Genomic DNA, 60,828 nt, shown 5'->3' with positions numbered 1-60,828 from the left:
TAACGTTATCATTATTAAATAACACTACATTTCGTTGATGGGTAATTAATTAATGAACGTTCTTCACATTAATTCCAAAAATGTTTAACCAGAAATATCTCACGGAACCAATAGAGTCAACTTCTTGGCGCATAGTTCATCTAAACACAATAGTAAATTTTACAGCCCAATCTTAAGTGGCCGTCTCGGCAGAAAAAGGATTTTGAGTGGAACCAATTTAAGTCCACAAAATGTACCAAAATGATAAGCAATGGAAATTGACGGCGGACAAACCGCCAATAAGTGCTCGTTTTCAGGAAGTGCCACAAACGTTCTACCTACACAAATGTTTTACGAAAAGGTCCAAAAATCCTGGAACCGCGTTTTACAAAATGTATTTTTCTACTCAAACATTAAAATATTTTCTTACCGTGTAGTCCGGTTCCAACGTGCTGCTCACTTGTCAAACTTCAACTCCAAACGTGGTATACAGATCGCTTGACTGCAAATCTTTGTCAAGGCCAAAAAACCCTGACGCCAACTCAACCGGAACGCATGTAGAATGCTGGTGGTTGTAGAAATCATAAAACGGTAGCAAATTGGCACATGAACGAACGGGCATAAAGTTCGAACACTATAAAATCGCTGTGTTTACAATGGCTGTCGTCATCGCAGTGTACACAATGGCGATTGCTCATCATTGAGTAAACACAAGTACGACTGCTGATCATTGAGTAAACACAAGTATGATTGCTGACAAGTCATAGTGAGTACATACTTCTCTTCATACGATTCAATAAAGCATTGCCAATGGCAAAACTGTTCACCTTTGATCACTTCTCATATTATAAAGAATTAATATTGCTTGGATTTTTGAACTATTGAGGTTCTGTTCAAAATCCTTGACAGTATCTTTAAGTTGCAGCAAAGAGGTATATAAAAAAGCTCTTCAAAAGAAATAGTAAAGAAACACGTTGCCTTGGATCGGACGAGTTGGTCTTTAAAAAGCGTTTGTAACCGTTTGTTATAAAATGCATATGATTAGAAAGATATTTTAAAAGTAGAATATAATAATCAGCACAGGTATCACTCCAAATTGCGTGGTTTTCCTTTTACCTCGTCGACAAACATTGTCGGCCATTTATGGGAGTCAAATTTTTGACTCCCATAAATGGCCGACCGTGTTAGGTCGCAAAGTAAAAGGAAAACCACGGAATTTCGGGGAAAATATGTGTGGATCATTGTATTCTACTTTTTAAACATCTTTCTAACCAAATGCATTTTATAACAAACGCTTTTCAAGACCAACTCGACCGATCCAAGGCAACGTGCTCCTTTAAAGTCTATTAAGTTTTTGTTTGTTACCAGACAAAAAACAAACCCAAACAAACAGAAATTGAAAACATCACCACATCATGTCCTTGTAATTATTAAAGCTGTTTTAATAAGTCAAATAGGCAGACAATTTTACAGGTCTTAAATATACAGGATATGTAAAGTGTTTTATCAAAAAATGGAATCAAAATCCGAGATTAAACACTGAAAAAAAAAAAAGTCAGAACAAAATTACCACAAAACAAACAAAAAATTACCTGCTGAGAAAAAACTCTTCCCCGGCTCATTTAATAATAATAATAATAAAAATAATATTACCCGACTGTAAACAGATTATTAAGCCAACTTCGATGTAAAATATTATTACAAAAATCTGTAATAATTTCAGAAGTCCATAATCCTATCGGGAAATGAGTGAATACTCATTGTGAAATACTACACACAAAGTGCAAAAACTTGCAACCGTGTTCTTACAAAAAGGCTTTACTCGTCATGCGTTTTAAACTGTTTTACGTCATTAGAGACCTCAAAAAATTGACCTCTATATAAATATATTGCCGGTTCTGACACAACAAACCCTTTTTTTTTTGTGGTTTGTAAGCTTTATCGGAATGACCAAAACAAGAAAAGAAAAAAACTTTTATGTAAAGAAATGTTTCAGTCACCTTTAGGCTAACCTTGGAGAGAAACAGGTTGTTAAAATACAGTCCAAACTGTAAATGGCGGCCAATCCGAAGTAACTGGCCAAAATTTTCTCTTGAGAGTCAACTTGTGCACTTTGTACTGTAAGAAGTTCTGGCAACACACTTGGTAAAAGCAGGTAATGACCGTAGCACCATTTCGCGGATAAACACCTCGGCAAATTACACAAAAACAAACATGACGGGATAAAGTGTTGAGCCCACAAGTCCCATCTCTCTTCCAATTCTTCTAAGGAAGTTGTGAAAAATTTAAATTCTACTTCAATAAATTTGAAATCTGTACACGTGTGAATATTAAAAGTGGCACTATCTGAAATTCGAATCTCGATCCATGTCCTGTACATCTAACTGAACAACTCCGTTATCTTGTACGCTCCTTGAAAATTTGCATTCAATAAAATCAACAAAACATTAGGCATCAAAACACAATGATACCAAATCAAAAGAACCTTTTATATGCAACTGTTTTTGAAACATACAAAAAGGCAAGAATGCATTAGAAGAAAATTGAACCAGCAAATGCTGTTATGTGGTATCCAGTGACAAATAAAAGAAAATAGTAACGTTAAACACACCCACGGCCAAATATCATGGAGCTGCCACATACAAAGAACACAACAAACAACCTGGAGGGTCTAGTTTAATAAAGCTGCTGAAGCAGGAGATATTGATTGTGCGAAAATAGGCAGGGGACCAATCACTGATTGTTCATGTGACAAAGTGTGTTAGCTGGTAACCTCATAATGGTGCGAATAACTTATAATGCGCATAGCTATTTTTTGTGCCAATCGGCTCCATGGAATTCCCTACACAATGCATGCTGCCAGCAAAAATTGTGAATGGTTTTCATGCAAATATTATTGACTTACGGACTTTAGGCATTCAACAATGTCTGTTGAAATGACTCTGTAAAATTTGGTGGAAAGTTCAAGATTCTGTCGACTAACAAACCTTTGGTCACGACAGGTTTACCTCAAACTTGTTATTGAGTCAATACAAGTCACATGATGCTAGATCATCAAAAGCACTTATTAAACCTTTGGACTGTTCAACTCGTTCAACTCTGAAATACAGGGTAACAAACTTTAAAACAGGTTTGTCTGGTGACGACTCAATGCGCAAAACAAATCTCACAGCATTTCCTTGATGAAGGTGCTGCCATTAACACAGCGACTGTGAAATTTGTTTGGGTTAGAGCTGTCGGAACACAGAACATCTGAAACAGTGATAACGGGGTACTTTGGGGTCAGCCAAGTGAGCGTAACCCATGCATCTTGATGATTGTGAAAGTATGGGTAAAACATATGTTACATTAAATATGCCTGTTAGATGTTTCATATAACACTAATGGGGTCTTGGGAGATGTTTCAAAGTCGCTAATGGATTGGCCATACAATCAGGGTTCATTGAAAGCCATTGGACACTTTTGGTAAACAGTATTGCCCAAGGCCCACACTTTGTGTATCACAACTTATATATAAAATAACAAACCTGTACAAATTTAGGCTCAACTGGTCATCGTAGTCGGCAGAAAATAACGGGAAAACCCGTCCGCAATTCCGAACATTTCGCCGTGTCATGACATGTGTTTAAAATAAATCTGTACGAGAATCAATGTTGTTTTAATGTTTTCTCAAAAAGTAAAGCATTCCATGGAATAATATTTCAAGAAAGGTCTTTCACCATTACCTTCTGTAAACCCTGTAAGTTATTTGTCAATCTGTGAACTTTTATTTGTTTTTCTGTTCCGAAAGTGTCCAATGGCTTTAAAGTTGTTGCAAACTATGATCATTTCAAGCATGCATGTTTAAAGGGGCAACATCAAATTCAGCTGGTCTTAATTGTAGTCTTGAAAAAAAAAAAGACACTCGGGAAATACAGCATATGTGGTTAACTTTCATAGAGCTGCTTATGCAGAAAATGTTGCCTAATAATGTCCTGCTTTGCAGAAATGAGCAGGATACCACTTGAACATCGTTGGTACTTGTGACATGGCAGTTTGACTGGTAACTTTTTTCTAGTAAGCAAACATTGGTTGTGCTAAAGCTACTCTTTCTGCTCTTAAGCAGCTCTTTGAAATTAGAGCAGGTTTGAAGAATTGCGCGTTACTTTTACCAATAGTGTTTTCAAGCTGGTGTGGAACAATAGAAGATGTCGACGAACGGACACTGGTAGGCCAGATGAATTCCATGGTCATCACAAAGTTGTGGGTTCGAATCCTACAAAGCTAACCGCTGATTTCACAATGACTAGAAGAATAAAGTGTTGTCGTCTAGTTACTGAATCACAATTTCTTGATTTGTGCAATTCATAATCATAGACGTTTGTTTGAGAGAGATTGGCTGTTGCCAGCGAGGTGTTGATATCCCCTTGTTGGGGCTTGCCGGTTTTCCCCTTGACAGGAAGATCATCTTAACAAACAAACTAGTTTGGGGTGTAACTTCACACCGCCACTCCAACGCAAAAAGAAAGTCTTTGCAAGTAAACAAAGGCTGAAAAAAAAAAAAAGGGCAAGCCTCCAAAAATAAAAATAAAGTCTTTTTCAAATTGTTTTCAGAAGAGAGTTCATCACACTTCCAGATGTCCCATCTCTGGATCAATCCATCTTCTCGTACTTGGTTTCTTAATATTTTACACCATCCATCAAGACACTTTTCAAATTTTCACCACCCCAAAAAATCCCACTTTTTAAATACGTCTTTACACTGGGTGGATATAGCCCTCTATTGTACAGCTGCACAGCGGCAGTACTTTGTGCTATGTCACTTAAGGTGCAGTCACGTCTTCCCAAGAAAGCAGACAGATGGGGTCGATTCTCCCTGTACCTCCTGAGAAAGCAGAGTGCCTCCTAGGCGCCTTCTGGCCTGTAGAGGGGGGTATTTCGATCAGTCCAGTGCCTCCCCGGCCTCGCGGTTCATCGCCGGGGCTTGCCCCTTCTGTTGCATGCAGCTTCTGGCAACAGATTCAAACAATCTGAAAAACAAAATTAAAAAATTATTAAAAAGAAAATTGTTTAACAAATAAATGAAAAAAAAAACAAATGCATCTTTTAACTCTTTCACTAACCGACCGGTTGCTAGCTTGATTCATTGTTCAGGCCTGATACTCCACAGAGGCAACAGAGGAGATTGCCTCTTTGCCGCGGGTCACTGCCTTGGTGCCCTTGAAATGCCTCAGAAGAAATTTAGTTTCCTCATAAGGTGTCCTTTAACAAGGAGAAAATGCCTTGGTGCAATTGCCATTTCCAAAACGAAGTAAACAGGCCTTATTTTCAGTCACACTGCAGTGAGAACGCATTCTATTGGTTGTTTTGCTCCACGCACAATACGCACATGCTCATTCAACCAATAGAATGTGTTCTCTTTGCGTCGTGATCGTTTTCGCATCAGTGTGACTCAGCCTTTACACTGGGCGACTTGTTCATCGTTTTTAACTTTCACGCAACTATCATGTATGTTGGAGAATCTCTGTAGTACAGTGTTTAAGTTCGCTTTTCTGAGAGTCCTTGGCGTCACATCCAGAATAAATGAAATTGAAATGCCAAGGAACGAGGTACTCACTTCTCAATCTCTGGAGCACAGTGGACAAACTCATGATTCCAAAACTTGAAGCTTGGATTTCTGATGAGGTCAATGAAGGTGATGAGAAGGCCCCAGGGGTGCGGTCTGTTGACGATCAATCTCTCCAGCAGAACCCTATAGATGAACAAACAGATTAAGTAAACAATTATTTTAATAATACAACTAGGGTGGGATTCGAACCTACCTACCGATTTCGACCACCAAGCTTCGAATACAAATCCAATCCTATAAATACCGAGCCTTCACAAATTACTTCAAAGCTAAGGCTTGAACATTACACGTTTGCCCTGTCAAACACATTTTATTTTTCGCTCGGCACAAGTGCGGCAATTAAAACAAATGGGTGTCAAATGTTGAAATTAGTAAAATAGTTTGCCGTATTAAAAATAATTGAAAATGGCGCTGCGGGAAAACATTGCTTACCTTGTGATTTGTTCCTGCATTGCCTCTGTGTTTGCCTCAGCGAAGAGATAAAGTAGCGTGCAGCTGAAGTAGTGTGTGTGACTGTTGGGGTACCGTAACTGGTTAGCAATTGCATTCAGGAAAAGATACCGACCTATATAGGGAAAAAAGAAATTAGACAACAAATGAGGTCAAGTGTGTCTCTAAATTAACAAAATTAATTATTGAATAAAGTCAGCCATCCTTACAGGCAATTGTAAAAAATGTTCCATGTGATTCTTTGCTTTATTGGTTGGTGACCCACTTGGCTGCAACGATAAAATTAGAAAGTTTGACACAGCTCAAAGCCAAACCCTAAGTTGCCCATACACGTAGGTTGTTTTTCTTCATCGCATCTGATGAAGTGGTTGTTACTAGGAAATCTCACTAGTAAGTTATCGGAAGTGCTACATTTTATTTTCTTTTAAAATTACTTGAGTAACAGTCTACCTACCACTTAATTTCATGTACATGTACATGGTGGTATTTCCAAACAGTGGACTTAAAGACACTGGACACTATTAGTAATTGTCAAAGACCAGTCTTCTCACTTGCTGTATCTCAACATAAGCATATAAGATAACAGACCTGTGCAAATTTGAGCTCAATTGGTCTTCGAAGTTGCGAGATAATAATGAAAGAAAAATAACACCCTTGTCACATGAAGTTGTGTGTGTTTAGATGGTTGATTTCGAGACCTCAAGTTCTAAATCTGATGTCTCGAAATCAAGTTCGTGGAAAAGTACTTCTTTCTCGAAAACTATGGCACTTCAGAGGGAGCCATTTCTCACAATGTTTTATACCATTAACCTCTCCCCATTACTTGTCACCAAGAAGGGTTTTATGCTAATAATTATTTTGAGTAATTACCAATAGTGTCCACTGCCTTTAATTGAATCATGGATTAGCTGGTAGGGCTGCTGACTGCACCAGACAGATTAACTACTCCTTCTTTAAGCTTAAAGCCATTGGAAACTTTCGATAAGCAGTATTGTCCAAAGGCCCACACTTCATGTATCACAACTTATATATAATATAACGAACCTGTGAAAATTTAAGCTCAGTCGGTCATCGGAGTCGGGAGGAAATAACTGGAAAACCCAACCTTGTTTCAGCACGTTCCGCCGTGTCATGACATGCGTTTAAAATAAATCTGTAATTCTCGATATCGAGAATTTATAATTGTTTTAATGTTTTCTTAAAAAGTAAAGCATTTTCTGGAATATTATTTTAAGAGAGGTTTTTTCACCATTACCTCCTGTAAACCCTGTAGGTTATTTGTAAATCTGAGAACTTTTACTTGTTTTTCTGTTCCGAAAGTGTCCAATGGCTTTAATGACCCAAGTAATTCAATGCCGACACCCAGTGGTGAAAAGGTTGTCTAGTTTCTTCTGGCTAACTCGGAAAATCTACAATGGATGGTTTTTTGCAATATGAAGCTGTTATGAAGTAAGGTTGTGTCTGAAACGGCGACTTTGGCTACAGATCGCCCACCTGTGTTATTCTTTGACCAAAGTCGCCGTTTCAGATACGGCCTTTGCTTCTCCCAATTCAGTTACCTTCCGTATCAAGATCCACCACGAGATTCTGGAAGATGTCCATGTGCGAGGAATGCGTTATGGTGCTCATGGAGGGCGTGCTTCCCTTGCTGTGGATGTACGCAATGGCCTGAGAGCCGACGTACAGCACCAGCGCGTTCATGAGGGCAGTGTTGTAGCGCTGGCCGGGCTCTTGGGAGACCTGTAAGTGGCTGCGTAGCTCCGAGAGGAACGTAACCGGACTACGAGTCTTCAGGTACGAGTCAAGATCCTTGGGGGATGAGAGAGAAAGACTTTGGTTTAAAATTTGTTTCATGGAGGAAACTTAAATTTTGTAGTGACCCTATTCACCTGACGTCATCGTCCCTACAAATATTGGTTTCATAGTGTGACTAACAGTTTCCAAGTGTGACTGTGTAATACAAGTGTATAGCGAAGCGCGTTCACACACACCATATTCATTCATTCAGTAACATTTATTTCAATGTTGTTACTCAATACAATAATCCACATTTACTTCGAAATTACAAAAGTTGTATTGCTTTAGGTATGACAAGTTAAGTACACATTGATTCAATAACAGGCAGCAATTTAAGGATAACATTTAGGTATTATAAGGTTATGCGAGATGCTAATGTTCCCTAAACTGGAGAACATTTAGTACAACCATGTACAACCAAAGTATGAGACACAGCCGACAAAGCTTAAAAACTACACCTCAGTTAATGATTACGAGTTAAGGAACTGAGCTCTTAAGCTTTTAACAAAGACATAAAGAGAGGATGATGATTTCTTTACAGGCAGTTTGACTCCCAAAAAAGCACACATGTACGTGGGTAAACTACAGCTGCAGTGACAGCAGTGGTGTGGGTTTGGATCCCGGTCGTGACACTTGCAACATAAAATTGGGGAGGCAGTGCTTTCTGCTCTACCGGCCAGGCTTCGAATTGATGATATCCAAGCCTACATTCGTATGGACTGTGAAAGGGGTAACCCTGTTTCAGCCCTAGGAGTAGGTGGCAACGGCCTCTGGAAAATATAATTGTAGCCCACACCTTCCAGTGGCCTTCAGGCCTTGTGTGTCAGGCGACTTGCATAAAAAAGTTTTAAAAAATAAAAAATGTATTTAAAAAAACGAGAAAAAAAAACGTGCAATGACAAACATCCACATAACAATCTGAACAAGCAACAATCGATTATCCAGCGCAACAATCATTTGATGGATGTACATTGCTTGTGACTGTTCCCCCCCCCCCCCATGAAAATAAGTCTGTAGAAATTTTGTAGACAGCCATGCTTATCTGTAGTTTATAAAGCTTGTGTCAAAATTCATTCATACCTTCTTGAAGGTTGCTGGTTGAATCATGGCCGAGAAGTTCGTCATGATGCGCGGCGGCTGAGTGATATCCGTCAGCATGTCCACTTTCAGGTTCGGGGTGAACGGGTCCGGCAGACGCATGTTGCGCGGGAAGGCGCTCAGGATCAGATTGCGCATCTGGATGCAGTTGGGCGGGATGACATCGCAGAATCCGTAGTGGTAGTCGCACAAGAACTCCGGGAAGTCGTGCAGGAGCACCAGCAGGACACGCAAACACCCCTAAGGTAAACAAAAAAATTTTCAATAAAAACAATAATAACTTGGAGAAATAATGTCGGAAGGATTAGGCTGAACATCTGAATCCAAGCATTACCAAACATGGTTCATAATTTTAACAATAACTTAACTTGTTTACTCCTTTTTAAAAATAATCCCCCCCCCCCTTTTTTAACAAGACCTTGCTGAAGTTTTATAATACCTGAACTTTTTCTTCAGAGTTTGAAGTTAGCTGTCGCCCGGTCGCCCAATGCGAGTGAAAGTAGCGGCGGGCGAGTAAATACCCTTTCTCGCTAGCCCGCTGGGCGAGTCAAATATTTGTTCCTTTTCACGTATAAATGAGGGTACAGTGGCAAAATCCCAAAGAAAACTATTAAAATAGTAAATGTGACCATACTAGATATTTGCTAGATTTAATTTGGCCGCGATTATGAATTGCTAAAGTTCTTTTTGGAATACACGTACAATCATTGAAAACAAGATGCACAAAACCACATGGTGTTGAGTATCCTCACAGTACACGGTCGCCCACTGGTCCATGCAGTATGCACAGCACATACACAACACACAGTCAGCCACAGTCCATTCTGACCAACACTCTGCACGCTGTTGATGGCTGTTGATAATTCCATACTCGTGATCTTCTTTCATTGACAAGAATTCAATGCAGTACACATGTATGTACGCAGTAAAGAATTGCCGCACGTTGTGCATTATGCCTGGAGACTGTGCACATGGAGGAATTCTAATAACATGGACAACTTTTGCCAACAGAGGGCGTTGCGGGGCAAAGTTCAATGAATTGTTTACCGATGTGCGCTGTTGACTTATCGATTCATGAAGATTTTGTCGCAAACGGAGTTCAAAACACAGCCAAAACAACCGACCCCATAACCACAAAGTCATTTAAGTTGTCGTTGATGGAAAAGGGATAATTTTAGGAATAAATTAAGAGATAAAATCCTAAAAAAATGCAATTTTCAGGGCTTCACTTTTGTGTTTTTTTTTCTTCCCGTTCTAAAACTTTAGTGTTTAAATACTTTGAGGTAGTGAAAAAAACCTGCGGGCGCTCGAGAATTTTTGTTGGCTTGCCAGCGGGTTAAGGGAAACCCCTGTGAATCTTCCTTCCCAGCTTTGTTTGCTTCACCTTTTGTTTTAATAATGTTGTTACTTGTTATGTTTTCTTAAATTGTAATACTTTTACGTACATTTACTTGCCATTCGGCTCATGACAATACATGTTTAAATCTGGGCCACTAAAGCTTGCTGGGGGGCGAGCTGAGGGTACAGTTTACAAGCCCGGTGGGCTACTATACAAGAAGGCTCAAGCGCAAGGCCGGTGTGTACTTACCTTGTACAGCAATGCTGTGTACTTTGGCAGCTCAGCGTTGCGTAGGAAAGGAGCCAGAAACTTAAAGAGATCAATCAGGAGCTGGGCATACATTGGCCATCCTTGCTGTAGTGGGTCGATACAAAGAAAGGTAATCAAAATAATTGATGTTATTGTAATTATATTTGAATGGTTTGAAAGATAAAATAAAAAAATTGTTGACCGCAGTGGCAAAGTTTCAAGTGGTTACAAGAGATAAAGTTTAAGAAAAGAGAAAGAAAAGGAGCGTAGATAAATAAATAAGTTTAATTGTGTTACTGCATGATTTGACCTACTTCCACTAAAAGGTCAAAGTAAAGGTCACGTCCTGAATTGAAATTTGTCACTGTTTCCCATGTTAACAAAGTACCTAAATCTATAATAAAAAAATAAAATATAGAGATTTGGGTCTCATAATATTTTCTATACATTTTTACTGAAAATAAAAAAGGAAACCAAATAAATAAATGTCCTAAATGCTTATCCCTGACAAACAACAATTTAATATAGCATGATTTGAACAAACGACCTCCAGTTTAACAGGGCGTTGCTCTACAAACAGCACGATCTATGTTCAACCCCAAATCATTTTAAATTCAGATAAAAGTTTAAAACTTCCCGTCGCTGTCTTACCTTCTGTTGTGGTAACATGGCCAGCATCCTTGCGATAAAGATCCGATGAGAGATAAGCTCTAGCCAAGAGTATACGAACCCTGGGGCTTTGGAAGGCCTCAACACATGTAAGGCATTGCTGAAATTTAAAAAAAAACACAAGAGGGAAAGATACAAAATTAATTCAAATGTTGAAGAACTTTCGGAGAGCATAAATCAGAGCCTTTAGCAAAACTCTGCTTATGCTCCAGCTCCCGGGCTCGGGCACTACAGGGGTTGAAATTGCCTCTAGACCGCTAGACCGGGACTACCAGACTCACAGCCGGGCTACTGATTTTTCCAGTTTGATAGCCCGACGGGCTAGTGGAAAAACAATGCAAAAATCTCACCACAAACAATAAAGAACTGTGCTATTGTAAAGTTTGAGTCGTGACGCAAGACATAATGTGTTTCTCGGGCTACCAAAATCTCATCAGGGCTACTATAAATTCTGGGTTACTAGCCCTGCTGACTACCATGAATATACACTTAATTTCGACCCCTGCACTATCATGATTTCGCAGAGTGTACATTTTGCAGGTTGTTTCCAGCATCAAATTGAACTTGGACCTGGACCCACAGCGGGAGTCAAAATGAATTTCTAGCAAACGGTCTACATTGTAGCCTTTGATAATGCTCAGGTTTAATCAGCACATGCTTTTACAAAGTTTGACTTCAAAAATTGTTGACAAGAGTAATGGAAAGGGTTGCTGAAAACGTTATTAAACTTATTTGGGTTTAAAACTTTCTTCTTCTTAAAGATTCACTTCCAGTTAGCAGGGAATGCCTGCTTGTGCGCGTGGGTAGGCATACACAGAGTTGTGGGGACTTTTTCCAAATGAAACAAAGGTCCCCACAAAATTCTTCGTTGTTAAACTGGGTCCCCCACAATGTGATTCTTTAGAAAAGGGAATAATAGAACAACAATAGCAAATCCCAACAGCTGTGCATGCAAAAGACTGCGTGCAGGTAGTCCACTTGACTAGTGCTGGGCGAATAGTGAAATTTTGGTATTCGGATACCGCTGGCCAACTATCCGAAATTAACCGGATATTCAAATAGTGTTTTTTTGCCGCTAGAGGGCGCTATTAAAAAAAAAAAAAATTAATATTTTTTTTTGCCGCTAGAGGGCGCTGTTCGTTTGTGAATGAGATCGTATGGGCGGATTGATATTAGTTTTAGACAGTGTCACTCGGTTCATTCATAAAAATAACCGGATCTAATTTAAAGATGGCGATTTGCTTTTTCTTTTGATCATGATTGACTCTACGTGAAGGAAAACTTTCGTAATCTTTGAACAAATTATGTCAGAAATGTCATTGTTTTAACTCTTCACGGAGGTGAGCATAGTTAAATACTTAATTTATGCTGTTTTATGCTGTCTTAATAGATGTTTCATAAGGATTCAGACAAAACATTCCTATCAGTTGTCGCCCGACGTCCGCAAATATTCGGATATTAAAAGAATATCCGGTTACTTGGTTGTAATTACAGAACTATCCGGTTTATAAATAGGTATTCGCGCCCTATGCGGATATCCGGTTAAGAAAAAAAAGGGATTCGCGGTTACGGATAGGAAAACCTATTCGCCATTAACCGGATATTCAAATAATTCGCCCAGGCCTGACTAGGCATTCTTTGTTGATCACAAGTGCAGAATTTGGCAGGGAAAGCAGAGCCTTGAAGTTCGGCCCTGGGCCCAATTTCATAGCGCTGCTTAACCGTAAGTAAATTTGCGTGCTTATTGTAGCAGAAATATTTGCTAAGGTGCAAGCGTATTTCACAGGTTAGCAGAAAAATTGGGTGGCCATGTTCGTGTTTACCATGAATATTGCATTGTGACGTCATTTATTTTCGTGCGGTAAGCACCGGAAGGTTAGCATGCCTTTTCGTGTGGTTACGATTAGCAGCGCTATGAAATGGAAAGTCGCACAGTAAGCAAAAAATCGGTCGCTAAGCAGCGCTATGAAATTGGGCCCTGGTCTAAACTGAGAAAAAATCCCGAGCCTTCATGTTATGGGGAATACAGGGTAACAGGGCAAAGCTTTGACTTCCAACATTAGAGGCATGGATGTTTTATTGGTAACGATAAAAGCATGAATGAGGTGAACGCTTACCAGAAGGCCGTCATGATCTGGTAGTTGATGGCTTCCAGTATCTGCTCCGGGGCGTTGAGCTCCAGGAGGAGCATATTGAAGATGCGATGGTACGGCAACTGCTGGAACTCTGTATGGCGTACCTCATGGTCCTGAAGGAGTACCCCAGCTACAATGCCAAGGACCTACAAAAGGAACACAGAAGCAGGTGTGGGTAAAGCCATGTCATGGCCGCGAGCGGTTAAAGGGTATATGTACTTTTTCCTAACAAAAAACACAATGTCCAGAGATTTACATTAAACTTACACGGTTTGAAGATAATGATAGTAGAATGCTTCCCTTGAAATTTTACTTACTGAGGTTTTTGAGAAATCAGTCAAAGTAATAATTTTTCGCTCAGTTTAGCATGTAAACACGTATTAACCAGTTATGCTACGGTTTTGGTATAATATAATAACTGGTTAAGGGGATTTTACATGCTAAAATCGTTTTGGTCTCATGAGACCAAAATTATTTTGTGACTTGTTTTACTCATTTCTCAAAAACTACACAACCTTAGTTAGTAGTATTTGAAGGGAAGCTTTCCACTATCATTATCTTCAAACCCTGTAAGTTTCATGTAAATCTGTGGACATTTTGAAAAAGTACCTGAATCCTTTAAGAGCACCAGACACAAGCCCCGGGTGAAATTTCATAAAGCCTGAAGCATAAAAACTTGCTAAGCACAGACAATAATTGCTTAGCAGAAACTGGGTATAAGCAAACATTCCATCAAGTTTGCATTGTTGCAACTGGGGCACCACTCATGCTTTTTTCTTTAAAGTAAAAGAAATTTTCTCAGCAGTATTTTCTGCTTTACAGCTTTTTTAAAATTTGGCCCTGGTGTTTCTGATCAGCAGACAGTGGGTTTGACTCTCTGTTGTAGCTCTTGTGTCCTTGAGCAAGATACTTTTCTTTAATAAGTGCCTTTTCTTTGGATGGGACATTAAGCTTTTAGCATATTTACCAGTACTGGTATTTACGCGACTCTCCCAAAAACGTCGCTCTGTGACTTTCACCTTATTCTAAAAAACTTGATGACTAATGAAGCTGAAACTATGCAGCTTCATTCACAGCGAGTAGGAACTTGTGTCATGGCAAAAATAGTAATCTACAAAAGGTAACAAAACCCTTAAAGGATATAAAATTCATGTCAGAAGCAAAAATCACAATGCAGTATAATTTCTTTCTGCTTACCTTGTTCAGCAGATTGATCTTGGTGACTGCATTACTAGCGTCTCCAGAGTGTTTGACGAGGAGAGCGATCAGCCGCACGAAGGCGTCCAGGGTGTGGAAACACTTTGCCCTTGTCAGCGTCGGGGTGTGGGCCTGCTCAGAGAGAGCCCTGTAGCAGAGGTCCACGCACAGCTCCGTGCAGATGCGGAAGAATCGGGTGATGAGGTCATCTGTCTTGAGGATTCCCTGCTGGTGCATCTGATTGAATAAGAGCGGGTGACAGAGTTTAGAGTTTGGGCCAATCAGGTGCTGGGAAACAATCGTACGTTGGTAAATTGCCTGTTTAATATGTGATGCGATCAAGCTAAATGAGTCGTATCCTAGGTCGTTTCAATTTTTTTTATACATTTGAAATGAGGAATCTATCCATGCTCTAATACCGTTAAACCCTGTGTTGGTACCAACTTTAGTTCAAAAAAATGTGAAAGTAGAAAAATGGGCTTAAAGTCGAGTTGTTTATTGAACATACATCTGCTAATTTTCTTTCAATGCTAATTTTAAACCCTTTTTATGTTATTAATTAGGAAGGAAGTTGCCAACACAAACATTTATATTTATAAAACAAATTTTGTTGTTGATACAATTCACCCCTATCGGCCTGTTTTGGCTTGTTTCTCCAAAATTATATTTCCGACAAAGGAATCATTTAAGCTTGATCACATCACAATTTAGCGTAAGAAATGGCATCTTTGAGAAAGAAAATCTTGAGAACCACGGACAGTCTCCTTACCTGATTTACAAATGCAGAGAAAGCCTTGGTGCTGTCCTTGCCGCTGGCGGGTGAGTGATACATGCTGACCCACTCCCTCAGCAGGTACTCGGTCTTCTCTCGCAGGCCTGGTGGGTCGTCAAACTCCCTGGCCTGTGAGATGCCTGAATGCATCATGGAGGTGGGGCCACCGGGGGCCTTGTCCAGGAAGGCGGGGTCATGGTTCTGACGGACGACCTCGATCAAGTGTTGTAGACTGTGGATGGGGGGACACAGAACAAATTAACGGATCTCTAATATTTCAGTTTTTCTTTTTCCATAACACAATTCATGGATCTATGGAATTGACAAAATGCATCGATATCACACATTCTAACAAATATGAAATTATAGCAATTTTACATTTTTTTTACAAATTATTATAAAGCAAACTTTTGTTGTTGGACACACAAAATAATCCTGTCTCAATGTATGGTAACAATGTACAAAACTACTTCAGATACATATGAAGCAAGAAACCCGGACATCTTTTTTGTAACAGCCCGTCTTTCACCATTGTGGGAAAGCACCATTAAAGAAAGAGGCTAAAATGACACATCCTTTTTAGTCAAGCATCTCACACCTGTTATCTCTATGTAATCCCTTTTACTAACAGTGGACTTAATTGGATCATGCACAAACCAGTAGGACCGCTGACTGCCCCAGGCAGATAAACCTGGTAATTATCAAAGAACAGTCTTCTCACTTGGTGTATCTCAACATGTGCATAAAATAACAAATTTGAGCTCGATTGGTCATCGGAGTTGCGAGATATTAATGAAAGAAGAAAAAAAAAAACCTTTGTCACACACGGTTGTGTGCTTTCAGATGCTTGATTTCGAGACCTCAAATTCTAAACTTGAGGTCTCGAAATCAAATTTGTGGAAAATTACCCCTTTCTCGAAAACTACGTCACTTCAGAGGGAGCTGTTTCTCACAATGTTTTATACTATCAACCTCTCCCCATAACTTGTTTCCAAGTAAGGTTTTATGATAATAATTATTTTGAGTAGTTACCAATAGTGTGCATTGCCTTCAAGCAGTTTTTAATCAGGACCCGACCATTCTCTAAAAAGCAGTACCATGGCATGATACTTACCCATCTGGTGGGTTGGGTGTCTGACTGGCGATGCGTGCTAGGATGTGCAGCGTGTTGTAGAGGTCCGCCTCGTTCAGGATGTTACTCTGTTTCTCCTCGATCAGGTAGCGACGGACGAGGTTCATGGCAAAGGATACTGCGGTGTAGTTCAGCCCATTCTCCATCGACTGCAAACCCCAAAAAATAAAACACTCAGTTATCTTGTTTGAAAACTAAAAGGAAAATTCCCCAAAGTTTTTGTTGTTGCTCATTAGGAAAAATGGTGACAATGAAGCCCGGTTCATACTTCCTGCGAATGCTGAAATCAAATTTGTACGTTACAGGGTTGTTCTCGCAGCAAATGTTTCGCAGGAGTTGAGCACAACTCAACTGATGCAAATTAGATTTTTTGTGATGTCAAAACTCAGATCACATTCACAGGAAGTATGAACCAGGCTTTAGAGTAGAATTACAATGCATCTGTGAATGCTCATTTGAGTTTATGCACCAATGTCTTTGTGCTTAAGCAGCTTAATGAAATTTGGCCCTGCATATAAAACATGGCTCTATGTTTTGACTGTATCGTTTATCCACCCTCCATACTAAAAAAAAAAGGAAAAAAAGAAAAGGAATCATTGCTGTTACCATTTCAAGTTGCAACACAACTTGGGGGATTAAAGAAGTATCTTTTTCCATAGCCTTATTACTTCAAAGTAAAAGGATTCTCTCAAAATGCTTTATAATATCAAAAGCAGTTGTACTTCTAACCAGGTTTGTTTTTATTGCCATTAATTGAGTCTTGGGCAACAGGTGGGCATGCAAATCAACCAACTTGACTCCAAGAAACCGGACAAGAAAAAGAGGGCGACCAAACAGAAGATGGAGAGATGGATTAAGTAAATAAAGGGGCATTGCTTCCATTGGTGAAGAGGCTTTCCTTCTGCAATGGAGAGAAATAGGCTGAACAGAATCGACTCTTTTACCTGTGCAAGTTGCATATCAAATGTCTGCATATTAATGAGGTGAGCCCTGAACAGCTGCTCTACAGCGTCCAAGTTGTACTTGTGGTCACCGCGTGTCTCGCAAACAACTCTGCAAATAAAGTCAACACAAATATAATAGGGGGTGAACAAAGAAAAACTTGTCATATGGAGTTTCTCAGGAATCGAACCAGGGCCACATTGGTGACATGCGAGCATTTTATGCAGTAGCCACTCAAGGTTTTTTTCAAACTTGTGAGGCATTCTGGAATCAAACTTGGCCGGGAAAAAACTGAATTGTAAAAAGCTCCACAGAAGTGTTTTACTTGGTGTTTATGTTTGGTTACGAAGCTCAATCAAGAGAATTTTGAAAGGTTTTATTTTATGGTTTTATAAATTTGATCGCGTCAGCCCATACATCACGTGTATCGGTCCGATCTTCTCCTTGTGCAGAGACCTTTTTGAAAATACCCATTGCGCTAATTGTTGAATGAGGTGCATGCTGGTCTAGCTAGCGATCAAACTTAGAGTGCTAGCTAGACCAGCATGCACCTCATTCCACCCCTTAGGCACTCGTACCAAGAGTGCGTTTTGGCAACCCCAACCAGTAACGTTGGTTGAGCGTTTTTTTGGCGTGTTCGGTTGACACGGTTGAGCACGGTGACGATGCTGTTCAGACCAACCGGTAACCGACTCATGGACTCGGTTGCATTTTGGTTGGGGTTGCTGAAACGCATTCCAAATATTTGCGATGAAGTCCGTGGGGGGAAAATCAAGAATATTATTTCAGGTTTTGTGGGGGGATAGCCAGAAACTGCTGGACTGACCTGGTAACCTGTTTGTTGGTCCACTGAGGGCCGTAAGCCCGTTGGTCTTGTAGCGATTTCAGAACCAAGATGTGACAGTCTCTGTAGCGTAGAGCCAGCTCAGGATCCATGGTCTGTGGCGTGTAGCCTTCAAGGATGCCCTCAACGGCCTGGAGGGAGACAGGGTGGAAGAAATAAACGTAGGACGTAAAAGTTACATTCACAAAACCAAAGCATTTAGATGTTAAATTTGCATCGGGGTCAAGAATATTAGTTGTGTTTTACCCATACACCGATGTGTGATTTGCACTGTACATTAAAGGAACAAGTTGCCTTGGGTCGGACGAGTTGGTCTATAAAAAGCGTTTCAAACCGTTTGTTATGAAATGTATATGGTTAGAAAGATGTTCTAAAAGTAGAATATAATGATCCACACAAATATCACTCAAAATTGCACGGTTTTCTTTTTACGTCGCGAACTATCCGGTCGGCCATTTATGGAGTCAAAATTTTGACTCCCATAAATGGCCGACCGTGTTACTGGACGAGGTAAAAAGAAAACCACGCAATTTCGAGGCATATTTGTGTAGATCATTGTATTCTACTTTTACATCATCTTTCTAACCATATGCATTTTATAACAAACGGTCACAAAACGCTTTTCAAAGACCAACTCGACCGATCCAAGGCAACCTGTTCCTTTAATACTCAACATTTTCCTGAGAGGCAGTTCAAATTATATACTTTAGCAGCAGGTACAACACAAATGATATTCTTTATCCCACATGCAAATCTAACATCAACTTATTAAACGGTTGCAGTACCCACTGCTCAAATATTAGATTCAACGAGCCAGTCAATCTCGGTGATCTTATCACTAGACCTCTAATCAAGAATGGCAAAGGTTATGGGTTCGAACCTTGTGTATTGTATGTCAAGGAGATTGGGAAAGTACCGAGTTTACAGTGCCGTTATAGGTTAATGTTTCTTCTCTTCATATAAACTTATTTGAAGAAAAACGTCTTAGTTTGTTTACATTTGAATAAACTCACAATGCTAAAAACAAAACAAAAACCAACAAAACCCAGTCTAATAGATGTTAAATTTTAAAACCCAGTCTGGTCCCTGTTTGTGGGTCCAATTTGTGCAGCACAACAATCTGTAGTCACTTTCATCATTGCGTCCGGGAAACATGACCAAGAAAGTATTAAGGTCTCATACAGCTTTCTAGCATCAACTTCTCTTTGAAAGTTACTTAGCAAGAACATGGCGGAAAACCAGTCAAGGACAAACCTTTTGCAGGAGTGCGAGAGCCGTGACTATCTCCCTGGAGTTTCTGGCTAGCACCACCGCCTCCAGCAGTGTGTGTAAGACCTGCATGTGTTGATTCTGGGCGGAGGACTGGATCAGAGCGTGGAGGTGCTGCTCGATCTCAGAGACACACTTGTCGTAAATCTGGGTGATTTCGTCCGTGGCGTACGATTGCTGCAAGAATGCAAGAGGAGATGTCACACTTTTTAGAGTCTTGACAGGGAGAAAGACTAATACAGGAATTTCACACCTTTGGTAATTCGTTCAACACAATTTTACCAATTGGTAAAGAGCAATGGAGAGCTGTTGATATTATAAAACGTTGTTAGGCTTGGACTCAGTTGCCAGTTTAAAGGAACACGTTGCCTTGGATCGGACGAGTTGGTCTATAAAAAGTGTTTGAAACCATTTGTTATGAAATGCATATGGTTAGAAAGATATTTTAAAAGTAGAATATAATGATCCACACAAGTATCACTCAAAATTGCACGGTTTTCTTTTTACGTTGGGAACTATCACAGTCGGCCATTTAAATGGCCGACCGTGTTATTGTACGAGGTAAAAAGAAAACCACGCAATTTCGAGGCATATTTGTGTAGATCATTGTATTCTACTTTTACAACATCTTTCTAACCATGCATTTTATAACAAACGGTTACAAAACGCTTTTCAAAGACCAACTCGACCGATCCAAGGCATTGTGTTCCTTTAAGCCTTGTGCATTTTGTACAGTGTTTCCATGATCAAAAAAGCCCCAGAATAAATAATGGATGGCTAAAACCTGACAGCATGTAGTAATGTTCAAAACATGACTTGACAAACTGGAACACAATATGAAGATTTTGCAAGTTCAAGAAAAAATCATCTAGATTGCTAGTTGTTCCATGTAGCTCAGGGTTTTCCATACACACCATGGTCCTGTGGTTAGACTACAGGACTTAAATTTACAATGTCGCGAGTTCGAATCCTACCCAAGCTAACCGCTGATTTCACAATGACTAGAATAAGTATTGTCGTTTAGTTACTGAATCACAACTTCTTGATATATGCAATTCATGAGAGAGATTGGCTGTTCCCAACTTGGCATTCGTATCCCCTTGCGGGAGTTTGCTGTGTTCCCTTGATTGGGAAGATCATCTGAACAAACAAACAAACAAACAAACAAACAAGCTAGGTTCCTACCTGCATGGGTTTGACCAGGAATCCTGGGGGCTGGCTAGCCTCTAGTGTCGGCTGGAAGCCGGGGATACTGCGGGCAAACTCTTCATATACAGCTATCTGGCCAGCTGGAACACCGCCAACCTATCATACAAACAAAGCAGACACAATCAATTAATAACAATCATAATCATTTATTTTTGATAGATCGCCGGTGAGGATACACTTAAGGCCAAGTAAATAAATGTTTAGCGTCCCCGCCTGCTTCCTTTTTTAGAGGCCGCCTCCTCCCTTTTTTTTAATACCGATTTTGAACAAAGAATTGGCAAGAGTGGGATTTGAAACAAGGACCTCTGGAAATGTTTTTTAATGATTTTTTACTTTTTCATTTTAAATGGAAAAAAGGGATTGATTTTAACGGTCTCATCAAGAAAGTACTTTACTTTAAAAATGTGTTGGGCAGTCATTAAAAAATAAAGGGTCCTTTTCCTTCCTTTTTTTTTTATATCCTGAAAAAAAAAAATATATAAAGCCCCTCCTCCTTCCTTTTTTTTTATAGAAACCTGGACGCTAAACATGTTTCTTTTTTTACACGGCCTTACTGAGTTGGGCTGTCGACCGAAATCAACTGCCACCAGGGACACGATGCCACATACTCCTGGAGCTAAAACAGGGTTAACCCCCTTCACGGTCCGTATAAGCTATTATGGCTAAGTGCCTAGCTCAAGGGTACAAGTGTCATGTCCACGCTTCAAACCCACACTCTGCTGCTGACAACACCAGAGCTCCCACATGTATTTCGTAAAAATAAAAAAATAAATTAAAAAAATCTTATTTCTGATCAGTCTGTATGACAAGCTCTAATTTTACTTTTCTTTATAATTTTTATTTTGTATAGTTTAATTTATTTGATGAAAGTCACCAGACACACAAGGCCGGAAGGCACCATCAAAGTGTGGGCTACAACTATTGTATTCCAGAGGTCGTTGACACCTACTCCAAGGGCTGAAACAGGGTTAACCCTTACACAGTCCATACTGATGTAGGCTTGGGTATCATCAGTCCAAAGCCTGGCCGATAGAGCAGAGAGCACAACCTCCCCAATTTTACGTAGCAAGTGTCACGACCGGGATTTGAACCCACAATCTGCTGATCAAACACCAGAGCTTGAATCTGGTGCTCTTAACCACTCGGCCATGACACGCCACATGATATGATTGACTAGTACCTTCAGTCTGATCTGTTCCGGCATTCTCTCTGCCTGGTATGTCAGGACAACCGGGTCACAATAGCGTCGGTTCTCATTGCGAGCGTGCTTGCGCAGTTCAATTTCCTAAAAGGAAAAGAGAGAGAGAGAGAGAGAAATGATAAACGTTATCAGTGTAAGTATTGCATATAAAACGTCAACAACTGGTTTTGAGTTTAGATCTTTACCGTGCTGCCAAATATGTAGTGCGAACAAGTTAAATCAATCTCAAGAACCATCTCTGCCCTCACAGGTACCATTTATTCCTGGGTGAAGAGAAGCAATTGTAGTTTAGTGTCTTGCTCAAGGACACAAGTGTCATGACCGGGATTCGAACCTACACCCTAATGACTCAGCAACCAGAACTTCAGTCCACTCGGCCAAGACATAAAGTATAAGTTTTGAGAAAAACGCAGAATAAACCTAGAGGTCCTGTCTGACCCATCCCATCCCATGTACCCTGAGTTTTTGTTAAGTCGTCGGCGGGAGGATCGCCTTTTGCAACGTAGAATTAGGACACAACGCTACAACAACTCCTGTGTCCCTACTGCAATCCGTTTTTACAATGGCTCTCAAGTCTGCTGTGTTGTATGCTTTGTCAAATTTAAGGACCTCTCTTGTGTACATTTTACCTTGAATATAAATATTTCTGTGCATAATTTTTAATCCATGCCAGATACATATTTTTAGACCTGATATTCTTAATTAAAATTTTTATCTGTCTGTTTATTGTTAAATAATTTTAAGTGTTTTTGTCTGTACTGTTTGAATCATGGCCAGTTTTAATTTCCCCAGTGTGGGATAATAAAGTTCTTATCTTATCTTATCTTATCTTAGGTAACTCTGGGTTGAAACTCTAACAACCAACCCTGGGGGTTGACCGACTAATTGACTCTTTAACATTCCTCCCTTACCGTTGCAAGACGCCTGTCCATCTCTGGGATGGCTTTCTCCACGGCACATTTCTGGATGAAACAACAAGCGAGCTCCACATTCTCTGTAGCTACCACGTTGGCTGCTTGGTCAATCAACTCCTTAGTCTGTGGGGTGCCTCCCTGTGGTGTGACAACAAAATAGGCGTTAATGACTAAAGCCGAAAAAAGTAATTACCTTGCCTACACAGGAACAACATATCAGGCCTTGGTTATACCCTTTTTTTAGCTGAAGACACAGTAATTTTGTTCTTTTTGTTAACTTATCATCAGCAATTGTTCATTCTCCCATATTGTTCAGTTTTTTGATTTGTTAAAGCCTTTAGACACTTTCGGTAAACAGTATTGTCCAAAGGCCCACAGCTCGTGTATCACAACTTTTATATAAAATAACAAACCTGTGAAAATTGAGGCTCAATCGCTCATTGGAGTCGGGAGAAAATAACGGGCAAACCCTCCCTTGTTTCCGCACGTTTTGTCGATATCGAGCATTGATAATTGTTTTAATGTTTTTTTCTCAAAAAGTAAAGCATTTCATGGAATAATATTTCAAGAGAAGTCTTTCACCATTACCTTCCGTAAACCCTGTCCGTTATTTGGAAATCTGTAAACTTTTTCTTTTTCTGTTCCGAAAGTGTCCAATGGCTTTGAGCGTTAATGTTTGTTTGAGGAGGCTTATGGATCAGAAACTATACCTCTATTTTTTTTGACCATGACAAGTCCAAAGACCTGTGTTATAATCAGTAGAATTAAGTTCATCACTTCCACATTCCTTACATCAAAGAAGAAGAGAAAGGGGTAAATCAGGCCTGTGTTTTAGTCTCCATGACCAAAACAGGTGTCTTCAGAGGTACGCCAAAATTGATCGATGAACCAGAAACAGTTCTTGGTTCAGGTACATGGACATCTCTCAAAATAAAAATATTCTCAAAGTAGACTGCCTTCCTTTTTTTGTGCAGGTAAAAGATCTTGGTCTTAATAAATCTGTTTAAAGGCAGTGGACACTATTGGTAATTGTCAAAGACTAGTCTTCATAGTTGGTGTATATCAACATATGCATAAAATAACAAACCTGTGAAAATTTGAGCTCAATCGGTCATAGAAGTTGCGAGATAATAATGAAAGAAAAAACACCCTTGTCACACGAAGTTGTGTGCTTTCTGATGCTTGATTTCGAGACCTCAAGTTCTAAACTTGAGGTCTGGGAATCAAATTCGTAGAAAATTACTACTCTCTCGAAAAACTACGTCACTTTAGAGAGAGCTGTTTCTCACAATGTTTTATACTATCAACCTCTCCCCATTACTCGTAACCAAGAAAGGTTTTATGATGATAATTATTTTGAGTAATTACCAATAGTGTCCACTGCTTTTAAGGGTACAACCAAATTATACTTTTATTTTAAGTAAATTTGCAGAAATAGGATGCAAAAAGAACACTTGATTTCATAAAGTAGTAAAGTAAACTCCTTGTTCCAGTTGTTATCTCTTTTTTGTATACAGGCGTGATTCGCACAGTCTATGAACAGCCTTACCTTGAGTGCAGTGATGCACGCCGACTTGAACATATTGCTGATGCTTGTTAGTAGAGGCTCACGGCATGTGATCATAGCCATACCCGCTGTCAGGTTACGCACCATGTGATGCGCAGCGATGCGCATGCGATTCTCCTCGGGGTCCAACGCAAAATCCTAGAAAGGACAAAAAAAAACCATGCAGTGTTTAAAAGAGTTAAATTTCATGGGGGTCACCGTGGTCTTGCAGCAAGTTGGCTGAAGAGAAGTGTTAGGGGTCTTGTCAAAATTAATCCAGGACAGGTAGTCCTCTCCAAAATTTGTGTTGTATTTTAAATGAAAGACATAGTTTTACTCGCTTAAAGGCACACAGTTCTCCAATGCACTACTAAAAGACATGCCCTATGCCAATGCATCCAGATGAGCGCTCTACGGTTTGACTGGTTGATTAATAAAAAGTATCAACAAACTTGCAGTTTTGGAGCAATTTGAAAGGTTTGGAGTGTCAGCGGTTTGTAAAAAAAACGTAACCCTAGGCACTAAGAACCTCTCCCATCATGGTTTCTCAAACACCCACTTTCGAATAAGATGAATTAATGGCAGGTAAATAATTATTATGATAATAATTCGGGGGGGCTAGTCATCCTTACTCGCAGCTAAGAGCTGAATTGCGAAGGACGCGGCTACAAAGTGTTCGAGAAGCAGGCATGCAAGGGCGCATTCAGCTGCCAGCCACATTAACCCATTATGACCATGGGGCACAACGCACAACTCAACTCTCATATGGCCCCGACCGGGAATCGAACCGGGGTCACCTTGGTGAGAGGCGAGCGCTTTACACACAAGCCAACCGTGCCACCCGAGTAAAGAATCTTGTCCTGGACTAATATTGACAAGGACCCTTGTCCATAGGGCAGCCTTGCTTTCAAGTCATCTCTGAAAAGGCAAATGCATCTTTACATAACACAATCTTCAAACAAAACTCAATTTCTGGTAACTGCAGTCAATCAATAACATAAGTACGAGATGATCTTGAACAATGAGACATTAACCTTTCTGATATCTGTTTGAGGTCAATCAATAACATTTACCTTTCTGACGATCTGTTCACACGTAGTCAGAGCAATCTTGATTGATCTATCCACAACGGGATGGACTAGTTCCTGCACTGCTCTTTCCAGCATGGGTCGTACACAGCTACGAAGCTGTGGATGCTGCTGGAATAGTGGAATCTGTAGATGGAGCATAAGAAACCAGTCTCAGTAATATTAATAATGCTCTTTGAAACCAGTGGTCAACTACTTTACATGAACATTTTTGGGCTACTTACAGCAACAAAATTTGCTTAAAGGATTTGGGTACCTTTTCAAAATGTCCACAGATTTACACTAATCATTAAACTTACAGGGTTTTAAGATTATGGTAGTGGAAAGCTTCCCTTGAAATATTACTTACTAAGGTGCTGTAGTTTTAGAGAAATGAGTAAAACAAAGTCATGAAAATGCGTTTGTAAATGATTTTAAAAAAAAATCGTCTCATGAGACAACAATTTTTTTCATGACATTGTTTTACTCATTTCCCAAAAACTACAGCACCTCAGCACGTAATATTTTTAGGGAAGCTTTCCACTATCATTATCTTACAACTGTGTAAGTTTAGTGTAAATCTGTGGACATTGTGTTTTTTTTCCTACAAAAGTTACATAGACCCTTAAGCAAAAAATTATTTCACAGGTTAACAAAAAACCTAGTCAGCCACCTGGCGTGTTCACCATGGATTTACATTGTTATGTCATTCATTATTCATACAGTAAGCACAGGACGGTTTGCATACCGTTTTGTGTGCTTACATTTAGCCGCACTATGAAATGGAACTCCTGCAGTAAGACAACAAATTTTACATTGAGCAGCTTCATATAATTTTCCCAGTATGAATGCTGATTCTCTTCAGAGCCTTTTAGAACTAGTTTGTTTCTCCTGATCGAATGCAATATTTTATTCGTATGCCGACAGCCGTCGATTTCACCAAACTCTTCCTAACTTAAGATTGATCTTAGCACTTAGGACGAGTCCCAACCCTGCGCTGTAGCATGCAGACCTTAAGATTAATCCTAAGTTAGGACGGGTTGCACGTCCTAACTCGTGAAATCGGCTGCTGCACCACTTACTTGTGCATTGATGGCAATATGAGGAGCCAGACCAGCAAGTGAGGACGTGTTCAGATCATGGAAGCTGAACTGCGGTATGGGCGCAGCGGACTGCTGCGCCGCCGGGGCGCCACCTGCCGTCGGAGCAACTGCAGGTGTCGTCACGGTAGACAGCGTCGGCGTGGGCATGGTATCCGTCACCAGAGATGCCATAGAACCCGCGGTACTGCTGGGTATCGGAGTGCTGGTGTTCGGCTGGACACTGGGCTGCTGTTGTTGTTGTTGTTGTTGTTGCATTGGTGGCTGGGTTAACGGCTGCTCCTCGCCGGCCTTCTTGGCGCCGGTAAGTTTCTCGTGGAGATGGCGGAGCTGTGAGGAATCCGTTAGGTAGTTGTAGGTCTTTACATCCTGTGAAAACGAAAAAGGAAGAAAAGTTGACAAAATAAATCAATTTCTTTAAACCTGTTAAAGAACCATAGCTTATAAACAGGCATGATAAGCCCCTTTCACACTGGAGTTATTATCCCCATTGAACACAGCCCCAGGGAGACCCCAATGTTAACCAAACACACGTTCAAAATATCCCCGTTAAGCAAAGCCATAAGACATAGCTAAAATTTCATAAAGCTGATAAAGCTAAACAAACTTGCTAAGCACAGGACAAAATTTGCTTAGCACAGAAGAAACGCGCTTTGCAGAAAACAAGTTAACAACCCCAAATTCCACACAGTTTATATTGTTGCCCCCTATTCCCCACTCATTTTTCTTGTAAAAGCGAAGAAACTTGCTAAGCAGAAAATCTTCATCATGAAAATGGGACCCCACACTAAGCAATAAATCCTTTAAACTCACTTTGGGTTCCAGCCCCATGTTCTTGCACAGCACTTCCACCTCAAACTTGAGATTGAGTTTGAGATTGGGCTCCTGGTGGAGCTCGACCAGTACTCCCATGATGGCCATCGTCCACGGGTTGGGTGGCTTGAAGACGCGGCTCTTGCTGCAAGATTCCATCACCTTGGCAACGAAGGGGACAACGTAGAGAAGCTCCTGCTGGCCAAGGTGGTACGCCTCAAGGATCAGGGACTTCATGTCGAGATCCTGTTTGGGAGAAGATCAACAATGTTAAAGATTTAAAGCTAGCAATCAGGAGTCACTTCAACAAACAGTACAGCAATATGCTCTGTTTAAAACCGCAGTTTTACCCAAAGTTATTTATTAAAAAAAAAATTTAAAAAAAAAGTTGAACAAAGACAAAAAATTACTAGAGCCGGATTTAACGACCTGTCGACAATCAAATTTCTTACAGCAGAATTTGCAAATGTGATCTCTGGATTAATCCTTTCATTCCAAATGGAGGCATAAATAGACTGTGCACTTTACCATGCTTGAGCCCCAAATGTCAACTTTGGTTGCCCAAGATAACACACAAAAAGACACTGGAGCCTGAACAAAGGCCATAATATTAAAAAACAGTACTTTTGTCCATGTTTGCCCTCCATTCCCAATCTGACAATCATTGGAAAGAGAAAGATCGGATCTTTCCAATGATCAGTTCCCAATTCCATGGCTCTGCTTACCGCGGAATTCTGCGCTTACGACCCCGATTCCCCGTTTACGTGCAGGCACCGAGTATCTGCGCTAGCCGTGTAAGCGTAGAATGCTTGATAACGTGGAGTACGTACGCGCAGAAGCCACAACTTGCCGCTAACCCGTGAAATACACTTGTCGTAAGCACAGAATTCCCTGCTAAGCAGAGCCATAAAATTGGGCCAAGATGATGGAGGATTTAGTTCAAAGGACGGTACAACACTGACGGACATTCATGACACTTTTTTAATAAATTTGTCTCTCGAGTCTTACAATTTGTAGGATAGGTTTGTTCTTTGCCAATGTCAGCATTCCCAACCAGTGACCCAGATTCTTGAGAAGAGTCCGATCCGAGAAGTTGGCGTCACTTTTGTCCGAGCTCAGTAAAACCTATTGGAAAGAGAGGAAAAGAATAACAATAATAATAATATTAATAATAATAATAGACAGCATTTTAAATACGCTCAACTTAGAAAACTAAATCACAGCGCTTACAAAATTATTTACTACAGGAAAATAAATGAATGAAAAATCAATTGAATTAATGAAATGAAAGCCACCTGAATGCAATAAGTTGATTTATGTTGAAATAGGTATGTTTTGATCATTTTCTTGAACTTGTCGGTTCATTTGGCATTTTGGATTGAGCGTGGTAGACTGTTTCACTCCTTCGCTGCAGTGACTGTAAATGTTCTATCACCAGTCTTGTTATGGGTGCGTGGGACAGTCAGCTGGAATTGGTTGGAGCTGGACCTTAGGTCAGGTCTTGAAGGAACGTAATGTATAAAAGAGAGGAAATCATCGGCACAGAAAAAAAATACTGGGATGAAGGCGACTAGCGAGTACTTCACAGGGGCAATAAGCTGGTTTTGCTCTCTTCAAAAGGTTTTGGAAGCGTTGGACTTCCCCACATACATTGACACAAAATCAGGGGTGAGAGCCATTGCTGACAAAAGAGGAAACTTGGATGATCTAATTGATCAAATTCCATTAAACTAGTCTGATGCTGCACCAGTTTCTCTCCTACTTAACAGGAAACACTAGAGAAAGGTATGCAACTGCCCATTGAAAAAGAGGAACATTTTCGAAGGCACAACGCAAGTGTGGAGCGAAGCAGCCGAAACGCCACGGGACATGATACCCACAATGGTACCCTAGAAAATGTTGAGGTTTATTATGCTCTAAGGTACATTGTTAACATGTACTAGGCTTATATTACAATATTGTAGTTGTACATTGTTGTATATTGCCAGGCATATACTAGGCTTAAAAACCAAAAACACAAAAAAAAACCGTGGAATTCCGCAGAAACGCGGAAGAGTTGCATGCCTGTAGAGAGTGTGATAAGGAAACAAAGAACCATACCTCAATATTTCTCAGTGTCTCCTTGACCAGGAGATCGTTCAGTTGTCCCTTCTTGATCTGGTCCACAAAGTTGGAGTAGAGCGGATGGAAGTTCATCTCGATGCTGGCCCTCTTCATCACCATGTACTGAGACAGCCAGTCTAGGTATTCATCAGACATCAGTTCCCTCAGCTCCTCACACTGAAAACAAAAAAGACAAAAAAAGTCATGTTCAAGTCTTGCAGGACTGTGTCCGTGTGCCATTGGCTTTTATGCATGTAAAAGAACCCAGTACACTTATCGAAAAGAGAAGGGGTTTGCCCCGGTGTTCCTGGCTGTGGCTGCTACATGCATATGTGCCGTAGCACCTTGAAAACCCTCATAAGGTGCTAAATAATAGGGTCTCAGAATTCATCACTGCAATAACCTTTCTTTCTGAAAGTTTGTACATACTCAGTGCCTTGAGTACCTTGTTTGGTAGATACGTGAGCTATACAAGACTTCGATATTATTATTATTATTATTATTATTAATATTATTTAAATCGGAGTGTCTGATTTCATTTTGAAATTCATTTTTATCCGTTCTTACACGATTAAAGATAAAATTGCTTTAACTTTTAATTTCACACTTGACTCAAAGACACTGGACAACTGTTGAATTTGTCAAAAAACAGTCTGCCCAACACATGCATAAAATAACAAACCTGTGAAAATTCGAGCTCAATTGGTCATCAAAGTTGCATGAGAACTAAGATAGAAAAAACATAAATGTTCCACAAATTTGTGTGCTTTCAGATGAATAATAAAAGGATTCAGCTGATGTATTTTATTATTTGAGAGAGAAAATACCTTTTCTCAAAAGCTACATTACTTCAGAGGGAGTCCTTTCTCACAATGTTTCATACTATCAACAGCTCTCCATGGCTCGTTCCAATGCAAGTTTTTTTAAGTAATTACAAAAAGTGTCCAGTGCCTTTGAGCCTGCTAGAGACGAACTAAAGATGACGTACCTTCTGAGGCTGATTGGACTGTGAGAGATTGTTGAAGATGAACGCCACCTTGTCTTGAATCGCTTCCGGTGGCTCGTTGATGACTTCATCTTTGGGTGTGGCCACCAGCAGGGTGTCGATGTTAGTTGTGTTTGCAATAGACGGCTGAAAAAAAAATACATATAAATAAAATTATTTTGTTTTTTTAACCCATGATGATAAATTAGTTTGGGTCTTCAAATGAAGTGATCCTTAAGATGCGTGAAAATAGAACATTTATTGTGACTGTTTTCACAAAGAGAGCGACCACGCAACACCTGGTTGCGCCAGCTAGAAGTGGATCAAGGCTCACCGGCACAGCAACTGTGGCAGTCTGCAACAAATCAATTGGTTTGGGCGGCTCTACGTCCCCCTTGATGGACCACAGAGAATGATGATGATGGTTTTCACGAAGAGGCAACTCTTTCAAAAACCCACAAATTTTTGCAACTCGGTGTTTCTACATATTTTGAATTTATTTGTGACATTAGCATTTTTCCCAAGTTTCAAGTGCAAAATCATTATACTTTTTTTTAATTACACGAATAAGCAGGGATTTTTTCAACAAACATAAATAACACAAAGTGAAAACCATTCATACGACCTGGCATCAATTCAGCTTGCTTTGGCCAAACGTTCACAATTATGGTCCAGAATAACCGTAAAAAGGATGAACCCGGTTATTTGTTCACTTACAGCTTGTGTACCACCCTTGGTTAAGGGTTTAGTAATCGTCGCTGTGGACGTTGTCGTGGCTGACGTAGCGGGTGCATTGACAGCGGACACAGGTGTAGTCACCTCTGTTGCTGTCGTCGACGAAGCTGCAGTGATGACAGTACTGGATGGTGTAGGGACACGCTGCGGTGGCTCCCTTGACATCACCCCAAACTGGACATACTTCAGAAAAAAACAAAGAAAAAAAACGAGTATCAAGCAACGATCAATACCCAGAAGAAGTCATGCTGGACACTTGGCAAAAGAAGGTTCCTCATTGGACCATTCTTACACCGATGTGTGTTGCACTGTTATACTCAGTACTATTTACGAGCGTCAAAGTGTGACGTCAGATGTTCGGGCTGAGCTGTCCCCTAGACTTACCTCTGTCAGAAGCTGTGGGAACTCGTTAAAGTGTTGAATGGCCGACAGGTGCTGGCAGTACTGGGGATAGTCCTTCAGACGCGTCTTGAACTTATCCAAGGCTGCGATTCCAAAGTAGTACATCTTACTGCCGAAAGGCTTCCGCAGCGCCTCCAGAACGTAGCGGAGGGCGATCCCAAGTGCCATGTACCTGTCAAGAGGACAAGGCGCATATAAGGTAATCAATTTTAGTTACTTGTTATAATAATAACAACCTTTTGTTATACAGCACTTTTTACAAATGATACAAAGTGCTTCTAGAGTACAAAAGGCAAAACAAATAACAAATAGTGTACAAAACTAGACATTTTATAAACAATAATAATGCAATTAACAATAATACAAATGCGCGTAACTTGGGATGGAGGTGGGTTATGCGGTGTCTTTTGAGACTGGTTTACTTTCTGACGCTAGATACGGACACAAGTTGTTACCCCTAGTCATGTTGGTATAAAAACCAAATTGGGTTAGATATATTTTGGCAATTAAATAACAAATTGTATGTATTTATAAAAAGTTCACACCTGTCGGCCTGTTTTGGCTTGTTTCTCCAAACTGTAGCTAGACCCAATTTAGTGGTGGGCAATAAATCAAATTTTGTTGGAAGTCTACCGAGGGCAAGGGGATCCACACAATTATTCATGTTTATTTGTGGGCCATTATTGCTGAAGTGGGGCCGGGTTTCCAAACTGTTTGTGTCATACGGCCATTGGATTGAACGGCCATTGGATTGTGTTCTTTCTCTGTGACAATTGATTCTCCTTGTTGTTAGCTGTGTCACAGACCAATGCAAAGTGGACAATATTTCAAAATCTGTGCTAGGCAGCATAAAGTATTTTGCTCAGAGTGCTGGGCAAAAATTGAGAGTCCTGGGCAGGCCCGCCCAGCCCACCATGGCTACAACACTGCCTCATACTGATATTTTTTGACAAACGACTCATTTAGCTTGATCGCATCACATAAAGTATTTAATTTAATTTTTTGTTATCTTTACTCACGTGACAAGTCCTTGCTCTATGATGCCGCCAAACAGACAGGCTGTGATGAGAAGTTCCCTCTCTGGATACTGAGGGAAGAACTTGTACTCCTCAAAAAGATTCCTCAGCATACACATAAACACCTCCTGAAGGATGTATACAACAATTAACACTGCTTTACTACAAAACTAGGCAACTAAAGTAAATGCCCCCCGAAATAGAGGAACAAAACTACAGGGTTCTCCTCCAAGCACAAGCTAGAATAGTGGGAACTGAGAGAAGAACTTGTACTCCTCAAATAGGTTCCTCAGCATGCACATAAACACCCCCTGGAGGATGTAAACAGGACTTTACTACAAAACTAGGTGACTTTCAAGGCCAAGACCAGGGACCAATAACAGAGGACAAGGCCTCCGTGACCATAGCGTAACTACCATAGCGTAACTACAGGCCTGACACTGTATAACACACAGGGACATTGACTCTGAAAATGGTGCAACCAAGATTTTTGTGATCATGACTCAAGGTGAAATGATGTCACATGCTGCCAGGGGGAATCCCACTCCACGACTCCTTAGTGTAAACAAGATTAAACAGGGCCGATGACAACCTGGGTGATGACGTCAGATGAATTGGGTAAGTAGCTGCGATTTGACAATCAGACGCCCTTAAAATTACAGACTGCATCATATGTTCTAACTATGTTTTTTTATACGCCCAGTAGACTCACCCTTTCCTTTTTGACCTGCGAGTCTTTGAATTGTTTGAGCATCTGAAGGACCTCATCCACCGACATGACGGGGTTCGGCGGCTGGTTGTAGATCTGTTGGAAGTACCCGTTGGCTTCCTCATCAATCTCTGGCGGAAATGTTTGACTCAACTCTGGCCAGATGTTAGAAATATCACCTTGATGGAGAAAAAAAAGTAGAGGTTTAGTTAGTACTTCAATCAATCAAGAAAATATAAGAGCAACTATAAATATAACTATGAATAGTACACTTGCGGGTACAACCATGTGTAAAATCTCTTTTGAAGGAGTGGTTGGTGGTGGCTCCGAAAAGAGCCGGTTTGGTCTCGGCGCAAACAGTATACTCTGCTTGTCTTCAGGAAAATTTTAAGAAAATATAAGAATGTTGGATGTTGGCCTGCATTTTTACTTGTTTCTTTTGCAAACTGCAAACCCCCCCCCCCCCCAAAAAAAAAAAGGGTCACAAAAGTACCCTCAAGAGTCCTTTTTCCCATTCTGAAAACTGCTTGGCCATGTGGTATTTTCATTATACAACTGTTTTAGGGATTTAAAACGGTCGCTGGCGACCGCTCAGTGCATGAAGGAATTTATCTCAAAATAAGCGTGACTGACTTGGTTTGATGGCTCCAGTGTTGCTCTTCGCTGGCTGGTTGATTGCCGGCTGGGTCTGGTTCCCGAACCCGCTACCAGGAGTACTGCCAACTGGCTGCCTGTTGAAAGGGTCGCCACCCACTGGAGGCAAGGCACTACTCCCTCGGAGCTCTACAATTAACACAAGCATTGAACACACAAATTTAAACTATTTAAATATCTTAGGTGTTAACGAGAACAAATTGACTGGAGCACAACTTTAAGGCAATGGACACTCTTGGTAATTATCCAAGACCAGTCCTCTCACTTGGTGTATCTCAAAACCTGTGAAATTTGAGCTCAATCGGTCATCGAAGTTGTGAGATAATAATGAAAGAAAAAACACCATTGTCACACGAAATTGTGTGCTTTCAGATGGTTGATTTCGAGACCTCAAATTCTAAATCTGAGGTCTCAAAATCAAATTCGTGGAAAAATACTCTTTCTCGAAAACTACGTCACTTCAGAGGGAGCCGTTTCTCACATTGTTTATACTACCAACCTCCATTACTCGTAACCAAGTATGGTTTTATGCTAATAACTACCTTGCATAATTACCAATAGCGTCCACTGCCTTTAAACCAACGACCTCCACATTAACATACTGGCACTCAAACAACTGAGCTATCTAGCCCTATGTTGGCAGTCCCCCCGTTAGTCAATATCTTTGTTTGGGGGTGCCAGTCAGTTTCCCTTGTGATTTATTACTTGCTACTAAAATATTGTTACATCAGCACAACATCCTGTTGTGTTTGTTACGTTGCAAACTAGAGCATACGAATGCAACTAGGTATTCTTTCCAAACATGGCAGAGCGGTTAAGAGCACCGGATTCAAGCTCTACTGTTTTTGTCAGCAGAGTGTGGGTTCGGATCCCAGTTGTGACACTTGCTACATCAAATTGGGGAGGTAGTGCTTTCTGCTCTACCAGCCAGGCTTCGGACTGATGATACCCAAGCTTACATCCGTATGGACTGTAAAAGGGGTAACCCTGTTTCAGCCCTAGGAGTAGGTGGCAATGGCCTCTGGACTAAAATTATTGTAGCCCACACCTTGAAGTGGCCTTCAGGCCTTGTATGTCTGGCGACTTGCATACAAAATAAAAAATAAATAAAATGTATCACATCTCGGAGATGCGAAGTTCATTTTTAGTATTGTTTTCGTTCCCACAGGAAACCATTTTTTTTTTTTTTCACTAACCTTTTCTTCACTACAAGTGTCTATAGTAGAGCCCCCCCCACTCACACCCCCTTCCTTACCATTGGCCACTTTTAGTCAACCAATTTCAGTTGCAAAGAGCTGTTTTAAACTGCTAAGCAAGTTTCTTTGCTAGACATAAATGAACGGGGCACCAGTTGCAACATCGTAGACTATATGAATGTTGGTTGGTACCCAGTTGGTGACCTAAGCATGATTGTTCTGTGCTTATTAGCACATTTTTCTGCTTACAGGCCAAATGAAATTGGGCCCAAGTAGCATTAAGAAACTAAGACTGATTATTGATAAGCGACTGCGGCTGGATCATAGAAGCAAAGACTGCCCTTATCAACAGCTGCAGTCGTAGTCGCTAAGTTTGACACAGCTTAAGACTCACCATGTGGGTTAGACTGAAGGTTAGCGCCTCCAGTCAAGCTGGCGAGACCGCCTCCTAAACCTCCACCGAGGCCACCTCCACCCCCTAGTCCACCCCCGAGACCACCTCCACCTCCTAGTCCACCCCCGAGACCACCTCCCAAACCACCTCCTAGTCCACCTCCAAGTCCACCTCCAAGACCTCCTCCAAGACTGCTCCCGAATCCACCTCCTAGCCCCCCACCGAGCCCTCCTCCTAATCCCCCAGTACCCAATCCGCCTCCGAGTCCGCCGCCTAGACCACCTCCTAAGCTGCTGCCGAACCCTCCTCCTAGACTGGAGCCTGATCCTGATCCAAATGCAGCTGCTGAGCTTCCTCCGAACCCACCTCCGAGTGCGCTTCCGTTGCCGGTACCGAACCCGCTGCTGGAGCTGCTTCCGAATCCACCTGCGAGGCTACTTCCTGAGCCTCCGCCGAGACCGCCGCCGAATGCCGACGATCCGAGGCCTGATCCGAGGCCTGATCCGAGTCCACCTCCCCCTAATCCGCTCGTTCCTAAACTCCCAGTTCCTAAGGATCCACCGCCGACTAAGGAACCACCACCCAGGGAGCTGCCACTCATCGTGGTAGCCCCTAGAGGAGGGAAGGGTTTCTGGCTTGCTGCCGCAGCAGATGACTGGATGTTCCCAAAAGCAGAGCTGAGTGGGTTGTTTGGGAAGTTGTGAATCCCAGGATTGGATGGAGTTGTGTTGCCCAGACCAGACATTCCACTTATTCCCTCCATCTAAAAATACGAACCAAGAAAAAAACAGTAACATTCTAAGGGTATGGTGTCTTAATGTTGGTCCTTATTTATGATGTGACAATGTGACAATGGTTGTTTTGATGTGTGATTTGGTTCGCCCCGGTGTTCCTGCTTTGATTGACTGCATATTGCGCCACAGCACCATTACATCGTGCTATGGAGTAAGTCTCATCTAACAGTTCAAACGTATAGTCCCACATACCTTGCAGGAAATTACTGAATGTTACAGCGCCTTGAGCGTCACTAAAAGAAGCCACTGTTATTATTACTTCCTTTTTACACGAGTATACTTGTATGAGTGTGTTGTGATTTAGCCTTTGAGTAATACTCTGCTAAATTCAGAGCGTGAAGCCATAAACATTGTTTTTTTCTCCAATTACTGCAACCAAAATTCAAGCTTATATTGCTGGGAAAAAAAATTACGGCAATGGGTAATCTACCTGTGGTCCGATGCCAGGCGACAGTGACGATATCCCCACCTGGGATTTGATGACACCTGGTGGGGGTCTGGACTTGAGTAGACTGGAACAATTAGCCACCATCGTCATGATGGTCTCTGCTAACTCAGGCGCTACTGAACTGTAGACGGGGAATGGAATACAATCATGGAATTAGACAGTGTTCGTCTGTGGATGTGACCATATGGCTCATCAGGCTGGGTGTTTATATCCAGTTCCAGTGCCTTTAAAGGCAGTGGAAACTATTGGTAATTACTCAAAATAATTACAAGCATAAAACCTTACTTGGTAACGAGTAATGGGGAGAGGTTGATGATATAAAACATTGTGAGAAACGGCTCCCTCTGAAGTGACATTGTTTTTGAATAAAGACTAATTTTCCATGAATTTGATTTCGAGACCTCAAGTTTAGATGTTCAAGTCTAGAAATCGAGCATCTGAAAGCACACAACTTCGTGTGACAAGGGTGTTTTGTCTTTCATTATTATCCTGTAACCTCGGCGACCGATTGAGCTCACATTTTCACAGGTTTGTTATTTTATGCATATATTGAGATACACCAAGTGAGAAGACTGGTCTTTGACAATTACCAATAGTGTCCACTGTCTTTAAATGACTTGGAACATTTCTATTCCCCCGTGAAACAATGTCAGTCCATCGCAGGCTACTCCCCAGGGGTCGAATTCACAAAGAGTAAGGAAGTGTCCTAACTAGGAGTTATTAAAAACTTCAGGCTAGTCACACATGTAAGTTAGAATGAGTAACTTGTCCTAACTCAAGATAGTATTTCTCTTTGTGAAATCCACCCAAGTCATGAATTGTGCCAGCCAGTTTTCCACCAGGAATAAGGCAGTGTACTGAATTGTGGTGATATTCAATTGAAATAGCATTGAAACTTATTTGTTTTTGACGTTCGGTGACAGTAAGTTTTGAATTTCTCTATGAATGAGAATCAAATAAATTGAAGTGTTATACCATTGTCACGCGAGGTTAGAGACTTGTAATTGGAATTTTTTTGCTACCACAGGCATTAGAGTTATATTTATATCTGGAACTCTCTTCCTTTACATATCCGAGCTACAAAGTACCCGGACATTTTCAAAACATTGCTAAAAACACACCTATATAACATTTCTTATGATTGATTTTCTGTCTGTTTTTAACCATTTATTTATGCCAACATGTTTATTTAAATCAACATTTTTATTCAACATACTCAATATTTCTTTCCAAGCTACGTAATTTGTATTCTTTTTTCTTACTCTCTCTGTTTTTTGTTTGTTTTGATGCACCTCGGATTAAGTTTAGTCTTAGATAGATGGCGCTTTATAAGTTTTAATTGTTATTATTATTATTATTATTATTGAGAACATGAGTGCATCACTAACTGAATTTGCCCTTCAATTCAATTCAATTCAGTTAAATTCAAACTCACATTTTGTCCATACTTCCATACTTCATGAATACGGTAAGAAGCCATAACAACCACAAATCATAAAGTAACTAATAAACGAAGCTCTTTCGCAAGGCAGAGAATATCTTAATGAAGTATGGAGGCAACATCTAGAAGCCGAGGCTCGACACCCTTCTTTAAGAATCTCTGAGAAGAGCCAGTTCTATGCACCCACCTTGCACATGCCTGAAGACACGCCAGCATGGTCCCGATGGTCTCAGGGGGCAACACACCCGTCTTCCCTCCCCCAGGTAGTTCCTTTGGTTGAGGCTCAAGGCCACCGATCACCTGAGGGGCACGACGCTTCAGGAATGTAACACACGTCTGAACAAACGGCTCCTGGAGAGAGGGAAAAACAACAGACGAATAAGAACCAACTTGGTTGATTTATTCAAAGGTATTTTACATCTGTGGCTTTTGAAAGACAGGGCTGTGAATGGCTGTTCATGTGTGCAAATGCGTAAAAGCTTGCGAGTTTAAAGCAAGAAAGTGCGAAGCCTGCTAACATACATTTCTCTTTGGTTTTTAAAGCCCTACTCTGCAATCTGGGGTGTCAGTACGCATTGATCTTAGTTAGAGGCAGTGGACACTTTTGGTAATTACTCCAAATAATTATTAGCATAAAACCTTACTTGGTAATGAGTAATGGGGAGAGGTTGATGGTATAAAACATTGTGAGAAACGGCTCCCTCTGAAGTGACGTAGTTTTCGAGAAAGACGTAATTTTCCACGAATTTTATTTTGAGACCTCAAGTTTAGAATTTGAGGTCTCGAAATCAAGCAAATGAAAGCACACAACTTTGTGTAACCAGGGTGTTTTTTCTTTCATTGTTGTCTTGCAACTTCTATGACCAATTGAGCTCAAATTTTCACAGGTTTGTTATTTTATGCATATGTGGAGATACACCAAGTGAGAAGACTGGTCTTTGACAATTACCAATAGTGTCCAATGTCTATATATTAAAAAAGTCTTTCCCATGAACAGGTAACTAAGTGCAACATACATGTAAGCAGTGAAGTGGAAAATTTAATCAGCAGACTTACCCCATGTTCCCTAATCTTATCAGTCATCCACTTATCCAGTTTGAGATACTCTCGCCTTGATGCAAGGCAAGCCAGGTCGATGACAAAGGCAAACGGTGTGGCGTTGAGGAGCATTGAGAGGGCCTTCAGGTCCTGGGCTACGTCCAGGATGCGAGACAGTCGTGTCTGATCGTTCTCTCCGCGCATGTACCACTCTGCCATCGAGTGCATCACGATCTGACGGATGGTTGGCGACTGACCCTGGTAAAAATGAGAAATAGGAAGTTTTGATATTATCTTAGTGACATGTTAATGGTGGTCGTAAAGCATACGTCGGTAGATAACCACAGAAGAGGTCAGCCCTTCCATGGCAAACACAGCCCAACTTAAAAAAAAAAACATTTTGAGAAAAGCAACTACAGAGATTCGCTGTATACAAATGGCAAAAAATGTGTAAACAAAGCCTGGGAGACATGTTATAGATGATGTGACCTGCGACATTACATGCTAACAAAAGAGCCTGGCTTTCCTGCAGGCACGATTTGAACACAGCTCAATAAAAGAAAACATAAAAATCTTATATTTTATGGAGACTGCACTGTCTCATTCTTATCAACTTTTGATACGACAAACTTGTTCAGCTTTTACTTTCACAACTCTTGGTTTTATGTGGAAATTATGACACAAAATGGCAACTTTCCCATAGGACCAGTGTAGTATCTTGCCTGCCATAATACTAAAAGAATGTACAAGGTCACACCTATTGTTATCAAAGTTCACATGGAGTATATTCACATCCGGAAAAAGTATGCCTTTGAATTTTTGAAGTTGAAAAAAATTCACTCAATTTATCTAGAATCTATCTTGTTTTAAGAGTTGCGCTGTTTTGCCATAGAAAGGCCAAGGTGAGGGTGACACAATGTGTAAAATGTCCTTTCAGCAACATAACCCCTTATCAGTGGTCTGTTCCTCAAATGCTAGTAAAAAAAAAAAAAAAAAAAAAAATGCAGACAAGTCAAAATTCACCCCAACTGGTTAATTCACTGTTAATTTAAAATGATATTGGCTAGTGAAAAAGCTGGTTAGCCATCAAATTGGTTACAGGTAAACCCTGTTGAGTAATCATCCTTCAATCACTGTTCCCCGGATTATCTTTCCTCTCTCTTTTCACTCCAGACATCTTCTTACTCTCTTCGCTCTTCTACTGGTAAATCCCTTTCAGTTCACAAAACCCATAAACTTGCAGGTGACAGGGCATTTTCAATTGCTGCTCCCCGACTATGAAGTTCAAACAGTGTCCCAGCCTTCAAACGTGCTATCAAAAAACCCACCTTTTTCCCTCTTTGTAGCTGGTCGTCTTTATCGAGGTTCTGTCTTTTCCCACTTCGTTCTCAGCGCCCTTGAATCATTTGCAACTTGGCACTTTATAAACACTGTTATTATTATTATTTTTATAATTGTTATTAGTGGTGGTTCTAAAATAATAAATATTTTACTAAAATAAATATGATCAAAGGAGCACCAACCTGTCCATGCCATGCGTAGTGCAACACGATGGCAGAGTTAGGATGATTTCCCAGGAAGATCGGCATCAATGTTGAGATGAGCTCATGACGTAGAGGAGTCCAGATGGGCTGTTTGAAATCAAGTATAGAGTCATGTCAACATTGGACAGGTACATTAAAGAGTTGGGTTAGGTACCAAAACAAGGGCACTGGACACTATTGGTAAGTACTTAATATAATTGTTAGCATAAAAGCGTACTTGGTAGCAAGCAATGGACAGCTGTTGATAGTATAAAACTTTGTGAGAAACGGCTCCCTCTGAAGTAACATCGTTTTTGAGAAAGAGGTGATTTCTCACTCAAATACTTAATAAAGACTTCAGGCCCGAAGCCTTTTATAAGCCGTCGGAAAGCACCAAAGTTTGTGCAATAAGGGTGTTTTTTCTCTCATATTCTCGTCAAACTTTGATGACCAAATGAGTCCAAATTTTCACAGGTTTTTTATTTGTGACCTGCTACGTGAAAATGAGTCAGATGTCGCCCAATCCATTATTAAGTAACGGACAGTTTAATGTGGAAAATAGTTGTTGTTTTTTTTTTTTTTTTTTTTTTTACTTTTTAAGATCTATATTTGCATGGTTAACCTACCTTTAGAACACTTATTTTTAGGCAATTAAGCTATGAATACAACAATTTTGTGATCATACTTATGTCTAATTTGTATACTTTTGCACGAAATGGTAGTTTAAAACATCAATTCACTTGTAATTCGTTTTTCAGAAACAAATGATGTATTGGCTAATTTCAAACGGAAGTAACTCAGCAACGCGATAACACCCCAAAGCTAAGACATATACCAAATTACTGCTGTTGGTGTGTTCTTTCGAGCCATGCATATATAACTCAATGATTGAAATTGTCAACATCCGACTCATTTTCACGTAGCGGGTCACATTTTATGCATAAAATGTGACACGACGAGTGAGAATATTGGTCTTTGGTACAGAAATTGAATTGAAGTGAGGTCCAATGGCATCAAGTAAAACAACTGTCAAAAATTTGGAATTAGGAAACAGGGTCGAAGTCACAAAGATGTAACTTAGGACTAGTTTTAGGAGTTACTACAAAATTAAGTTGAGACCCAAGTTAGGACGAGTTAGACCTTGGTCGAGACTAGTCTATATGACTCTTTGCGAATCAATCCCTGTTCCATTAACAGTTTGGTTAAATGATTCAACAACCTTCATAACAGAACAGAGAAATTCAAAATGAAGAGTTAAAATGCTGTCATGTAAATGTTGATGACTCAACCACCTTCGTAATAGAACAGAGAAACTCAAAATGAAGAGTTACAATGCCGTCATGTAAATGTTGATGACTCAACAACCTTCATAACAGAACAGAGAAACTCAAAATGAAGAGTTACAATGCTGTCATGTAAATGTTGATGACTCAACAACCTGCATAACAGAACAGAGAAACTCAGAATGAAGAGGAACAATGCTGTCATGTAAATGTTGATGACTCTGAATGACCCTTGATAAAAAGCTGTGTTATTACAAGTCTACTTGTTCATATGTGGTGTAGGCTTTAAAGACACTGGACACTACTGGTAATTGTCAAAGACCAGTCTTCTCACTTGCCGTATCTCTACATATGCATTAAATAACAAGCCTGTAAAAGTTTTAGCTCAATCGGTCACGGAAGTTGCAAGATAATAATGAAAGAAAAAACACCCTTGTCACACGAAGTTGTGTGCTTCCAGATGATTGATTTTGAGATGTTCTAATTCTAAATCTGAGGACTCGACTCAAATTCGTGGAAACTTACTTCTTTCTCAAAAACTACGTCACTTCAGAGGGAGTTGTTTCTCACAGTGTTTTATACATGTGTACTACCAACCTCTCCCCATTACTTGTCACCAAGTAAGGTTTTAAGCGAATAATTATTTTGAGTAATTACCAATTGTGTCCAATGCCTTTAATAGACTTTTCAGACTATTTAATCACAGTTTTTCGAATTTTTGCCAAGGGTAAAAACAAAACAACAAAAACAAGAACACAAACGGAAGTATGAAGAATATCATTCCTAAATAAAGCATTCAAAACACATAACTATAACAAAAGAACAATGAGTTATGAACAAAACATGTGAGTATGAACAAATAACCCAATGCACCTGATTTTATCATCACAATAATCTTGGTTGCGCCATATTGACAATGATTTGGGGCAATGTTCAATAAAATGTGCATTTTAGGCAGAGTAGTGGTTATACGCTTGTCAAAACTAAGTGAAAATAGACTTTGAAATTGACAAGGGGGACAGACAGCAGAAGCAAGTGACCTGAGTAAAAGTGGTACACAGAATTCAAAATCTCCATTATGAATTCTGACATATATTTTTATGTATGCTTCAGTTTAATAACAACCGCTCTAAGAAAAACGAGCTCAACAAAAGAAATTCAAACTCAAACACAACGACAGGATTAACTTCTGAAACTTGTTGAACGTCAACGCCAATTGTTTTGGAATAACTACCGGAGCTACCTGCTGGCACATCTTCTTGCGCCGCCATTTATCTTGAATGCTACTTTTCAGGAGTGCGGCAGTTGCTAAAACATGCTGCATGTACTCGTCTTCAAGTTTTCTCTGAAGTGTCACAAACATTAACCACATAACGAGAATACAATTCCAAAGAAGCGTTAAAAGATGCTACGTCAGGTTATTGGCCGATTTGACCCAAAAATTTTGATTTAAAATTCAATTTTGATGGGGGTATTTTGAGCATTTACAAATTCTGGACTTTTCATCTGTAGACAGGCAGTTTTGAAAATCTTGTAACTCAGAGAGGGGAAATTATGATTTTAACCATACTGAAAATACTATTTACTTTCCCCGTATCAAAACAAGTGCATGAGATTAAAAGACATGCAACTTTGCAATTGTAAAAAAGTGCTAGTATGATATTCATAATCAGACAGGCTTTCACACTAAAATCAAACAATGATATTTGTTATCCTTGCAAATCGTGTATTATATCTTTATAACATCATACAATGTTTTTCAATTTCTATGGCACTCTTGGTCAAAAAAAAAAAAAAAAAAAAAAAAATCGAAGAAAAATCAGCCGATTAGCTGAAAAACATGCCGGCCATATCTCGTTGGGCCCCAAAACCACGGCCCCCCTGTGATCCCTTTCAATGTTGGCTCTCACTGAGCAGTATGCGCTTCCATCTATATTGACGAGGGAGATAGGCGAGAAAATGTTTATTGTCACGGGGAAGGGGACAGGGAATGTATATTGTCACATTGCGAATGGGCAGCCAAAGCATTTTGGCCGGGATTGTAGATGAAAGCATCACGACCCTAAAGCGTACCTGAACTTGAAGTAGAGCTAGAAGCAGCATATCTGGACAATGTTTAATGGGGAACCCAAACAGACTCTTGACTTGGTCGTACTTGCCAGCCTCAGCCAGCTTCAGAAGGGTCTCAACAAGATCCAGTGACTTCCTAAAGTTCACAAAAAAACAAAAACAAAAACAAGCCGTTAATGACATGTGGGTTCGAATCCCGGTCATGACACTCGTTTCCTTGAGCAAGATACTTTACTATAACTGCTTCTCTTCACCCAGGGGTATAAATGGGTACCTGCGAGGGTAGAGGTTGATATTGTGTATGAAAAGCCACAAGCGACTTACAGGCAGCTCAGGGCTGTATACTCCCATGGGAGCTGAGAAACATCACAGGAATGTTATCGGCCCTATGACCAGGGCACTAATGTAGTACAGAGTATAAAGTGCTAACACACATCGGTGTATGGGTAAAAACCAAAATTAATAATGTAAAGCGTATTGATACGGTTATTGTGAAATGCACTATATAAGAATTTGTTATGAATTTGTTATGTTATGAAGAGTGGGGGTTAACCCCGGCGTTTCTTGTTCAGATAGCAAGCACCCTCAATTGCAGGGCCCAATTTCATAGCGCTGCTAAGCACAAAAATTTGCTAAGCATGACATCTCTCCCTTGATAAAAACAGGTATGTCAACCAAATTCCCATGTGATTTTTAGGACAAGCAAACAGCAGCTGAATACCAATATCAAGCAATATCCAACAAATGGAAATTTGGCTGGTAATCCTGTTTTTATCAAGGAAGACATTTAATGCTAAGCAAATTTGTGTGTTTAGCCACACTATGAAATTGGGCCCTGGTCTCATCAGGCTTGCAAGCAACAGAGATTCAGTTCCTTTGGTATCCTCGGTTTCATTACCGGAGATTTATAAGACTAATAATAACATTAATTGAACGACTCATTGACTACTCACCATGTGGCCACCTCTCTGTTATCTTCCTCCGGGGGCGCCTTTAGGATGTCTATGACGACAGTATGACAAGGATAGTCAGCGAAGCAGAAGACCTCAGGGTTGGCTAGAGCCAGCTGGATCCATGATAACTTAAGGGTGGAGTGAGCAGAGATACATAACATCAGTATCGACAAGCTTTGAAAAGCTAAGGCTTGTTTTTGTAACAGCTAATCGAGTAGGGCTTCTTTAATGGATAAAACGTAAGCTCTTTGAAACCAAGTCATTACCTGCCCGTCTGTGTTCTTCCAGACCCTGTACAGCACCTCCACGGGGAAGACGTCCGGCAGGCCCCGGAGGAAGGCATTCTTGACGATGCGCAGTCCCTGTACATCGTTCAGCAGGAAACCCGGGTTATCCAGCTCATGGATCACCTCCCTGAAGTTGAGATGGGGAGCCAGGTCCTTGATGACCTCGACAAAGACGTCTACATTCCAGGTGCTCGGCTGGGAGTTGGGGTCTGCTTTGTCCTTGCCGTCACTCCAGACGCTGCTGCCGGTGATAGACTGTGAACATTCACAACGACAACAAATGTTTCAAGGATATGTGTAAAGCCAGGGATACAAAGATCAAGGTAATTACTAAATACCTCAAATAAATGCAAAGAACTCAAGAAAATAACATTACTAGATTACGTAGCATTTTCTCACACCCCTAGGGGCGTATCAAAGCGCTCAGTATTTTGTCCTGCAAGGTATGTGGAGCTACGCTTTTAAGTCTTTCTTTATAGCACCATGACATGGTTTACAAGGTGCTGCTGTGCCAAGCAGACCAGAAACTTTTTCTTTTCTAAAAGTGCACTGGGTTCTTTTATGGCAATACACAACACAAGGGACCAATTGCGAAGGATGTGGCTACAACGTGTTCGAGAAGCAGGCATGCAAGGGCGCTTTTAGCTGCCAGCCACATCAACCCATTATGACCACGGAGCACAGCCAAGATCGAAAGTGTTTGATTTTTTCCTGAGGGAGGAAAACCGGATAGTCTGGAAAACCCTCGTGGCACGGCAGAGAACCAACGCACAACTCAACTCACATATGGCCCCGACCGGGAATCGAACCGGGGTCACCTTGGTGAGAGGCGAGTGCTTTATGCACAAGCCAACAGTGCCACCATCATTAAAGATAATCTGACTGACCTGTAAGGGCATGCTATCTGTGAGGGTGGAGTGTGTTCTGCCCATCATGCTGATGACTCTGGCCACTGCCGATGCAGATAGGCTGGTGGTGCCGAACTGGAGGAGAGATTTACGACACTCGTCCATGGTGGCGCAGCAGCTGTAGCCCATCTCCTGCATCATGTCCGCCAAGGAGCCGTCCATCTTAATTAGGGGGAAAACAAAACACGATTAAAGTTGCATAACCTGAACAAAAATTTCTGTGTAAAGGCAGTGGACACTATTGGTAATTGTCAAAGACTAGCCTTCATAGTTGGTGTATCTCAACATATGCATAAAATAACAAACCTGAAAATTTGAGCTCAACCGGTCATTGAACTTGCGAGGTATGAATGAAAGAAAGAAAAAAAACTTGTCACACGAAGGTGTGTGCGTTTAGATGGTTGATTTTGAGACCTCAAGTTCTAAATCCGAAGTCTCAAAATCAAATTTGTGAAAAATTAGTTCTTTCTCGAAAACTACATTCCTTCAGAGGGAGCCGTTTCTCACAATGTTTTATACTACGAACCTCTCCCCATTACTCTTAATCAAACTAAGGTTTTATGATAATAAATATTTTTAGTAATTACCAATAGTGTCCACTGACTTTAATAGAGGTAAAAAATGCATCGGGGATAAATAATAATCATTTTGATTTTTACCCATATACACTAATGTGTGTTAGCACTGTACATGTGTATACTCAGTACTTTCCCAAGTTCTGTTTACAAAACCACAGGCATATTACTCGGGTGGGATTCAAACCCATGACCTTTGCAATTCTAGAGCAGTGTCATACCAACTAACCACTGAGATTGCTCGTTTTGTTTTGTAAAACGATTTAAGATTTGTTTTGTAAAATGAAATAAATTTTCTGAACAGCACGCACATGGTTAAGCGTCATGCAGAAGACAATTTGTTTTGAAGGGTGGACTGGTTGGGGTAGTGGCATCTTTCCTAGCCTTCCACACCTCTAGGACCCCAGTGGTTGAAGGAACCTGTGTGTTTTCCCTAGCATAACACTATGGTTTTTCCTCCCACATCTAAAATTGCAACTTCCTTCTCTGCTAGTACAGTGATAACCAGAACGAATTAAATGAAATGTAGTGAATTGCTCAAATATTGCATCTTGTGACGCACGCTAGCTAATTGTAAAAGTTACACCTAACTCAAATGCGCACTTGTGATCACCGAAACGACTGCACTAGACAATGATGCCATGTGCACCAGGGCCCAATGTGCACCATGACGATTCCCCGCCTATGTGCAGAATCCAAAAGTCGCCGCTAACCAGTGAAATACGCTTGCCGTAAGCACAGAATTTCCTGCTTCCTTAAGCGCCGATTCTGTGCTTATGGTAAGCAGAGCCATGAAATTGGGCCCTGGTCTATACAAGTTGAGGTACATGTAAGTGAGTTGTAATGGCAAAGCTTACCACTGCCTTGGGTAGGTTGGTATTATCGTTGACAATCCTATCCATCCCGATGTCCTGTGTGTCGCTGTACAGCAGAGGCACTAGAACCACAGGCACCTGGTCTGGAGGAAAGTCTGCAAACAAAGAAAAAACGTTATCACATAAGACGTTGACACAAAAAGCTTTTATTATTCTCCAAAAAGAAGAAACTACATTGCTCAAAAGAAGAAAGTTACATCACCTGAGGCGGTGTTTAAATAAACCGCTTTGGCTTAAAGGCAGTGTACACTGTTGGTAATTGTCAAAGAATAGCCTTCACAGTTGGTGTATCTCAACACATGCATAAAATAAAAAGCCTGTAAAAATTTGAGCTCAATCGGTCATCCAACTTGCAAGATATGAATGAAAGAAAAAACACCCTTGTCACACAAAGGTGTGTGCGCTTAGATGGTTGATTCTGAGACCTCAAATCTAAATGTGAGGTCTCGAAATCAAATTCGTGGAAAATTACTTCTTTCTCGAAAATTATGGCACTTCAGAGGGTGTCGTTTTTCACAGTGTTTTATACCCTTAACCTCTCCCTATTACTTGTCACCAAGAAAGGTTTTATGCTAATCATTTTTTTTGAGTAATTACCAATAGTGTCCACTGCCTTTAAGACCATAGCAACACAAGGATTCCCAAGATTTCTTTTGAGAGGCGGAAATGTGTTTGTCCCTGGTAGGCCCTACTGATTTGGCAACTTTCTTTGTGTACACATTGTATTTACTCTTGAGCCCTAAATGGCAGCCATTACCGCCATTATTGTACTGAATAGCATGGTCTTGCGTAAACTGTATACCAACCGTTTCTTACATGGAACAATGAACGCAACATGTTTGAAACTGGTATCATGTTATACCACCTGAAAGCTATGATCAGCATTGACCGTAAACCATTGCGTGGTCAATCCGATTATTTTTCGCCGAATTATGAAAATTACAGCCTTTACTAACATGTTTACGTCTGAATACACAATTTTCCATTTTGATGAACATTTTTCAAGGGCATCAGGCCAATGACCAACAAAAACCTATAGGTCAAACCATACTGTCAGAACTTGGTTATACCATCCATGTCAACATAATAAACTTAGCCACTCACCTTTCTTGATTGTTTTGAGGAATGCTTCTCGTTGGGGTGCTACGATACCTAACTGATCCTTAGAGCTGTGTAACAGGTGCGTAAGGAGAAGGTGAAGGACCTCTGCAGATACGTCTGCAAGCCCGCCCTCTTGGGGGCTTCTGATGTCTGCGCAAACAACGAAGAAGAAACATGTTGTTCAAAGTATTGTGTTTTTCGGAAAAGCATGACAACTCCCACCCACATTTTCAATTTTTGTAACGAAAAAAATTCATGACCTATAGATGGATTGCTAAGACATCATTGACGACCATCTTTGATGTAAAACAAAGGAACATTGCCCGCATTAACGCGCTGCGCACGACTCTCGGCCAATGAACGCCTTACAGGCATAAATGTTCCATCAAAGATGGTGGCCAAACTAAGGGGCATATTATTTGTATATTACCCATATTATACTGATGTGTGTTAAGCACGTTACATTTGGTATTTTCCCCCTCAGTCCAGTGAAAAGAATGAACTCTCGAATGGCAAATGTTGTGGATGCATTGATGTATTAATAAAAACACATTTAATATTAGGTTGGTAAGGTTGGTAGTAAAACCATTTAAAAAATTTGGGTGCTTTTTCTAACACAAAACACAACTTCCACAGATGTACAATAAACTTCACAATTTGAAGATAATGATAATACAAAGCTTCCCTTAAAATATTAGTTGCTGAGGTGCTGCAGTTTTTGAGAAATAAGTAAAACAATGTCATGAAAATACGTTTTTAAAAGCTAAAATAGTTTTCGTCTCATATGAAATTGTTGTACTCTCAAAAACTACAGCTCCTCAGCAACTAATATTTTCAGGGAAGCTTTATAATAACTATCATTAAGTTTAGTGTAAATCTGTAGACTTTGTGTTTTTCGTTCTACAAAAAGTACATAGACCCTTTGAACAATCTCTTTTTTAAGTAGTGTTGGCTCCGAGGAGAGGCGGTTTATTCTCCTTGACGTTTCAATCAGTCTGCTGTGCCTAAACCGAATCCACTCAGAGCCACCACTACTCACAAAGAGATTGTTTATATGGTGTCACCGTAAACCTTGGTATTTTACAACCATGCATAGCCTCAAGCCTTATCTCACATTTAAAGGCAGTGGACACTATTGGTAATTACTCAAAATAATTATTGGCATAAAACCTTACTTGGTAATGAGTAATGGGGAGAGGTTGGCAGTATAGAACATTTTGAGAAATGGCTCCTTCTGAAGTGGAGTACTTTCGGAGAAAGAAGTAATTTTCCACAAATTTGATTTCGAGACCTCAGATTTAGAATGTGAGGTCTCGAAATCAAGCATCTGAAAGCACACAACTTCGTGTGACAAGGATGTTTTTTTCTGTCATTATTATCTCACAACTTCGATGACCGATTGAGCTCAAATTTTCACAGGTTTGTTATTTTATGCACATGTTGAGAAGACTGGTCTTTGACATTTACCAATAGTGTCCAGTGGCTTTAATACATTCTAACCGCAGCATTCGTGCAGAAACAAATCACTTACCACTATCTATATATGACCGCAATAAGTCTGGCAGCTTGTGTTTAACAAACTGCAAAGCTGCATAAAAATACAAGAAAACAATTTATATAAATCATTTGCTAATTCAAATCTTTTGTTTAAAGTAATATCTTAACAAAACAAAATCCAGCAAAACCTAAAACAGAACAGTTGGATATTTAGTAACATTGATTTCATTTGCAATTATAATTATGCATACCGATTCTTGGTACAGTATAATATATGAAGAAAGGATCAGACTAAATGACTCATCCATCCAAACAGAACGCTGTGCTTGTTCGTCATCTGCGCCTGTTGTGTAGGCCCTCTATGTTGGCAACAAATATCAACACCATGTGAAATGGATGTGATGTTGTGATTAGTCGTGAGCAACGATAGGTTCACCCAACAGATAGTCGCGACTATTTTTGTAGTAGTCACAACTTTTTTTGTAGTAGTTTTGGCGGCACGATTAATCGAAAAGTTGAAAAGACAGTAGTTACGACTCGACTAAGCAATCAATAATCACGACTATGACACTAATCGCCCATGCTTAATTGTGGAAAATGTTTGCCGCAGGCGCAATATAATAAAATTTCCTCTGAAAGGATTGAAGGATTTTTCACGGATGTCTGATGTGTTTCATGAGTAAATTATGCTGTAGTTGAAGGCGGTAGTCGCAACTAAGCAATCAATAGTTGCGACTACGACACTAGTTGCACTAATCGTCCAGCCGTCGATTTCACCAAACTCTTCCTAACTTAGGATGAATTTTAGGAATTAAAACGAATTCAGTTCCGCATCCAAAGACTTTAGGATGCATTGAACCATCCTAACTTAGGACAGGTTACTTGTCCTAACTCGAGATTCATCCTAGCGTTTCGTGAAATCGGCTGCAGGCTTATTACTTACCATGAGATCTGGTGTCTGCTTTGGAGGAGTGCGTGAGAGCTAGACCTAGGACTACCTCCTGCACTCGACTCAGCTTCAAGACTTTGCTGATCTGGGAGAAGAGCTGAGTGGATGGCTTTAGACTCTGTGATCAGAACAGCAATTGAAATTGTTTTACGTCAAATGTAAGTGACATACATGTACATATGGATGCGTGCAGTTCTTTTCTTTTTGGGAGTAGAATTTGAAACTTTGCAACTTTTTTTGTTTTTTTTCTCCACTAATTCTTTTCAGAACCAACCCAACTCATTTAGAGATAGTCTTAACATTGTGTTACCACGCAAACCTTTCTATAAAAGATCAGGCATAATGTTTTAATGTTTTTGATCCTTGGAAAAATATAGGGACAATTTTATAGAGAACAATGGCTTACTTATAAATTATATGCATACTGCATTTTTTAGGCCTCATTAATAAACAAATTTCTAAGGAAAAACAAATCAGAAAACAGACTTAAGTAGGGAGAATATTGTTCATCGCATTGTTTGGAAAGTAAAACTTTGCGATGATAGAAATTAAAAGGAAAATCAGGGGTTGCCCTTAACTTTTTTTTCAACTGGCCAGCAGGACCAGTTGGCTTGATTTTTCACTGGTCTGCCAGGTTTTTGACTGGTCCGTCAATTTTTTATTTTATTTTTGCTGCTTTTAAAAACGTTTTTTAAATGAAAATTTTGTTCACAAAACAGACGCCGGCACTGACCATTCCATACACATAATTGAAAAAAATACCATCAAACTCGTATGCTTCTTCATGGATGTTGCAACTATTTTGATGTCTACTTTTTGTTGGGGGTTTTTCTGGACGAAAGTTGGAAGATTTTTAGAACTTCGGTAAGATGTATTATGTTTATAAATACTTATTAAAACTACAATAATAGGCAATGTTTATACATGATAAAATAACTTGAGCGATCGCACGTAATCCTCCCCACAGTAGATTTGAAGGCAGTACATAAAAAGTTAATGATATTTGAACACCTTGAGTGAATGTTTTTATGTTTTATTCGAGCCTGAAAAAAGTTAAAATAGTAGTCATAGTTCTGTTGTACCGCTGCCGATATTTTTGACTGGTCAGCCGGACCAGTTGGCAAGGTGTTTCAGCTGGTCTGCCGCGATTTCTACTGGCATTTGGCTAAACGGACCTGCGTTAAGGTCGAACGCTGAAAATTAGTTTAACAAATCCTGAGAGAAAAAGACTTGTCCTTCATTTCCTGGTACTTGGAAACATTTAAAACTTCTGCCCAACTGAATCTATGTAAAGAAAAAATAGGGTCGTAATTCACAAATGGGCCTCCGTAAAAAATAAGCATCCTTGTCCAAAGTTTGAATTTTGTTGAGCTGGCCAACAGTTTATAACGCTCCAAAGGCTTTTTCATTCACACTATCAACCTCTACCCTCGCAGGTACCCATTTATACCCCTGGGTGAAGAGAAGCAACTATAGTGAAGTATCTTGCTCAATAATAAAGCCATCTAAAAGTCCTATGAGAACACTTACCTTCTGTTGGTGAAGGGGGTTATCAAGGGCGTGGCACAAAGTACAAACAAAATTAGGCTTGGTAAAGAGTGTAGTACATTCTTGTATCAGTAACTGAATATGCAGCTGTTGGTGAAACACAAATCAGAAACAAAATGTTGTTAAATTAAAAGAATAACAATTAAAGACACTGGACACTAATGACAATTGTCAAAGACTAGTCTTCTCACTTGGTGTATCTCAACATATGCATAAAATAACAAACCTGTGAAAGTTTGAGCTTTATCGGTCGTCAAAGTTGCAAGATAATATTGAAAGAAAAAACACCAGTCACATGAAGTTGTGCGCTTTCAGATGCTTGATTTGGAGACCTCAAATTTTAAATCTGAGGTCTTGAAATCAAATTCATGGGAAGTTGCTTCTTTCTCAAAAACTGCATTAGGTTTTATGCTAATAATTATTTTGAGTAACTACCAATAGTGTCCACTGCCTTTAAAATACATGTCGGTTTGGAAGGTAAACACAAAACAACAATAGGGATTAGCAAGAACATTTATTTTCCCAAAAAGGTTAAAAGCAAGTATCTTCTTGCGAGGTAGACTCTGTTCTTTAGAGAACTGTCTTGCTTTATATACTACTACAGCGAAGTAGATTTTTCGCAATTTGGGAGACTTCTTTTTAACTACTCCCTCGGTGGTGTAAATCTGCCAGGACTACTTCTTAAGCTTTTAGTAGATTGTTATTAACGTCACTACTGCGGAGTCGGTTCTTTATTGGTCTGAACGTTTTGGCTAGGTTCCTCTAGTCATTGTCAGTTTAAAAAGATTGATACAACAAAAGAAATGTAAAAATGTCACTTCACCAAAAAATTAGGTCCCCCACTTTCATTTACACCATTTTGTTATTGTTAGAGAATCTTTCTACCTTAAATTTTTTTTTCTTCCCTTACCTGATGGAATTCTTTGGCGGCAGTTTTACCATCACCGCTGAAGTCAACATAAGAGAAGAGACAACGCAATAGATGCCTGTCCCCCTCCGGCCCCTGCTGGCTGACAAGCTGGTGAAAAATATCGATAAAATCTTATTTTAACATTGTTCTAGGACAATTTTGTTGGTGCTTGGTTGTGACGCCAATCTCCAATGTGGTCAATGTAATTTTTTTTCTTTGTGGAGAATAACAGGCCTGGAATTTCATCTTTGAAAGGGCAAGGCCATTTTCATTTTGCAAAGGGCACTTCCACTGGAAAATCATAAATTTGGGGCCCAAAGGCCAAGACACGGGCCTCCGTGTAATTCTAGCCTGCTTGGTTGTTAAGCCAAGCTCCAAAATACATGTAGCATTAGCAACATTCGGGTAGTCTAGTTGGTAAGACAGGATGTCGGACACTTCGTACCTTTGCCACTTCGCACCCTGGACACTTCGTACCTTCGGGACACTTCGTACCATAACCAAATTGGTCACTTCGTACCGTGGGCGGGGTACGAAGTGACCATCAGCTGAGCCACTTCGTACCCTCGGCCGAGTCACTTCGTACCTTCGTTAAAAGGTGTATTCCTCAATAATTGAATGTTCGTTGAGGAGATATAAATTAATAATACTTAATGAATTATAATTTTTGTTTGAATTTGTGAACGTCATTTTTAATGTGAAATTAATATTTTGTTTAAGTTAATTACCGCCTAGGACAACATCTTCCGCCAACATTTTTTACAAATATTTTAAAGTCAAACAAACACGCAATCGTCAAAATAGCTTCTTGGTCCCAACTAGATAGTAACAGTTGGTTTGATTTGAGTTGGCATTTTCACTCGATTGTAGAATCCATCTCTAGCCACAGCAATAATGACCGCACACAATCGCACAGACTGAGAAAGCTGGGAAACGTTTTATGCAGGAAACGTTTGTTGATTTCTATTTCCAATCAACAGGGGGCATGACCAAACAAGCTAGCTTTCCGATAGAAGTAACCAAAAAAGAAATCTTTTCGGGGACATGTAAAAGAAGACTACAGCAGATACATCTACAGATTCTCCTTCAGTTTTACACCAACAGTAAAGAAGTCATGGATGCGGCAGGGAAAAAGTGAGTACCGAGTAGAAAATTGCCTTTATTGAAGAAATTATTGAACGTAACTCAACAAAAGGGAATACAAGCATTATGAATGTATATTGAGTAGGATGGGGAATGCTTTAGGTGTACAGTACACAGGAAACTTCAGTTCTGGCTGGCTAACGGTCGCAAAACTTTCACCCATCAATGCTGATTTGAATAACATATAGCATTAAAAAAGCCCTAAATATGTGACCCCTATGGCTCACAGGGGAGCCTTATATAGTTTCTAGGTAGAAGTAGCACTAGTCTTCTTAACTCTTTGTGAAATCGACACCAGGAAAATTATAAATGACACTCGGTCTGTTCAGAACATGCTTAGAAATAGTGGAATAGTGACTTACAATTTACTATCAATTCAAAGACAAAAAGGATAACATGCAAATCAAATAATAAAATCAGTGAAAAAAAGAAAAATGGCATTATTTGTTGACAAGTTTGAAAAAAATCTGCTTATTAAATTGCAGTTCAAACAAAAAGTGATAACAAAAACATGTTTTATAATAATAATATGTATTATTTGGAACAAAAAATCATCGATGAAAAATCCATGACTCAGTTAATGACAAAATAAAAACGAAAACTGCCAGAAAAAATGCCAGCAACTTACACGGGATATTTCTGCCACACTCTGCTTGTAGCTTTTCTTCGATAAATTGCCCACAAGGTTCGTGACTTGAGACAAGGCCAACGAGTGGGAGTCCAGATTCATTATTTCATTCTTTCGGATGGATGAAGCCTCGAATTGGCACAAAATCCCAGCCTAGACGACTCTCTGATGGTTTAAGCTTAAACTATGCGCATTAATCGGGAGAAATATAAGCTATAAACTGGAAAAATAGAGGTAAAACGGAGCAACATTTCGCAACATAATGTGAGCTGGTCGCCATTTATAATAATTCTCGCTGCTTGCCGAATAAAATCGTGACGTCAGAGATGGAGAATATTTCTGACAAAAGAGGGCGCTGTACACAAAGACAAGAGAACAGTCAGCGCGAGTAAAAAGTGATTGGGGTCCGCATGTATCTTCCCTAACCGCCTAGGAAAGGGTGATTATTCCGGGTGGGAAAGTAAAGGAGGGATCGGAAATAGCCACCCCTTAAAGGTTATAATGGGTGATCACACGCTGGTTTCGACCAGACTTTGTGTCCCCGAATGCCTGGTCTTCACTCCGACTAACTTTCTGCACAAATTTACTTTAATTTAAAAAAAACTTACATGGCGACAGACCACGAGAGAGAGAGAGGGAGGGGGAGAGCGTGTGCCCGATGGGTTTTATACTGCTGTAGGTATTCAATTACGGTATAAAACATTTCTGCTTAAACTATGGGAGATTTGGTATGCAGTAAATCAATAAAGGCAGTGGACACTATTAGTAATAATTGTCAAAGACTAGCCTTCACAGTTGGTGTATCTCAACATAATGCACACAATAACAAACCTGTGAATTTGAGCTCAATCGGTCATCGAACTTGCGAGATAATAATGAAAGTAAACACCCTTGTCACATGAAGTTGTGTGCGTTTAGATGCTTGATTTCGAGACCTAAATCTGAGCTCTCGAAATCAAATTCGTGGGAAATTACTTCTTTCTGGAAAACTATGGCACTTCAGAGGGAGCCGTTTCTCACAGTGCTTTATACCATCAACCTCTTCCTATTACTCGTCACCAAGAAAGGTTTTATGCTAATAATTATTTTGAGTAATTACCAATAGTGTCCACTGCTTTTAAGCATTGCTGTAAGTTTATCCTCTAATTATTTGGACAATTCAATACTAACGAGCAAAAGCCGCTTTTGGAAGGGGAACAAAAATGTCACGAAAAAGGAAAAACAAAAAGGACTGTCGAAACAAAACGTTGTGGCCAGTCCCATTCAACCTTCCAGCACATTTGTAACGGGTCCACGTTTTTGATCAATGGTAAACAATGGACATTTGCCATACAATATCATTTATAATCACATAGACAGCCTATTAATTAAAGCCATTCTTATCGGTTTATTTATCAGGTTATTTATAGAACTGCAGTTTGGAGTAGAAACTGCAGTTCGGAACCAACCCGAGATGACCCATGAAGCTATGAAGGGGGTTGGTGGCGGATAACAACAACTCGCATTGCAACATTAACAGGATAAACTTCTGTTCCACAATAATGGTTGCCGATTTGAGTGATTATTACGTGTGGCAGATATACAAGAAGCTAGTTTAATGGTGTTCATCATCTTTTCTCGGTGGCTTCCCAAAGAGTCTTCTAGCACACCCATTCAACGAAGATACCTCTTGGAGAATCATTGGTAGTGTGGGAAGATAGGCATTGTGTCCCGTCCAGTAGTTCTTGGATTTTAAAGTAGGCCTATAGGCTTCCTTCACGTTCAACTTTAAGTTTTGCCCGCTTCAAATTGTTACAGCATGGACACAGTAAGTATAAACTCTGTTTTATTGAAGTGTTATATAATTATTATGTGGGTCTTTTAAAGGCAGTGGATACTATTGGTAATTACTTAAAATAGTTATTAGCATCAAACCTTACTTGGTAACGAGTAATGGGGAGAGGTTGGTGGAATAAAACATTGTGAGAAACGGCCCCCTCTGAAGTGACATAGTTTTCGAGAAGGAAGTTATTTTCCACGAATTTGATTTCGACCCCTTAGATTTAGAATTTGAGGTCTGGAAATCAAACATCTGAAAGCACACAATTTCGTGTGACAAGGGAGTTTTTAATTTCATTACTATCTCGCAACTTCGACCACCAATTAAGCTCAAATTTTCACAGGTTTGTTATTTTGTGCATAATATTTATGTTGAGATACACCAAGTGAGAAGACAGTACTGGTCTCTGATACTTACCAATAGTGTCAAGTGTCTTTAATTTTAATCTATTATTATTCTTTGATCTGACTTGGACTTTGTACCTTTTCTTATCCTTAACTCTTTTGTAGATTGCGTGTTTCTAGTATTTCAAGCAGTTATTGTGCACGTTCTCGTTGTGTTGCATATAATAGGTGTAACGCGGTTCGTTATTGTAACCTGTACACTGTTAGGGTAAAATGTGTTTTTAAAATTGGGTTTTGTTTGATAATATCTTACAATATCTGTTGTGTTTTGGGTCTTGGCTAATGTTGTACCGAAATTTACTGTGTCCCAATTACTCAAACAAAATAAAAGCATAAAAAACTTACCTGGTAAACGACCAATGGATGATGTTGTTAGTTCAAAACATTGTGAGAAACGGCTCCCCCAAAGTATAAACGTAGTTTTTGAGAAACGAGGTAGTGTCATCTGAAAAGCAGACAAACCTTTTTTTCTTTAAAGTCACCTGGAAGTGGTATTTTTTCAAAATAAAGCTTTTGTCACTAATATATGTGTTTTGATGAGTGGAATGTGAATAAACAGTTAACTAAGGTTTTTAAAAATCAGTTCTTATGTTATTTACAAATTTAAGAGTAGACCCCGACCCGAGAGGGCGCTGTTCGTGACGTCAATCGAGGCAGACTTTGCCTGTAATGCGTAGAGTAAACACAATTGCAAAGTACATGTACGGACAAAGTCGTGAGTTTGTACGTTTTTTTTTGGGTTTTTTTCCGGCAATGCCGACCAGGTGTATTGCTGCTGAATGCAGAAAAACACTTTTTGAAATGTACCAACTCACGACTTGGACGTACATGTAACTTGCACGTGTGTTTACTATACGCATTGCAGGCAAAGTCTGCCTCGATTGACGTCACAAAAGGGGTAGGCGGAGTCAGACCCCAAACAACTTTATATATTTTTTAAACATATAAATCGTGACAAACAATTACTAAAAAAAATGTTTTAATGTTTGGAGGCATATTATACTCTTATGTTTGAAAGAAGAAAAACAAATTATATTTCCAGGTGACTTTAATCTATATGTTATTCTCTAACCTTCGATGACCAAATTGAGTCTAGGTTTTCACAGATATATTGTTTTATGCGTATATGTTTGGGGTACACTAAGTATTAGAATACTGGTCTTTGACTTAGGAAGGGTTCTGTGAAATCGACCCCTTGTACTAAAGGTGGCCCAGGGGTCGATTTCACAAAACCCTTCCTATAACTTCCTTTCCTAATCCTTCCTCACATTGGCTAGGAGTAGTTCTACGAAATTCTAAGAGATAGGACTAGTCTTAAGTTGAGGCAAGCAAGGTCTTAACTTCAAATCTATAGTTTTACCCCATTGTGAAATCAACCCCTGTGCTTATAAAGATTTGTTTAAAGATGGTGGATTGTTTGCTGACAATAAAATCTGTTTGTTTATACTTTCATATACTATCTGACCAGTGTTACCATTGCGATTGTGTGTCAATGCGGGAAGACCTGTTTTATTGTTAGGGTCTCAGTAAATAAGGGAACTGCTTTGGTTCACAATCAGAATAGATTAAATAGAATAAAATAACTGTGTATATTTGGTTTGCGGTAACACCATGTGTGTATCTACTTGTCAGGTAGAGTTTGTTCTTAGAGGACTGTCTTGCTTTATTCTACTGCCGCGGAGTAGATAATCGGGGGTTCGGGAGACTTCTCAGTTCTGAAAAGAACTGTCCTGCTTTTTAACTATTACCAAGGCGGATGGTATAGAAAATAGACTGGACTACTACTTTAGCTTATAGGATCGTAATTAACCGTACTGCCGCGGAGTCAGTTCTGAATTGGTCTCAACGTTTCGACTAGCTTGCTCTAGCCATCGTCAGGAGACTAACGATAAAATAACTATTAACACTTTGAATATATCAGGTTATTTTGTTTACGGATTTGCAATGGAAATATCTGGAACGTCTTCTTACTCTTCGTTTGTTTGCAGACTGCAGGACAGTGGATATAGAACCTTTTACTGGCAAAGTATATTGTGAAAAAATGGCCGACTCCGGTGAGTCGAGTACGATTCGCAATAAACTGAGGAAACACCAGCGGTATTTGATGGTATACATCGCCTTTGTGGAGTTGTTCATCGTTATGGGACCTCTATACAACTACAGTATTTTGTTCTTGAGTTTCCAGAAAGAATTTCACACCAGTGCTGCTCTGACGGGTAAGTCGTGCTATTTGCTAAGCATAAATTGTGTACCTAAAACAGGTTCCGATTATTGTGTGAGTTAGAATCATACAGACTATGTGAGCAGTTATCAAAATGATAAACATGTCTATTATTCAAACCGATTAAAAAGTGGTTTTAACATCTTGTGTTTAAAACACTAAAACAGATTTTACATTGTATTTTACCCTAAAAACTTAAGGGTACCCTAATTCCGACGCATGATTCTAGAACAAGTTCAACCGTCAACTCATGGTGCCCATCAATAACATTAAAGAAAAAAAAATCACATTACACCATTGTAACCAAACTCACTCAGCTTCCATCCCTCCCAATCCCCTCAACCCCTCCCCTCCAACTCCTCCCCTCCAACTCCTCCCCTCCAACTCCTCCTCTCAAACTCCTCCCCTTCCCCTCAAACTCCTCCCCTCAAACTCCTCCTCTCAAACTCCTCCCCTCCAACTCTTCTCCTCCTCTCCCCCCCCCCCGCTCCTCCTCCTCCTCCGCCCCATCCTTCTCCCATTGTTGTCAGTCCGGGTTTTTGTTTATTCCGACTTCGCTTGCGGCGCTCTTAGTTGCAAGGGTCTATTTTACAGTCACTTAAAAATGTTTCTCTTCACTGTGTTTTGTTCTTTCGTTATTTTCCAACATTGACTACAGGATGGGTTGGGTCAATCGCACACGCGATCTTCGGTATTTGTGGCCCGTTTTGTGCACCTCTTATACTTCGCTTTGGTCTCCGCACAATGACTCTGATTTCTTCAGTGATGTTTTCAATTGGACTGGCAGCAACGTCACTTGTTCCATCTCTTCTTTATGCATACTTTACGTTTGGGATCTTAGTTGGTGTCGGGGCAGGTACAGTGGTACAAGCCGTGATGACGCTGGTCG

The 60,828-nt window shown here is 40.1% G+C and overlaps 1 protein-coding gene across 1 annotated transcript; it reads right to left on the bottom strand.

The window, feature by feature from the left end:
- Window positions 1–4,294: 4,294 nt before the first annotated feature.
- Window positions 4,295–55,772, bottom strand: LOC117289308 (CCR4-NOT transcription complex subunit 1-like). The gene is made up of 46 exons (XM_033770377.1): window positions 55,496–55,772; window positions 53,725–53,832; window positions 52,797–52,901; window positions 51,261–51,384; window positions 50,352–50,408; window positions 48,824–48,970; window positions 47,702–47,814; window positions 46,249–46,431; window positions 45,341–45,616; window positions 45,075–45,202; window positions 44,125–44,257; window positions 40,769–40,876; window positions 39,264–39,503; window positions 38,395–38,558; window positions 36,749–36,887; window positions 35,660–36,287; window positions 35,525–35,599; window positions 33,914–34,063; window positions 33,284–33,459; window positions 32,575–32,699; window positions 31,538–31,727; window positions 31,136–31,336; window positions 30,422–30,565; window positions 29,431–29,610; window positions 28,339–28,455; window positions 27,331–27,576; window positions 26,500–26,886; window positions 25,424–25,564; window positions 24,354–24,509; window positions 22,802–22,942; window positions 21,870–21,974; window positions 20,666–20,785; window positions 19,466–19,657; window positions 18,194–18,342; window positions 17,370–17,478; window positions 16,408–16,574; window positions 15,291–15,525; window positions 14,522–14,758; window positions 13,307–13,470; window positions 11,172–11,289; window positions 10,521–10,625; window positions 8,915–9,172; window positions 7,597–7,846; window positions 6,020–6,152; window positions 5,576–5,710; window positions 4,295–4,988 (listed from the first exon to the last, which is right to left on the bottom strand). The coding sequence occupies exons 1-46, from the start codon at window positions 55,595–55,597 to the stop codon at window positions 4,901–4,903; spliced, it is 7,749 nt and encodes a 2,582-aa protein (XP_033626268.1). The 5' UTR covers window positions 55,598–55,772; the 3' UTR covers window positions 4,295–4,900.
- Window positions 55,773–60,828: the final 5,056 nt, after the last annotated feature.

Source organism: Asterias rubens, chromosome 4 (assembly GCF_902459465.1).
Source record: "Asterias rubens chromosome 4, eAstRub1.3, whole genome shotgun sequence".
In the NCBI taxonomy this organism is placed as follows: Eukaryota; Metazoa; Echinodermata; class Asteroidea; order Forcipulatida; family Asteriidae; genus Asterias; species Asterias rubens.
The sequence above is the reverse complement of the archived record's forward strand: the minus strand, read 5'-3'. Positions and strand labels throughout refer to the sequence as shown.

What these genes read in the sequence shown, in the direction of transcription:
- LOC117289308 (XM_033770377.1), bottom strand. Translation starts at nt 55,597, where the DNA reads ATGAATCTGGACTCCCACTCGTTGGCCTTGTCTCAAGTCACGAACCTT. An exon ending in ACTACGCATGGCATGGACAG is followed by an intron (nt 39,504 to 40,768) that starts GTTGGTGCTCCT and finishes CATTTTTACCAG; the next exon opens with GGTCAGTCGCCAACCATCCG. An exon ending in ACATGGGGCTGGAACCCAAA is followed by an intron (nt 26,887 to 27,330) that starts GTGAGTTTAAAG and finishes TCGTTTTCACAG; the next exon opens with GATGTAAAGACCTACAACTA.